This window comes from Euwallacea fornicatus, chromosome 28 (assembly GCF_040115645.1).
Source record: "Euwallacea fornicatus isolate EFF26 chromosome 28, ASM4011564v1, whole genome shotgun sequence".
Classification (NCBI taxonomy): domain Eukaryota; kingdom Metazoa; phylum Arthropoda; class Insecta; order Coleoptera; family Curculionidae; genus Euwallacea; species Euwallacea fornicatus.
Genome location: NC_089568.1, coordinates 54,616 through 126,704, shown reverse-complemented (window position 1 = coordinate 126,704; position 72,089 = coordinate 54,616). Strand labels below are relative to the sequence as shown.

General features: G+C 39.0%; 2 protein-coding genes and 1 long non-coding RNA gene across 4 annotated transcripts; 2 read left to right on the top strand and 1 right to left on the bottom strand.

The window, feature by feature from the left end:
- The first annotated feature begins 37,989 nt into the window (after window positions 1-37,989).
- Window positions 37,990-38,556, top strand: LOC136347292 (uncharacterized). The gene has a single exon (XM_066297175.1). The coding sequence runs from the start codon at window positions 37,990-37,992 to the stop codon at window positions 38,554-38,556; it is 567 nt and encodes a 188-aa protein (XP_066153272.1).
- An 18,443-nt stretch (window positions 38,557-56,999) lies between these two features.
- On the bottom strand, window positions 57,000-59,162 carry LOC136347339 (uncharacterized). The gene is made up of 2 exons (XR_010733480.1): window positions 58,645-59,162; window positions 57,000-57,595 (listed from the first exon to the last, which is right to left on the bottom strand). It is a non-coding gene; the product is annotated as an uncharacterized lncRNA (long non-coding RNA).
- Window positions 59,163-59,166: 4 nt separating this feature from the next.
- LOC136347332 (uncharacterized) lies at window positions 59,167-61,735 on the top strand. Of its 2 annotated transcripts, XM_066297235.1 has the most exons (4): window positions 59,167-59,469; window positions 59,523-59,665; window positions 59,735-59,904; window positions 61,401-61,735. In XM_066297235.1, the coding sequence occupies exons 1-4, from the start codon at window positions 59,454-59,456 to the stop codon at window positions 61,447-61,449; spliced, it is 378 nt and encodes a 125-aa protein (XP_066153332.1). In that variant the 5' UTR covers window positions 59,167-59,453; the 3' UTR covers window positions 61,450-61,735. The 2 variants fall into 2 exon arrangements, with proteins under 2 accessions (XP_066153332.1, XP_066153331.1); XM_066297234.1 differs by having other exon boundaries at window positions 59,523-59,904.
- Window positions 61,736-72,089: the final 10,354 nt, after the last annotated feature.

Here is a 72,089-nt window from a genome sequence, read left to right as displayed (position 1 = left end):
AAGAACAAAACTACCTGTGGAATATGTCTCTAGAAGTAATGCATGGATGGCTTGTACAATTTTTGAGGACTGGTTTCACAATTCATTTTGCAAACAAGTGAAGTAATTTTCAAAAAACCAACAAATTCCTGAAAAAGCCTTATTGTTGATTGACAATGCATCACGTCACTGTTCTGAAGAGGAATTGTTTACTGAACATAGAAAAATGTTCACTATGTTTCTGTCACAAAATTGCACAGTTTGAATTCAGTCCATGGATCAAAATGCTATCACATTAAAGAATCTAAACTACCGAAAAGGCCTTTTAACGCACATTCTTTCAATACTTGAAGACGAGGATGATATTGTTAAGTGCCTTAAAAGTGTTAATCTTATGAATGCAGTTTGTGTGCTCCATAATTCATGGCAAAAAGTGTCCACGAACCTTTTAGAAAAGTGTTGAGACAAATTTTTATCAGGCAATTTACCTGATTATCTCTCAGATGATCTGATTCCCTTAAGCTCTTTACAAAATAAATGGCAGCCATAGCTACCAAGACATGTCAAATGTGCTGACACAAATTGATGGTGAGATTCATTCAAATATTGAAATGAATCAGTGGGTTGAGAATGCAGAAAATGTTATACAGGGTGTCCTCGAATTACGTGGCCAAAATAATACCGCAGATTGTTTGAGTGAAAATAAGTCGATTTAACTAAACTTCCCTCAGTCCAAAAGTTGATAATTATGGAGCTACAGGGTGTTAAAGTTGAAAAAAAAATCACATTTTCTTTAATATCTTTCGATTTCTTTGAGTTAATTTCACGAAATTTCATATTTGAGGGTGTTTTAGGATACGAAATTCAAATTTATTAATGATTTAGTTGTTTCTTCTAGGGGGCGCCACAAGCGACCATTAGGACACATTTAAATCTCTGTAACTTTTTTGTGCCACGGTGTATATTATTTTGGTATTTAAAAACCTTTTGCCCTACCTTTTATACTTAGAAAAGGTATACTTTATTGACGTCGCTAGAAGCAACGGTTTCAGAGAAAAATGCATCTAAGCCTGATGATGCATGCAAATTACCTTAAAATTATTTTCCGTTAAAAAAAATTAAGTTTTTCAAAAATAATTATTAGTAAAGGTATAACAATAAGTTTTCAAAATCAGATATTATTAAATAGAAAACAAAAATAATAATTAACAAAGAAACAACAACAAGCGAGAATAACACTTACTAATTAATTAAATTAACTTATGTAAATTGTTGGTTTAATTGTTTTTCATTTAATCTGTCAAATCAATGTTGATGAATCAATGAATCATGTTCAAAGTGTTTACCATTTTCCTGTATGCATAAGTTCATCCTTTTTAAGAAATTACATTGTAGTCTAAACAATATAAAATGTAAATGTCTGGGCTGGAATAGTAGATAATTTTATTGTTGGTCCCTTTGTAATGCCAGATACGCTGAATGGTGATAACTACTTGAACTTTTTAGTACAAACTCTACCTATCTTATTAGAAGATTTGCCTTTACTCCTTCGTCGTGATCTTTGGTTTATGCATGATGGCACACCCCCTCATTTTACTTTAAATGTAAGGCAACATTTAAATGAGGAATACCCACAACGTTGGATTGGAAGAGGAGGTGATGACCTGCCACCAAAACGACAAACCCAATTGCTGTAGAAGCAATTGGCAACAGTTTCAGATGATATATTAATCATAGGAAAAGCCTCTGCCCAACAAGAAAATCTATCAATAACTGTAAGACAATAAGTGAAACCATTTGCAGGAGGTAAGGGGCCTACTATATCAATGTGAACGTCTTGAAATCTAGAATCTGGAATTTCAATTTGTTTGAAAGGAGTAGAGGTATGTTTATGAATTTTTGCTTTCTGACAGCCAATACAAGAACGAGTCCATTCTCGGATATCTTTGTTCATTGAAGGCCAAACGAAACGAGATGAAATAAGTTTTGTGGTACCCCTTATACCTGGATGGGAGAGGTTATGGAATTTATTAAAAATAACTTGACGAAATTGTTTGGGAATGAAAGGACGAATTGTAGAGTTACTTTCATCACAATAAATCAAACTCTGTGCATTGGGAACTTGAAATTGTTTTAAAAGAAGTGAAGTAAGTTGGGGATTCTCGAGAATATGTTTAATTTCTGAGTCGGTTGACTGGGCTTTTGCTATTTCGTCGTAATCTATAGAATTCGGAAAAGAAATTACTTGAATTCTAGAGAGTGAATCTGCAACAATGTTGCTTTTACCACTTATGTGAAGTATGTTAGTTGAAAATTGTGAGATGTAATCCAAATATCTCATTTGTCTAGGAGATGCTTTATCAGATTTTTAAATAAATGCATAAGTGAGTGGTTTGTGATCTGTATAAATTGTGAAAGGTCTTCCATCAAGAAAATGACGAAAATATTTGATTGCTGAATATAGTGCTAGTTCAGGTGCACCTGTGAATTGGCCGGCTCGATCACCAGACTTGACACCCTGTGATTTTTTTTATGGGGTGCCTTGAAATCAAAAGTTTATGCATCTCCAGTTCATACGCGACAAGAATTGGAGGCAAGAATAATTCATGAAGTGGAATTATTGAAGAATACCCCTGAAATATTGTCGAGAGTACAATGTAATTTCTTAAAAAGGATGAACTTATGCATGCAGAAAAATGGTAAACACTTTGAACATGATTCATTGATTCATCAACATTGATTTGACAGATTAAATGAAAAACAATTAAACCAACAATTTACATAAGTTAATTTAATTAATTAGTAAGTGTTATTCTCGCTTGTTGTTGTTTCTTTGTTAATTATTATTTTTGTTTTCTATTTAATAATATCTGATTTTGAAAACTTATTGTTATACCCTTATTAATAATTATTTTTGAAAAACTTAATTTTTTTTAACGGAAAATAATTTTAAGGTAATTTGCATGCATTATCAGGCTTAGATGCATTTTTCTCTGAAACCGTTGCTTCTAGCGACGTCAATAAAGTATACCTTTTCTAAGTATAAAAGGTAGGGCAAAAGGTTTTTAAATACCAAAATAATATACACCGTGGCACAAAAAAGTTACAGAGATTTAAATGTGTCCTAATGGTCGCTTGTGGCGCCCCCTAGAAGAAACAACTAAATCATTAATAAATTTGAATTTCGTATCCTAAAACACCCTCAAATATGAAATTTCGTGAAATTAACTCAAAGAAATCGAAAGATATTAAAGAAAATGTGATTTTTTTTTCAACTTTAACACCCTGTAGCTCCATAATTATCAACTTTTGGACTGAGGGAAGTTTAGTTAAATCGACTTATTTTCACTCAAACAATCTGCGGTATTATTTTGGCCACGTAATTCGAGGACACCCTGTAGAAGATGGCGATCTTGAGCATGAGGTTATAGACGATGAGATCAGTGATGAAAAAGTCGATATCCAGCCAAAAAAAATCAAGCATGTGAATGCAATAAAATATTTTACATTGGGATTGCAATGGGCTGAAGAAAATCTTAGCGTCACAGATATTCTTGTACTCAAAAGTTTACAACAGAAAGCTATAATTAAGAATTCTTCAATTATTGCGCTTAAAAACAAAGTAAAATCTCTAATTATTTTGTATAATGTAGTATGTACCTAGTATTTAGTATGTAGATACATACTAATAGGTACATTTGTAGTAAGTAGGTTGATCTAATACATTTTAATCTTTTTGTATTATATTTGTTTCGATATTTTGAGAATAAAGTGTATTATACATACCATATACATATTTAAATGTTTTTATAATGTACATATACGTACATATGTATAAAAATGCAAGACGGGATAATCTGGATTATCGAGTCTCTACTATATATACACACTTTTAAGATTCAAGCAAATAAGTTTTGACGGTATTGAAGAGATGCAAAACCTCTACTACGTTCTTTTAATCAATTCCTAATTACACCAAGTAATGAACATTCATCTCATATCTAAATCCGTCCACAACAACACTCATACGAGTGACCTTACCTTTGCCGGCCAGTAACACCACCTCTGTCTTTCCTGACGCTATGCTTAGACCCTTGGCATAGAACGTGTCGATGACCAGCTCCATGACTTCCATGGTCCTCACCTTGAGTGCTTTCCTACACCTCGTCTTAATCACTAGCGCCAGCAACTCATAGTACAGGTTCTAGAAAACAGGACACATGACAAACCCCTGAAGAACCCCATACGTCAGTCTTCGGACCTCTCGGTTAGACAACTGCATAGTCCATTTGTCGAAGTTCGATTGTACCACTCCCATCAAGTACCTATTAACCTGTAATGTCCTGCTACTTTTCCCCAAACGGAACGGACGAGGACTTCGAAGAACTACTAGAGAACCTAATCACATAGGTGACGAGCCCAGAGCAAAAAAGATACTAATCGGCGGCGACCTAAATGTGAAAACACCAATTTTCGGGTCCCCCGCGATCAACAGAAGGGGGCACCCTCCTGGAAAACTGGTCTTTTCCGCGGGATTGGTGGTACTGAACGGTGGTAACAGTGCGTTCAGCACTATCATCCCCAGATCAAACGGCACGTCGGTCATAGACTTCACCCTGAGAAATTACATGGCAACATGGCAAAGACGCTAAAATACTGGAAGGTGGACGAAGACCAGGAAAACTACAGAGACCACTGCAGGATAGATTAAAATATAAGTGAGAACTTGCATTGGAGGCAAAAACCCAAAAAGAAAATTCAAACAGAAGACCATGGAAGCTAACGCTCGACAACACTGCGAAATTCGAACTTTCGGACTTGTTCCGAGGAAAACAAAACGCGACAGTCGAGGAGGTGATCGAACAGTTCCAAAAGGTTTGCAACAAGCACCTGAAGACAGGAGGATGAAAACCAGGACAAATCCCGGTGTACTGGTGGAACGAGAAAATAGCGGACCTCAGAAAATCCTGCAATGCCCGAAAAAGAAAGATCACCAGACTCAAAGCCAAAAGAAACGCACCGGAAACCGCGATAGGCAGACACGTCGACGAACACAAAACGATGAAAAAAAGACTGAGAAGAGAAATCATAATAGTAAAGAAACGAATTGCACCCAACTGCAAGACAAGTTGAAGGAAAACGCCTGGGGGAATGCCTATCAGATAATAATGAAGAAAATGAAAATTGGCAACCCAGGAGGATCGCCACACACAAACGATATGATTCGGGAACAAGTCGTTATGTTATTTCCGACCAAACCGGAAATCACTTGGCGTAGATATAAGAAGTGAAGAAACACCGAAAGCCAGGAAAGATTCGAGGAGAAGGAACTGATCTCGGCACTGACTGGAATGAACCCCAAAAAGGCTCTGGGATTGGATGGCATAAAAACGGACATTCTCAGCAAACGCGTGAAGGCCCAGAAAAACGTCTTTCTGACCCTCTACAAGGAGTATCTGGACTTCAGAACGTTTCGCAAAATATGTAAGAGAGTCCGAATGGTCCTGCTTGAAAAACCGAAGAAATCGCCCCCCAAGGGAACAACAGTCTCATACAGACCGATACGCCTCATCGACGCAGCCGGGAAACTGCTGGAGAAAATGATAGTGAAAAGACTCCATGCTAAACTAGCGTCCCGAGGCCAAATTTTGGACGAGCAGTACGGCTTCAGGAAAGGAAGATCGACCATCGATGCACTCGATAGTCAAGCGAGTCACCGTCGAAATCTAGGAAAAAACCATGAGGAATAAGGATACCTGCACCATGGTTCTCCTAGACATAGAGAACGCTTTCAACAGCGCACCCTGAGATAGAATCGTGAAAGCACTAGAAAGAAAAAACGTCAGCACTTACCTGACTGAGATGATGATGTCCTACCTGGAAGACAGGGAGAGCCAAACCGACAACGGTAAAAGCCATAAAATATCATGCGGAGTACCACAGAGCTCGATCCTCAGCCCTACACTGTGAAATACCTTCTACGAGAAGGTCCTAAACACAAAGGCCAGACCGGGAGTCGACTCAGTGGCCTACGCTAACGACTTTGCGGTAATAGTGAGGGCAAAGAACAGAGAAAGCCTGGAAAGGAAAACAAACATCGCGATCAACAAAGAGACAATGAAACTGGAGAGCATAGGACTGAAAGTGGCAAAACAGACAAAGGAGCTCGTCATACTGGTCGGAAGGAGGAAAATCAGGAACATGGCCTTCGATCTGGGGAACGAGAGGATCACAAGTCAAGAACACATCACATACTTGGAGTGCACATAGGCAGGAACATAAAAATTGAAGTGCACGTACAGAAAATTTGCGAAAAAGCAAATGCAATTGTGAACGCGTTAACGAAACTCATGCCGAATACAGGAGAGCTACTCCTCGGGCAAAAAGAAAACGCTCGCGAGTGTCGCAAAGTCCGTAACAATGTACGCGGTGCCAATACGGAAGGAAATTGTCAATGCGAAATGCCACTTGCCAAAACTAGAGTGATTAAAGAGAAGATTGTCCATTGACATAATCTCCGCCCACAGAACAATATCGCTAGAGGCCGCGCAAACAACCGCCGGCATGCCGCCCGTGGATCTGATCATCGAGGAAAAAACAACGATATACAGGAACGGACCCGAATCCAAAACGGAAGCCAGAAAGACAGCAAAGATGGATAAACCACCAGGGCTTTGCGAGTGTATTCATAAAAGACGTGAAAAAATGGACGTCGAGGAAACACGGAAACGTGAATAACTTCGTTACCCAGGCGATATACGGTCACGGAGTATCCGTAACGTATCTAAAAAAAACAAAAAAGCAGAAAATGAAGAATGCTGGTTCTGCAACAACACGGACACCCCGGAACACACAATCTTCGTGTGCCCCAACCAAGGAGAATAGGAAGAATACCGAAGCAAAGTGCGACGCCAAAGTGACCGCGGACAACATTGTTGGGACCTTATAATAAACACATACATTAAGATTTTTCCTTTTTTCTCATCAATTAATTTGTCACCATCAAGTGTTTGATTTAGTCTAGCGGTGATAAGAGAACCCTTAAGTGCGAGCATTTGTGTCTCACCCTACGCCTGAATTTATTTCTATTTAGTCTAGGTATTCGCATAACTCTTATATTCCAGCGTGGGAATGAATTTAGTTTATGTTCCTGTGCGGAATATGGGAGGGAACCTAGATGAACTTCAGGAAGGCAGTTAGGTTTGAGACACCACACGAACGGTCTCGAACTCACCCGCTAACTCAAATTTAAGAATTATTAATTTTGGTTTTTTGTTAATAGTAACTCTTTAATATTAAGCGGAGCACATATATAAAGTAAAGTGAGAGTTATTGTGTTTGAAATCAGTTTCTCTGAGACTGTAAAACTCAAAATGGCCCTTAAAGAAAATCCAGTCAGCAATCGACTTCACACTAGAGGAATAAAGTTTGACCTTCGAGTAGCAGCATACAGCTGTCAATAAATTCCAAATCAAACAAGCTTCCTTATTGGACCCCCACAACATCTCGGATATCATACTTCGGGACAAATACAGCTGGAACGCAATTACGGAAACGCTGGAAAACATAATGAGAACCAAGGCACACAAAGAACAAAGAAGAGAAAAAACAAAGGTAACCCCCGGAGAAGATCCCAACGGGAAACAGAGCAACTGAAAACACAAAAGAAGGCGACAATGTACCATTTATACCATCGCCATCCGTTCTTCCAACAAAACCACGCATACCTATTACTCTCATTCTCTTACACATTAATTGCTCCCTATTTTTATCTCTATAGGCCCTTTCAGCTTTACCTGCTCCCTAGTAGTTAGATCCTTCCGCGTTGTGCCCCTCCACTTTACAGAGGGGGCACTAGCGAGCGTCTTTATATTTTCTCACCCTGTGTCTCTCCTTCCCACATTGGACACACTGCCCAGTCTTCTCCGGTCCTTTACACACCTGAATCCTGTGATCCGGTTCGCAATAATAGCAGCAGCGTCTGGAGTCTTTCCGCTCCTTTAGTCCGCACATATTTATGTCAACCCTTAGAGCGGTCATGTCCCAGAGTCGAGACGCGCCGTCCTCTCTAACGAGGAAAGTAGCTATTTGACGGCTATCACAGCTCGTTTTAAGTCCTTTCAGCCGGATCCTATTAAGGTCCAACCTGGTCCTAACAGCTACCGCGGCGACAGCCTCCTTTCCCGTAACCACCCTTTTCCGTTCTGTCATCTGGTACACAACTACCTGCTCATTACACTCCGACCTTGCGTTATCCTTTGCTAGTTCTTTTCCTAGTATGTTCCTCATGGTAGGTCCCACCCCTCAACATATTCTTCATTGATAGTAGCTTCTTACCAACCAGCGCCTTTCCCTAGATTTCTCAGAGTTCCTCCTCCCCTTTTCCCTCTCTATTTTGCAGCATCAAGAAGACGTCGCCTTGTTTAGTTTCTCTAATGCTGCCTACCTCCAACTTCACCTAGGTCTGCACCATCAGCTGGCGCAACCTCTTGAGGGTGTTGCTGCAAGTGGTTTCCTCCCCTATCGCGACTTTCACGACATTCTCGTAGGCGCCCTCCTGCCGCCCGACGTGGCAGTTGTGTTAACAGCGACTCCCCGGGGTCTCATTCCTGCTAGTAAATACAGTTTTATATTTAGTTTCCTCTTCAACGCCCTCCTCCCCGTCCGGAAGCTTAGAGATGTTACACAGCTTCCAGAGCTCGAATTCCGGAATCAACTTATGAACACATTAATACTCCCCTGCCCTATATCATAATGACGAGGGTATTGACCGCCCCCAACACCCCCTGTGCTCTCCAGCCTCGCTGAAGAACAAACGCTCTTTTTTCTCGCTATTTAGTAAATTACACGTCTACAGAGGAAGGGGAGTCCGTTGTTAAGCTCCTCCTTCAGTTCTCCAATCCTTGCCCTGTTCAACTCTGAAAGAAACAGTAGAAAACTCCCCCTGAGGTTGCTAGGCTCTCTGCAAACTATTATCTAGAGATCCGCCCAGTACCCCCGCAAACGAATTCGAGGAACAACCCCGCCTCTCATCCCTCTCGCAGCACTTTCTCCAGCTTACTCTCACTTATCAAGAGGCACACCCTTCTGCGTTGCTCCGCCACTCTCCTTTCCTCTTCGATTTCCACATGACAATTGACGAAGGCCGTTACGGTCTTGACTCGGCCATCCGCCACCGGTTTCCATTCGGTGGCGGATGGCGTGTTGCCACGGTCAGGCAACACGCTCCCGGAGGTTAAAGTTGTCCTTTTGGAGTGCCAAAACATCTCCAGAAAGGTTGCCGGCCTGACTGGTCAGAGCCTCCTCTCATACCATCTGTTCTCTACAAAGAATGAATTAAGTGAGATATCAATTCGAATCACTTTTCAAAAAAAATCTTTAGTAAGAGCTTCACACTAAACGAATTATTAGGACGAAAAGCAATTAAGATTAAAACTTTAACACGTAACTAATATTAATTTTCTATGCATGCAACTACTTTGATAGAATGTAAAAAGCATATTCACCGGTTTTGGTTCTCAAATACTTTGGTCGAGGGATATTTCTCTTCTACTCTCAGTTTCCTCAACGTCCTCGTTAACAAGCTCCTGCAAACTTTTTATAGCGATAAACTTTAAATATTTATGTCATTTCTATTGGTAAAATACTGCCCCTAGCATAGAGTTCGGTGCGAAACTCAGTCCGAAACGGACGTGCATGAGATTGCTTCCAAAAAAAATTCTGGCCAGTGAATGCTACAGTGATCCGATTGAGATTATTTTTGTGGTGAACAATTAAGTGTTACTTAAGCTCCGTGCGTGGACGCAAGTGCGAAAGTAGTGCAGTGTACATTAAGGAAATTACAAGGAAGTTTTTGGATTATTAATCTGAATTAGTCTGTAATTTTTCTTTATGCCGAAGAAAGACTTTTTCGAACAAAGAGGGAAATGAAACACGAGACAATAAAACTGGACTCTTCACATCTGTAAACCAACTGTCTTTCTTCGATTCATTATTGTAATTTGAAGAAAGGTACAGAAAGTGGGTTTGAGGAATTCCGTGTGATTGTTAAACATTCGCAATGGATTCCATTACGTAGGATGGCTGCACCAGTGCGGGGAACGCACGTTCCCAAAGGTCGGAACGAAGCCTTAAACGGAGATCCCCACAAGTAAGCCGCCAGCACTGTTCACTCTCTAGTTCGGAGAATGAATCGTCGCTAAGTCGGCTGCCTTGCTCCATCTTCCCCCCTCCCCAATGCTCCGGAAAAAAATCTCCCTATCGAGGAGCTCAAACTTCTCATCAGGGCAAATTTCTTAGAGTGCAGGAAATTGATGACCCGAATCAGGGCCAACATAAATACGAAACACGAGATTAAGAAATCCACAAAAAAACTAAAAGCTTGTGCGGGCAAGTATCTTGAGGGGAAAAGTCTTCGACCACATGGAAATCGGAGCGACTAAATTGGTTAAAACTGCGAGCGCCCAGGCGTAAACAGGCATGGAATCGGAGCTTGTTTCCTTACCTCGAGAAACCACATTTCAAACGTGGAAAATGGTTGAAAATAAAGAGTGGTTATCCGCGCATTTCAAATCGACCAGGATGATAGTCGAACATCCTCTGGAGGACATCTCGGGGGAAACGAAGATCGTCCTGGTAGAGCCAGACGATAAATGGATGGATAATAGCATCCAATCCCAATACAACACGCGCTATCCGGCACTGGCGGATCTCAAGAATTTTGACATCCTAGAACAGGTTGTCAAAATCAAATCCATAAACTTGAACAAAGCAGTGGCCGGCCATAAAATTGTGAATATCTTCCTGCCGAGAAGCGACAGGAAAATCTTCATCAAATTGGAAAAGCTTAGGTCCGAATACGGTCACGAAAAGTTAGCTCTTTGCCATGTGAAGAAGATCTCCATGAATAAATTCCATAAAATGGCGCAGTTCATTTTCCGAGGCGTCAAGCACTGAACGACAAGAATAGGCCACGCTATACGCCCGAGGAATGGACGTCTCGGCATCAAAAAAATATATTTTCGAAGCTTTAAAAGCCAAGTTTCCGGACATTAAGGAAGCGGATGTCGCGATCGGGGAATTGTGTCCCTATGCGCTATTTGGACAAGCCGTTTCGGTCCGCATGCTAGAGAAGGTCGAGCTCAAAGTTCTGGAAGCAACTCTTCATGTGGGGCTGGTGAGATGCCGCGTCGAACAACGTCTCAAAATAAATAAATACAGCAGGTACTGGGCCTATGAGCACTGTGCCCCTCAGTGTAAGATTATAAAAGATACTACGGAAAAATCGATCACAGGAAAAAAACTGCTCAAAAAAAGCAAAGGATTGTGTCTGCATCCTCAGCAAAGAAACGGGACACTTCACCGAGAACGGCTTTTGCACAAAATTCCGCGAGGGTCTCAGAGCCACAAAATCGGCCAGACAGGCCGAAAAATTGATAGTTACTACCAATCGTCGATAAAAAAAAATTTACCTGGTTCTGGTGGACAACAAAAAAGCAACTCTCGGAGCTTTCTGCAAAATGTTCTCGTTGATATCGAATTGAAGATACAAACTAAAATACATCTTGCAGGTAAATGCCGATCGTACGGTCAAAACCCACGACATATCTTTCCTGGAAGCAGCCAGGCGAAACGTCGATGGAATCGTGGCCAGTGGGTCTAACAAGAAAATGATAAATAGTAACTGAAAGTGGATTAGCGACACCCTAGGTAACGTCGTTATTTTTGTGAGAACGAATGTGCGATTCTCAAAATTAATACGTGGAGAAAAGATAATGATATTATTCAGAAACGAATACAAAATCATCGCCGAATATATTTCGCCTAACTATTCAATAGAACAGTTCAACCAATATCTGATCGACTTGCAGCAAGTCGCAACCGGCCGACAACGCAGTAAATTAAATTTAATGGGCAACTTCAATGCCAAGTGTCCAGACCTGGACACCATTGCGGAAGACGCAAGGGGGGCGGATTTCTCATGAATGTACGTAGGTCTCAATCTAGTAACACTAAATACGGAAGAGCCCACGTTCGTGAGAAGGAAACAGCGAACGTGCATCGACATCACGTTTGCCAGCGCGGATTTCGCCATTCACGTAACTGAATTGCAAGCACTACAGAACGAACCGTGTTCGCCGTACAGACATATTTGTTTAAAAATAGACAGCGTCGTATCAAGTCCGGAAAAGTCTGTTGGAATGAATTGCGCACAGAGCTCGACGAGGATATCTGGGAAGACGGCTACAAGATCGCCATGTGGCAACTTAATCCGGGAAATCCCTTCGAACTGACTACAAATAGAAAACTGGAAATCGCTAGGCACCTCTTCTCGAGTGGCTCCGGCCATATTTTAGAAGAAACAATGCCCGTCGTCTACATCCCTTTCTCATTAGAGAAAATACGAACGGCGGTTTGCGAATTAAAGAACGCAGCAGCCCCCGGTCCAGACGGTATGGGGGCGGAAGCGGTCATATTTAACTTCGAAGCGTACCCGGATGGATGGCATGTGGTGCTGAATGAATTGCTGGAAAACCGGGAACCGGGTTCCTGGAAGGTAACCATAGAAAACCTAAACATTGACCTCAAATACAACAATAGCGAAGACTTTGTTGACATACGTTGCATGTGTGGCGGTGCCAGCTGAACGTCAAGCTGTCAACTGTCCGACCGTGACAGTTTGACGCGCACCAGAGCAACCTGTCGATTCCCGAGTCGATTCAAACAGCCGGCGGGAAAACGGTTCCCAGGACTTCCGGCGGGACGTTCCAGAAGGTTCGGCCGGGAGAGGTATAAAAGGCAGGGTTGCGCAACAACGCACTCTCTTACATCTGCGACACTTCTTTGTCTCGACTCGGGGAACAAAGGCATTGTATTCGATTAGATATAAGTTTATTGTGTGTTCGTAATATATGTTTAAATACTCAATAAATTTTCTACACTCTGTCTACAATCCTAAGTCGGGTAGTGAAAGCCCCACGCGCATCCATTACCGACACATGTAACAAAGTTTCTACGATATCAAAATTGTTGAATACACATTTGAAGCATTTAGTAAAAATGGGGCGTAAAGGACAAGAGTGTTCTCAAGATATTCGAAATTTAATTATTAAACTCCATAAAACAAGAAAATCCTATTCCAAAATTAATAAAATCGTTAATAGAAGTCGATCTACGATACAGTATATTGTGAAGAACTACAAAGAATCGGGAAATGTGCATAAGAAGCCAAGATCTGGAAGAAAAAGAGTTTTAAATTTACGCGAAGAGCGTTTTCTTATTCAAAAAATCAGAAAAAAACCAAAGACAAGTGCTCCAATTTTGGCAAGTGAACTATCAAATGTGAGTGGTAAAAATGTGCATCCAGAAAATGTCCGAAGGGTTCTACGATCAGCAGGACTTCACGGAAGAATGCCCAGAAAGAAACCGTTTATTTCTAACGCTAATCGGCAGAAACGACTCGCTTTCGCGAATAAATATAAAGACGAGGACAAAAGTTTTTGGAAAAGGATTCTATATACCGAGGAAAGCAAGTTTAACTTGTATGGATCAGATGGGAAAGGTAAAATTTGACGTCAGAAAAACACACCATTGGAGGCCAAAAATCTATGTTCTACCATTAAGCATGGCGGTGGCAGGGTTAAGGTTTGGGGAGGAATGTCAGCGGATGGGGTTTGAAGTTTGGCATTTACTGAAGGCAAAATGGATCAGTATCAATATATGAACATTTTGCGTGATAATATACCATTATGTGTGGAAAAACTGGGACTTCAAAATTGGATTTTATAACAGGACAATGATCCAATACACACCGCTCATAACGTAAAGATACGGTTAGCCTACAATATGCCGAAACTTCTTGATCATCCCCCTCAGTCGCCTGATCTAAACCCCATTGAACATCTTTAAATATGGAACAACCTGGATCAAGACACTATCCGCAACCTGGTTCTAAGCATGAATCGTCGTTGTCAGGACACGATTAGAAGCAGAGGTGAAAATACCCGCTATTAAATTTGCAAAATTTTACATAAGCTTTAGGGCTTATTTAATTTAATAAGTCACTTGTCTCTTTCACAGTATTATTAATGACAAATTTTACTGATTCACGGTTTAGTTGACGTTATGTACAAGAAAACGGAACTTTAACATGTATGAGTTCCTATGAACGCTTAGGTATAATTTTTGGAGTTTTATTGCAATTACAAATGTGGTTTAATGATACTTTTATATTTACAGCGATGAGCTATTGTGTCATTCGCGAATGAGAAGCATTCAATCAACATAGTAATCGATATGGAAAGCACGACGAACTTCCCCAAGGTTGTAAGTTCCAATACTCAATTAAATGAATACTATACTCATTTTGTATTGATAAATTATGAATAAAGGAGCAGTATTTGCTGGTGATTTTATTGATTAACATCCATTTTTAGGGGTCCTCGAGAAATGTTTTAGTTTATGGAAACTTGGAAGTGCTCAAAAAAATTAGTATTCCTAGTTATTCGACACGTGCCTACGTGAAAACTCGAATTTACTCGATTTCAAAGTTGGAAAATTGTATTAGGAGTTGGAAATAATTCGTAGCGTTCTACAAGAGATGGCATAGATAGGACAGTATTTCGTTGTTATCTATAATAATATACTTATCGTGAAACAGCGGTCATTAGAGGTCATTTGCTTTGCATATCCACTTTTTGAATAATAAATAACGGCATTTTATCATTTATCTCGACATTTGCCGACGACACTGCCCTACTAACCGTAGACAGTGATCGCACTCTGGCCGCTAAAGACATGCAATCGGAATTAAATAACATAGAGGAATGGCTCTCCAAATGGCGCATCGCTGTGAACGAGCTCAAATCCAGAAATGTGACGTATACTCTAAAAAAAGGTGACGGTCCTCCGATTACCCTAAATGGAGTCACAATCCCTTATCACGAATCAGCCAAATACCTCGGAATGCACCTTGACAAACGACTCAATTGGAAAAAACATATCCAAGCAAAGCGAGCGGAACTCAACCTAAAGGTCAAGAAAATGTGGTGGCTTATTGGACATAAATCACAACTAAGTCTCTCCAACAGAATACTGGTTTATAAAATAATACTGAAACCAGTATGGACGTACGGCATCCAATTGTGGGGCACTGCCAGCCAGTCGAACATTGAAATCCTGCAAAGGTTCCAATCTAAGACACTGCGCTCTCTCAGCAGAAGTCCATGGTTTGTCTGCAACGACACGATCCACAGGGACCTTAACACCCCAAGAGTCCGCGAGGAAATATACCAATTCTCGCTGAAATACCATGACCGACTGGATGCCCACCCCAACCACCTGGCCAATGATCTTCTCAACACCCAGTTTATCACACGAAGACTGAAAAGAACCAAGCCGCACGACCTGCTAGAACGCTTCAACTGAAAAAAAAAATATGAAAACCCAAGACAAAATACAAAATACATTCTTTAACGTCGGGTTCATAATGTTGTTCCAGACTCGAGTCTATCTTAAAGCCCTTTTCACACACCTGACTTACTAAATGTTCCGTTAGTGACAGATTGTAATTTTTATATAAATAAAAAAAAAAAAAAAAACAAAAATTATCATTTATTGAATATGTCACAATTTGTGCCGAATAAAGGGTTTTTGTGGGGAATTTTACTTCATTACTTTAATATGAACAAAATTGCTGCTGAAGCTCATCGTATTTTAGTGGAAATATATGATAAACGTGCTTTAGCTGAACAAACGTGTCGGAAGTGGTTTGCACGTTTTAAAGCTGGTGATTTCGACTTGGTTGACAAGGAGCGACCTGGTCAGCCAAAAAAATTTGAAGACAGTGCTTTGGAGGCATTGCTCAACGAAGACCCATGTCAAACACTTCAAGAATTGTCTACATCATTGGGAGTTAACTTATCAACGGTAGGAAAACGTCTTAAAACTTTGGGCATGATCCAAAAGGAAGGACATTGGGTCCCATATGAATTGAAACCAAGGGACATTGAGAGGCGTTTTTCGACGTGTGAACTGCTGTTTTAACGGGAAAAAAGAAAAGGTTTTTTGCATCGGATTGTCACTGATGATAAAAAATGGATCCATTACGACAATCCGAAGCGCAGAAAGTCATGGGTTAAGCCCGGTCAACCGTCAACATCAGTGGCAAAGCCGAATATCCATGGGTCTAAGCTTCTGCTCTGTATTCGGTGGGATCAGAGGGGTGTGATTTATTATGAACTGTTGAAACCGAATGAAACCATAACTCGAGACGGCTACCGACTACGACTGATGCGATTGAGCCGTGCATTGAAAGGAAAACGGCCGGAATACTCCAAAAGACAGGACAAAGTCATTTTGCTGCACGACAATGCTCGTCCGCACGTCGCAAAACCGGTACAAACATACACATACAGTGTGACCCACTTAAGAGCGGGACACCCCTGTAAAATTTTTATTTGTGGTTCGATTTTGATCATTTTTTTATATGTTGTAGGGCATCAAAAACTCTATTTTGTGACAAGTTCTTGTTACGCTCGCTTAAAATCTAAGGTCTACTTTGCCCCTTTCTCATGACGAAATTTTAAGAAAAGACATTAGGGAATTTTTTATTTTAAATTTAGCTTCAGTAATAACTTTAGAATTATTCAAAATGGCTGTATTTCAAATTTCGTTAAAAAATGTTTATCCATAAAAAAGTTATAGAACAATCAAATTTTAAATTTATTGAACCATCTGGATGTAATAATTTTTGGTCAAGTTGGCTGAGTACGGATCCAATAAACATAGTTAAGTCACTTGTTTTATCCTTGTCATTAAATACAATGCAATTGTCTTTTTGTAAATAAATAAACCAGTTCTTGGTGGTTTAGAAGAAAATTTAACTGTTTTTGATTGAAGAAAAAGTTCAGATATGAATAATCAATTAACTTTAAGGGAAAAAATTGAAATAGTGCGTCTTTCTGGTGACAATGACAGAAGTGTAAGGGAAGTGACTAGAATATTTAACACAAGATATCCTAATCGACGTCCGATTACTAAAAGTACAGTGAATCGAATAAATCGTACATTTAATGAAACTGGAGCCGTTGATAGATATTTGTTAAAAAACAACCGTCCTGGAAATAGAAATGAAGGTGATACAGAAATCGCAATTTTAAATTATTTTACTAATAACCCACATGCTACATTAAGAATAGCAAGTTTAGATTTAAATGTACCGAGGGAAAACATTCGTCGATGCCTGAAAAAGAATAAAATTAAGCCATTTAAACCAAAATTTCTGCATACTTTGGAGGAAGAAGACAAGAACAGAAGATTGGAATTTTGTTTGTGGGCGCAAGGGGAGTATCAAGATAACAACAATTTTCTAAAATGTATTCTATTTAGTGACGAAGCTACATTTACTACTAACGGGATAGTTTCTTCACAGAATTGTAGATTTTGGTCTCATGAAAATCCACGCTGGATTATCAACTGCAAAAGTCAATATTCCCAAAAAGTAAATGTTTGGTGTGGAATAATCTATGACAAACTTATCGGTCCATTTTTTCTTGAGGGCAATATGAATTCTGCAAGTTTTTTAGAACTATTGAGAAATGAATTATCCAATGCGATTGACAATCTTCCGCTATTATACACAAGTAACATGTACTTTCAACTTGATGGAAGTCCTATACATAACGCGAAAATTGTTCGGCAGTGGCTAAATACAAACTTTCCCAATCAATGGATCGGACGGAATAGTCCATTAATACAATGGCCACCCAGATCACCGGACCTGACCCCTTTAGATTTCTTTTTGTGGGGTACTCTTGGGCAAAAAGTATATAAAAACCGCCCCAGAAATAGAGAAGAACTATGCATAAGGTTGAGACGCGCCTGTGAAGAAATTACTCCCTTATCTCTCAGAAAAGTAATGAGTAATACTAGAAGAAGATACGAGAAATGTATCCAGTTGAACGGTAGCTTAATCGAAGCAAGTGTTTTTTAAAATGAATTAAATCTCTTTTCGTTACAATTTTTTTTTCACATTGAATCATTAATTAATTGAAATTAAATAAAATTTGATTGTTCTATAACTTTTTTATGGATAAACATTTTTTAACGAAATTTGAAATACAGCCATTTTGAATAATTCTAAAGTTATTACTGAAGCTAAATTTAAAATAAAAAATTCCCTAATGTCTTTTCTTAAAATTTCGTCATGAGAAAGGGGCAAAGTAGACCTTAGATTTTAAGCGAGCGTAACAAGAACTTGTCACAAAATAGAGTTTTTGATGCCCTACAACATATAAAAAAATGATCAAAATCGAACCACAAATAAAAATTTTACAGGGGTGTCCCGCTCTTAAGTGGGTCACACTGTATGTCCAAAATTATTGCATATCGATGAAAAGACTATTTCTGGTTTTTTGGAATTAAATATGTGGTAGGTATGTATTGTTAATTCTTGCCCTCCGGATTAGCGTTAATTGAGGTGTTCTACCATTCTAACCACGCTAATATCGTATAGAAATGCCAAGAAGTGTCATTTCGTACTTTAACAGATGTCGAATAGTAACTTCGTTACAACAGGGTCTACTACAAAATGAAGTGGCAGAAAGTGTAGGCGTTAATCAAAGTGATGTTTCAAGAATTTGTTGGTCCTTGTTGTGAAACTCACGTTGAACGTTGACTGGACTATTGAAGGACCACCCTGATCTTACAGGATCAGGGACACTGGGTTCTGGTTTCAATTAATTAACACCCCGAAACAATAATAACGATTTATTGAACTGCTGCTAATTAATTTGGCCAGACGAGTAAGGACTAACTGACAACGAGCCACTATATAAATTTTGTGGTTCAGTTAAGTCCCTGAGTATTGATTCAAAGTATCTATATTTTTTATTCTATTTCCCGAAAAATTTACTAACGGTTTGTTCGAGTTCTTGTCAAAAAATCCAAAAGAAAAAGCCCCGTAATCTCCCTTCCCAGATCTTAAGTACCAGAATGCCAGAACCTCCAGGCAGAGGCGTGCTGCCTTCCCGGGCCAACTTTCACACATCTGGTACCTATTTTTAAGGAATGTGACCGTTAGTCGGGTACTTATACGACGCACTTCTATTAGGATACACGATAAGCTTTCTTAGCTCATCGTAGATATCCCAATTTCTTGCGTCGTAAAAGGGAACGAACATATCTCTCCCCGCACTAAGCGGCCCTTTTCCTTCTTGAGGTAGTTTGGTTTACTGAAGAATACTGGGAAATAAGTTGCGGGACAGAGGCGTAACTTAAGGTCTTAAATTATAACTTAATCTATTTTTTATTTAAATGGACCTACGTCTTAACAGAATTAATAAAGTTTCCCGAAACCAATGATGTCAAGGATCGTCCAGGAAGAAGTCGGAAAAAGCTTACCACTGCAGTACAAGATCGTCAGTTGTCAATAATTGCTAGAAGAAACCCAACAAGCACAGCGAGTGCTTTATCTAGAGAGCTTGCATGGCTTGAGGGAGTTACTGTGTCACGTCGATTGAGGTCTATTAATTTACATTGCCGGAGACCTTTGCGAGTTGCAAAATTAACAGAAGAGCAAAAACGTACACGGTTACAATGGTCACGAGAAATGGTGGATCAAAATCAAAACTGGGAAAATGTCATGTTTTCAGATGAAACACGAATAGGCCTAGTGTCGGATTCTCGATGTACCCGAGTCTGGAGGGCTCCAGGACGACAAGCCAGATTAGCTACAGCTCAGCCCCGTGTCCCATTTCAAGGGGGTAGTGTAATGTTTTGGGCTGGCATAATGAGAGGTGCTCGAACACCATTAGTTGTTATCGACAGAACAATGACGGGACAAGTTTACATTCAGGAGGTGTCAAACCCAATTGTTCGTTTATTCCGAGGGGCAGTTGGTGCAGATTTCGGCTTCGTTGATGATAACGCACCTCCACATCGAACAATTGAAGTACAACACTTTTGTGACGAAGAAGGAATAACTCGATTACGATGGCCTCCCGCATCTCCGAATATGAATGTGATAGAGCATGCTTGGGACTTCCTAAAAAGACGGATAAAGAAAAGAAATAACCCTCCCTTAACGTTAAGAGAATTCAGAATTGCAGCAATCGAAGAATGGGAACAAATTCCACAGGTCTACGTAGATAAACTAATTGGTAGCGTGCCAAACCGTCTTAGAGAGTCCATCAATGTCCGAGGAGGAAATACAGACTATTAGGACCAATATTTTTCCCTGTTCCTAATTGTTATACTTGGAATGTAATATTTAATTTTCAAATCTTATAAATAAATTTTCTATTATTTGTTGAATTTATTTGTAACAAAAGTAAATAGTACAGAAATATCTTTTCCCTGTGGTCGGAAGTAAGTCCTGATTAACTTTAGAAGTAAATATTACTTGGAAAGTCTTTTGATTTTACCAACATTCCTATGCAATAATTTTGGACGTATGTGTACCTGGAAAGACTTAAATAGGAAATCCTGCCCCACCCGCCGTATTCCCCAGATGTTGCTCCATCTGATTATTATTTCGATTCGGTGGCTCATAGTCTGTCTGAGCAGAAGTTCACTTCTTACGGAGATTGTCAAAAATGGGTCGATTCATGGATTGCATCTAAAGACAACGCGTTCTTCCGACGCGGTATTCGTGCCCTGCCCGAAAGACAGTCAAAAGTAGTAGAAAACGATGGGCAATGCTTTAATTAATGTATTTTTTTATTTTAATTTAAAATCAATAAATTTTTTTCTTAAAAAAAACGCTACGAATTAAATCGAACTCCTAATAAATAATCATCAGTTACAGAAAACGGAGATTTCAAACTGCCAAACTGAGTTATTTGTTGTAACAAATATTAGAATATTGAAGAATCAGCAAATGTCCGAATATTTTTTTTATATTGAGGAGGAAATATTTATTTTTAAATTTTTGTTAATAATAACCGACTGCAAGGATCATAGTAAACAGAAAAATAAACTCCACTTCATTATTTTCTATGAGGGGCTCTAAAATCCATGGTACTCTCAACAACTGTAAATAATGAAGATGATTTGAGGAGACGAATTGAAAATTCAATGGATATTTTAAGAAACGAGGAGGAACTGATGGCTAGGGTTCATTCCAACTTCTTACGTCGAATTACTCTTTCTAGGGACTTAATAAAAATTTAATTAACTTTAAAAAAATTATTGTTAGCTTACGAGGCATTCACATGTACGAATAATTACACTTCTGCACAAAAGTTTGGAAACCTCGGTAAAGATATTGATAAATGGTAATTTTTCATTTAATAACTTGAGAATATTACCAATAAACATTTTTCAATATGTATTGCGTAGTTACAAACACGAAAATGTGACACTAGCAACAAGTTTGTTTAGCGCTAAGAAATAACAAACAATTTTAAAAAAACTGCATTTTTCTCGTAGAGCAAAAAGTTGGAAACTGGAAGTTTCAAAAAATAGTACATTTGAGGGCCGAGGACTACTGAAGAATGCGAATATTTTGTAGATGGTTAGTCAGAAAAACAAGGCATGATGACAATTTTTGTAAAGCAATTTTGTGATCTAATGAAAGTCAGCCGTTTGTGCACCAATAAATGGCTCAATCGAAACATTCACTACCACTAATACCAAAAAATTCATCGAGAACCGGCATCCCAGGAGAGATTTGGCGTAATGTCTGCATGAGAATTTTAGACAGAGAACTCGTGGATTCATATTTTTTTCATGAGCATCGGACAGCAGCTAGATATTTAGATTTGTTATAAACTATCTTACAAGCACTTTTAAATGATCTTTCCCTTGATATGTATGAAATTTTAAGAATTTTCAACAACACGATGCTGCAGCACGTCGTGATCTTCACTGCACATGATATCTAAATAGCTGGAAACCCAATGCTTGAATTGAAAACAGTAATCCTACTACTGGCCACATTGATCACCAGATTTGATGCTCATGAATTTTTCGGTCTGATTTTTGATTAAAGATCAGCCCTATAGAACAATCCTCGTGGATTTGGACGACCTTATTTTTGTAATTTGAGACGCCTGTAACAAACTGACGGTTAATACGTAAAATAATTTATAAAAAAAAAGTTATAAAAAACGCTTGAGAACGTCTACAATGTAATAGAGGACATTTTCAACATTTGTACCTATGTGTAGTATGTGTGCCGGTATTGTAATTAATTGAGATTGTTCAGATTTCTTACACGTTGTAAATCATTGCCCGTCTCCCGTTGTAAATTACGGCCAAGGGAAGGAATACCCGTTGTTAGAAGGGAAACACTTGGGTCTGCATGTACCTTTTTTACAAGTCTCTTACAACGGATAGAAAACATGTGTGCTGCACATGGGGTGCAGATGATTAAGGTCAGGAAGAGGGGCAATGGGGATATACTGCAAGAAACCAGAACACCCTTGGCAAGCAATTAAAACGGACGCACTTGATACCCTTCGGGGATAGTTTTGTTATCACTGTCTTAATAGTTATCTTCGTTACTTGTTACAATAAATCCATTAAAATCCATCACAACTGAGCAATTATTTACTCACGGGTACGTGATTCACGACTACTATTTGCCACTGAGCATTTCGAGATGATATGAGGAAAGTCATCACACTATCCTACAGAGATATTTCAACACCATGCTTTATTAATTAAATAATATCGATTTGATTAATGGACGTTAATTTCTTATTTCAAAAGAGGTACCTAATTTATTTTGTCCTATATTTAAAATTTAGAATCAGAGTAAAATAAAATGTATAGTTTCCAAAAGACATACCTAAAAGTATAAGAAAATAGAATGCGTTTTTGTCAAAATTTCGATTTTTCCCAATATTTCCGAAACCGAACAAACTTTGACAACAGTGCCTAGAGACCTTCACTTGTCATCAAATTTAACAACTTTCGTCTTATTTAACCGAACTTGTAATGTTTACAGTGTAAAATATAGCCCCAATTGCTTTGGGCCACTATTGCTTCATAGGTGAGATCGAAGGGATTCATCTACAGGGTGTCCTCGAATTGCGTGGCCAAAATGATACCGCAGATTATTTAAGTAAAAATAAGTCGAATTTCCTTTCATGTCTTTCGACTCCTTTGAGCTAGTTTCACCAAGTTTCGTATCTGAGGGTGTTTTAGAACGCGAAATTCAAATTTATTTAACATTTAGTTGTATTTTCTAGAGGGCACCACAAGCGACCATTAGAACACATTTAATCCTTTGTAACTTTTTTGTGCCAAAGTGTATGTTATTTTAGCATTGAAAAATCTTTTTTCCTACCTTCTATACTTAGAAAAGGTATACTTTATTGAAGTCGCTAGAAGCAACAGTTTCTGAGAAAAACGATTCGATTTGAAAGAAAAGATCATTCAAGAATACAAAAATGGCCGTTCACAAAAAACAATTAGTGATGAATTTAACGTTTCTAAACATGTAGTTTCCAAAATCCTTAAAACAATATTCGCGGAAAGGTTTTTTTAAATTTTTTTACGATTTAAAACGAGGAGGTCGACCTAGGAAAACCGATAAAAAACTGGAACGGCGCATTAAAAGGCTAATCCAAAAAGAACCAAAGAAGTCCTCAACTACTATTCTCACAGACCCAGGAGACGTATAAATGTCTTCGAGAACGATAAGACGTAGAAGTGTCTTTGAGAACAATAAGACGTAGATTGGCCGAAGCTGGACTTCCAGGAAGAAGACCAGCGAAAAAACCATTTTTATCAAAAAAAATAGGGACGCAAAGATGTTGTTTGCGACGCGTCACCATAATTGGACATTTCATTTATTTCAAATTGACGGGGCAAATTACGTACACAGACCCAAAGGCAAAACACTGGACCCAAAATATGTTTCAAGCACTGTTAAACATGGTTGCGGTAGCGTCATGGTTTGAGGTTGCTTTTCGTTCTATGGAATGGGTCCAATTACACAAATCAAGGGAACGATGGACCGATTCGTATATTTAAACATCCTTGAAAACACAATGAAACCCTATGCTGAATGGGAAATGCCCCTGAAATTCATTTCCCAACATGACAACGACCCGAAACACAACTCCAAACTGGTGAAGAAATGGCTGATGAGCAAAAAAATTGTGGTTCTGAAATGGCCACCAAAATGTCCCGACTTAAATTCCATAGAGAATTTATGGAAGATTGTGGCAAGGCAAATTGGAACCAAAAATTTTTCGAACAGGGCCTCATTATATCAAGAGATCGTCCAAACATGGCAACATGTCAAACAAGAAACAATTGATAATTTAATTCGATCAATGCCTGAAAGATATGGGGCAGTTATTATCAATAAGGGTTATTGGACGAAATACTAATAAAGTAGGATCAATATCTTTGAAAAATCAACCACTAATTATGAATTATTTGTAGAGTCGCTTTAATTTTGTCCAGCCGATTTTAAAGAAATGTAGAAAATGATTATACCACGTGACAAAGAAAGGTAAACACCCATTAAAAACCATTTCATTTTGATAATTTTTTGCATATTGACTTATCTTAAAAAAAGAAAGAAATGGTCAAAATTTCAAGTTTATCTGTTAATTTTTTTTAGTTTCCATGAATCGTTCTTTAAAAAAATAAAATTTTGTTTAAACATTCTTGTTCATATTTGTATCGCAACTTTTGTGAAGTGTGTTGCAATCGGTCATAATTTTTACTCATTATACCTAGAGTGCGTAGAATTGAATAGATCCGTCAGCTTAGTGACATTGAGAGGGGGCGGATTTTTAAGTTACGCGACGCAGGTCTGTCGGTCAGAGAAGTGTCTAGAAGAACTAACAGATCCTTAGGAACCATAGTGCGGTGTTACCAGGCGTGGACTCAGGAAGGCCGTGGGCACAGAGCCAAAGGCACTAGGCGACTCAGAGGAACCACAGAGCGCGAAGATCGTCGATTGGGACTTTTGGTTCTTAGAGACAGATTTAGCAGCAATGGAGCTATTGCAAATCAGTGGTTTGAAGAACATGGGAATAGGGTTGGTATGCGTACAGTATATCGCCGAATACGAAGTTTTGGCCTTTTGTCCTATCGTCCGCATTGGATGCTGCCTCTCACTTGCAAACATCGATCTAACCGCTTACAATGGTGTAGAGAGAGGATTCAGTGGGACCAAGAATGGACTCAGGTGATCTTTAGTGATGAATTCCGCTTCTCTCTGGGGATGAACGACGGTCAAGCAAGGGTGAGAAGGCGACGGGGTGAAAGGCGAGATTCACAATTTGACAGAGAGCGTCATGTCCACCGTACTGTAGGCGTTATGATATGGAATGCTATCGCATATGGTAGCAGGTCACCTCTAGTTTTCATTAGAGGCAACATGACTGCTCAACGCAATATCCAAGAAGCGTTGGAGCCATATTTGATTCCATACTTTCGCACTATACCGAATGCTATTTTCCAGCAAGACAATGCTAGACCTCATGTTGCTAGACAAACAACAACGTTCATGGATTAACATCAAATCAACCGTTTACCCTGGCCGCCTCGATCGCCAGATCTATCTCCTATTGAACATGTCTGGGACATTATTGACCGCAGACTATTGAATTTACAGCATCCTCCACAGACTTTAGCAGCCTTTACTCATGAAGTTCAGACTGCCTGGAATGAGATACCACAAGAAGACATTGACAATCTTATTAGATCCGAGCCCAGGCGTGTCATTGAGTGTATAAGGAACCGTGGATGCTCAACACACTATTTAAAAAAAAAAATGAAGTTCTTCCTCTGATCTTGCTGAGAATGTAATCATTGAATAAGTATGTGGTACTGAACACGTACAAAAAAAATTATCTTTAATGAGTGTTCACCTTTTTTTGTCACGCAGTATAAATATACTATATATAAATATATACCTATACTTTGAATCGTTATATCCCAAATTCTGACTTTGATACAAATCTGATTCAACGTGGATAGATACTTCGAAAGGCCCTCTACACAGTGTGCAAAAATGGTTAGTGTGCCAAAGTGCAAACTCCTCTAAAATCACCTAAGTTTTTTTTGAGATTTCGGCCCTTTGGCATCAACCGATAAATCTGCAAGTATATGAAAATAAGAATTTGGGTACTGAAGGACTTACCGTTTTGTCCCAAAAGTTTTATTATTTCTTTCGATGAGTTCAAGAAAATATATATTTATTTAAAAAAGATCGAAGTTACAGGTTCGAGCACCTTAAGAGCTTAATGACTTAATGACTACTTATGCTGTGCTGGGATTACTTTTATATAAAAAAGAGCTGACTAAACTAAATAGCTAAGAAGTGCATTCTTATCAACTAAGTAAACGTGTGTCGTGTGTTATTATTATGATCTACACGCGTAAATGGTCATAAAATTTAAACTATACAATGAATAATTTCCGAGATATGGCGTTTTAAAGTTTTCACCCTCAACCCCGAGCTACCTTTGAATGGTAAGACTTAGGAAGTTGAAATTTTATGTGGTAAGTCCTTCCAGTAATAGGGACAATTGGCAAAAATTTCAGATCGATCGCCCGTGAGAGCCGAATTAACCCTTTAACCTTACGCGGCCTTTATTAATCAACGCTCCAATACTCAAATATCCAGATTTTAAAAGATCGTTTATCATAAAAACAGATGTGTCGAATATTGCGTTAGGAGCCATTTTGTCGCAAGGACCAATAGGCTCACATAAACTCTTTTCGTTCGCTTTTTTAACGTTTAACCACTCTGAAATCAAGTATAGTGCCATAAAAAAATAAATTTTGGCAATAGTATGGGCCTGTAAATACTTTTTTAAAATTTATTATAAAGTACATCCCAGCGAACTAGGCATATGAAGGAGTGTATCTTTCTGCGCATCTCCATTCATAGTTGACAAAATCTGAATAAAACGAGATGGAGCTCATTTGCGGTACTGCTCGCTTGGTGCTATGGCCAGGCGCAGCTCTGCAACGTTGCCAGCTCGCTTTTGGTAAACGGCCGATCTATGGTATTCAGAGCACTCACACGGTTTCGGGAGACTAATACGAATGAAAAAACACCTGGACAAGGACGACAAAGGTTGACAACGAATAATTAAGATCGATTTTTGCAACTGCAAGTTTTACGAAATGAATTAATTACAAGAAACTTTCTTACCGATATAACTTTCATATCAGTCAAGATACAGTGAGAAGGAGGTTGACAAAAAGCAATACTACTCCTTATAGGGCTGCAAGCGATCCTTTATTGGCCGTAGAATATCGAATGAAGCATTTTCAATTTGTTCGACAACATCAAGATTGGGAAGACAGTCAATGGGGTAACGTACTCTTTACGAATGAGTCTAAATTTTGTCTTTTTAGTGATGATCGTCGTAGGAAATCTCATCGACGTCCTGGAGAGCGATGCGTCCAGCGTATCACTGTCAGAATTGTGGACTATGGCGGTGGATCTGTTATCATATGAGGAGGTATTAGTTTGGATAGTCGCACGGATTAGTTGTGCTTCAGAATGATGCTTTGACAGCCTACAGATACATAACCGATATTTAAGAACTCAATGTAGTGCCATATTTTCCAATTATCAATGAGGGATTCTTATTGATGCACGATAATGCACGTCCACACGTGGCACCAGTAGTACAAAATTACCTCTAAGATGTGAAAATTCAAACGTTGCTTTGGCCAGCAAGAAGCTTTGATCTGAACCCCATCGAATATTTAAGGGACAACATGAGACCACAAATTAGAACTGTTAGGGACTCTAAGTTATTAGCTTTTGTTTTTTATTGTTGTTAATTTTAGTTTGGTGTATATTTGTACCTATCCCTTAAGTTACACCCATGTACGGCAATACTTATTCGGAGAATACCATCTGGGTGCCAGGCCACATGGCCCATTAGGCAAAAGCTAAGGGTACGTTTGACTGGGGAATATGCTACTAGTCAAGGGAAGCTTTCTCGATCGGAACTATTGCTATGTTGGTCAATTTGTTGGGCCTGCGATATTCCCAGAAAAGCGACTAGTATAAATATTTCCCAGATGGCCACGAGACATGGGACCCGGCGTAGCCATAGCCCATAATGGTTCTTGGTAGTGGTGCGCCCCTAGTTGGAATTCCTCAGGATTGGTACTTAAGGAATAATCGAAACAATTTTTCTCTCTCTTCTTTTTCTCTTCGGGTGGAAGCTGCATCGGTGTCGGGATGTAAAGGGCATCATAAAATGTAACCCGCCCAGTTAAGCATTCTTCCAACTTCTACTTTGACTCAAAAACTCTTTCATTACTTGATATAAGTGCCAATTAAATACAGTCCATCTACATAAAACAAAATATCGTTGTCGTGGTTTCAATTATCGAAGGAATCCCTCAACAAGAACCTTATGGGTTCTCCCTAGGGACTTCTATGAGCTGTAATTGCAGATCACGGAAGTGTAGGATCACATTAATCAATATAACATTAGAGACTTAATTTCAAGAATGTCAAGGAGGTGTGAAGCAGTAACCAAAGCAGGAGGGTGTAATACACGCTATTAAATATTTATTTATTTGTGCAAATTAAGAAATAAAAATTATGTAATTTGTAGATACAGTATACAACAGTTCTATTCGTACACCTACATTTTTAATGTAAAAGACTCTCTAAATGCTTTTAAATTTATTTTTAGCAATATTTATTTCATTATTGTGATCAATAAATATGTTGTGAACAATTATATAATGTTCATGAATTTTTATCTTCTAATCTACCATAGATAATTAATTAAATTTACAAAAATGTATTTACTACGTGCAACACTTCTGTTCATACAGTTGATTAGAAAGAGAGCTAAATGTTAGTAAACAGTTTTTTTTTAAGAATTCTTTTGGATAAATTATATGTCCATTTCAATGGGATAAAACACATGTAACACGTGAAACCCATAACACGCTTCAGATTCAGATGGTTCAGCATATTTTTATTATAGAAACACAAGCCAGTATCAGTAGAGAGATTATTAGTAATTAGAAGCTCGTGGATGTTAATCCTAAGCATTTTTGTAATCATTTTAATATATATTTTTTTGAAGTCACAACGACTTAAAACTTGATATATTCACGATGAATAAAAATGCACTTACATATTTGATATTTCTTTCATCAGTCGTTTGGAAAATGTCGAAACGAGTGCAGTTAAGTACAGATTTAAAACATTCTATCATAAATATGGCTTTAAGAGGCTATAGTTTGAGAAAAATTATTGATATGACCAACGAATCGCGCTCAAAAATTCAATATATTGTTAATAAATTTAAAACTCAAGGATCCATTAAAAATTTACGCAAAAAACCGAGGCAAAGGAAATTAAGCGAAAGAGAAGAAAGGACAATTATTAAAGAAATTAAGAAAAATCCTACAATTAGTGTACCAACAATTCGTCTGATCCTTCAAGATATAACAGGAAAGCTTGTATGTCTTCAAACAATTCGTCGAGTACTGTAGAAAAACGGAAATCATGGTAGAGTACCCAGGAAAAGACCCTATGTCAATAAGGTAAACCGCCGTAAACGTTTTCTATTCACTAAAGAGCATATAGACAAAGACGAAGGGTTTTGGGATAGTGTCATTTGGTCCGACGAAACCAAAATCAATCTTTTTGGGTCCGATGGAATCCATAGAGTATAGAGAAAGGCCAATGAAGACAATAATCCACCCAATACACTTCCAACTGTCAAATATGGTGGTGGATCTTTAATGATTTGGGGGTGTATGTCATCAAGAGGAGTTGGATCTGTTGACTATTGAAAATATTACGGACAAACACGGTTACAATGAAATTTTGAAAAGAAACGTCAAGAAGAGTGCCGAAAAATTAGGTATGCCCAGGGTCTATAGATTCCAACACGACCACGACCCGAAACATACGGCTCTGCTCAATAAAGAATGGTTAATTTGGAACGTTCCAAAATTGCTTCAAACACTTCCACAATCCAGCGACTTAAATCCCATTGAGCATTTATGGGCCATTTTGAAAAGAAACATTAGAAAAAAACAAATTTCCTCAAAATCAGAACTGAGACAAATTATTCTTCAATAATGGAAAAGAATAAATCCAAATACAGTAATGTTCGCTTATAACGAACTAATCTATGAAGTACGAACTCAAGTACATTTAAACGTATGTTATTTTTGTCATTTATAACGAACCCGCTTACAACGAACTTTCGCTTATAACGAACCTTAAATTTTTAGAAGAATAGAAAAACTTTACGGTTATAACGAACTTAACGCGGGATTTTATCGAAGTCCCAAAGAAGAAAAGTAAACAATTCTCGGGGAAAGTCCAAAATCGTTTGAAGCAAATTGCTGACACAAACGACACAGTTGTTCCAGTATATTGATAGCGTTCAAAGAATTCGTTCGTTAAAAAAATCATGAGTTATATCATTAAAAAAAAAACGTAAAGCTTTAACTTTAAATTGTAAATATGACATTGTTAAATGGTTGCAGAGACATGCCAAACAGAGTGAAATTTGTTCAGAAATGGGATTAAGTAAATCAACGGTAAGAACAATAAAATATGCAATGTTCACAGATATTTTTTTTTGTTATTCCAGTAATTTTCCGGCTTTGTAATAAATTATATAATTTGAAATAGTATTAATACGAATTAAAATTTGACTATACATATGTAATTTTAGGTTGCAACAATTTGGAAAAATAAAGAAACAATCCTAAAAACCTTCGAAAGTGGACAACATTCAAATGTAAAAAAAATCAAAAAGCCCAATAATTACGAAGTTGACCAAAGACTCTTAAAATGGTTTTCTCAACAAAGAAATAATAACGCAATTGTTAGCGGTGCTATATTACAATCAAAAGCTGAAGATTTTGCAAGTAAGGTATCCGGAAACCAGGAACCGAAATTTAATAGAAGCTGGATCGAAAGGTTCAAAAGAAGGCATAATATTACGAGTGGAAGAATTGCTGGAGAATCGACTTCAGTTGATATGAACATTGTAGATGACTGGCTGCAAAACAAATGGCCAATAATTAGGTCAAACTTTAAGGATGTGGACATCTTCAATGGAGATGAAACCGGTTTATTCTTCAAGCTTACACCTGATAGAACACTAAAGTTTAAAGGGCAAACCTGTGAAGGTGGAAAGCTTTCCAAAGAAAGAATCACTATATTTGTTGTAGCGAATTTGACAGGATCCGAAAAAAGAAAGTTATTGGTAATTGGAAAATCTAAAAACCCTAGATGTTTTAAGAATATTGTACAATTGCCAGTAACTTATAAGTCCAATAAAAGGGCATGGATGAATTCAGAGATTTTTATAAATGCATTACGTGAATGGGATGAAGAATTACGCCGTAAAAAAAGAAAAATCATATTGTTAGTGGATAATTGTCCGGCTCATCCCGATGTTAAAAATTTGATGTGGATTACGTTAGTGTTTATGCCACCAAACACTAGTTCTAAATTACAACCAATGGATCAGGGTGTTATCCATAGTCTAAAGAGTCATTATCGACGACTCCTCCTCTCGGAAATGATATCTTGTATGGATAGTGGTAAGGAAAAATTTATTATTACTCTTTTGGATGCAATACGCTTTATTCATATGGCATGGCAAAAGGTGTCAAAGCAAACGATTAGAAATTGTTTTCGACATGCCGATTTTTTCGAAAATGAGAATTTTGATTCAGATGATGACTTACCATTAGTCGAATGGCTTAAAAAAAATTAATGCAAAAATAAAACCGATATTCAAGAGGATTTTCTTCAAACCAACAACGATTTTCATGAATTTGTTCATGTGGATGACAATCTTGTGAGCGTTGAGTTTTTAGACGATAATGCCATTATTGCGTCTGTGTCTTCTGCATCTGACACTTATGATGATGATGAGGAAGGCGAAGATGCAACATATGAGAATAATGAAATAATATCCGTTCCTACAACCACAGAAGCACTTCGATATGTTTCTAGTATTCGTCAATTTCTTCAATCGCGAAATACTCCACAAAATGTTCTCGATGGAATAGCCCATGTGGAATTACATATAAATGAAATTCATTTCACCACAATAAAACAAACCAAAATTAGCGATTTTTTTCTTTCTAATTCCTAAAAAGTGTTGTTAAATTTAACAAATATGTATTATTTAAATTGGTTACTAGTTGAAGAATGTTACTTGTTGACTTTTTTAAAATATATATGTATGTAAATAAAGTGAGTTATGTATTAATTAAAAAAACAATCATAACACCATTTATTGCTTATAGCGAACTTCGGTTATAACGAACTATTTACTACGGTCCCTTGGGGTTCGTTATAAGCGAACATTACTGTATTTGATAATTTGAGGTCCGAAAAAAAAAATTCTTAGATGAGATTGGATTAGTTTCCATGTCTATAAAAAAATTTTTATTTATGCGAACCATAAGTTGGCTATTAAATTTTTTTGTTTGGTATTGATAAAATTCTTTGCCTTTAAAATGAATTGTATCTCAAATATTGGGTTGAATTTTGATGGTGTGGTGTAAAATGTACATACGTAAATTTGATAGTAGCCCCTTCGAATTGTATCATGCAACCGCAATCCAGAAATTTGACACCTGCTGAAAGTGCCCAAGCGGTCGTACTGCATGAAGAGGGATAGAATTATTGGCGAATAGGAGAAAGATTTGGTGTGTCCCATACATCCGTATCGCGTATGATTGACTGCTACAGAGAAACGGGTGACCATGCCAGAAGAGCAGGACAAGGCAGAAACCGCGTCACGACTCCTCGTGAAGATCGTTTTTTAAGGCTTTCCGCGCTTAGGCAAAGGTTTGTGACAACAAGATTGTTACAATCCGAGCTTGAAAATGCACATAACCATCGAATAAGTCTGGAAACAATGCGGCAACGTCTTCTGGAAGCAAACTTGCGTCCTCGTATTCCAGCCCGAGGTCCAGTGTTAACTGTGGATCACCGCAGAGTCCGATTACAGTTTGCAACAAATCATGTGCAATGGGAAGATGCTGATTGGGAACGAGTTCTTTGGATAGATGAGTCGCGATTTTGTCTCTATACTTGCGACAGACGAGATCGTGTTTTTAGAAGACCAAATGAATGATATACCCAATGTAACATGATGAACACAACGTTGTTCGGTGGAGGATCAGTTATGGTGTGGGGTGGTGTCTGAAAACAATCTGACTTTTTCGGGAATGCCAAATGTCGGCAATAAACCATAGCGAAAGGGTATCATAACCCTGGAAACTTTCCCATAATGGTGTCCCTTGAAGTAGTTTATTGCCGATAGAAAAAAAATTTACACTGTAAAAATTTTCCAAGAATCCCATGGCAGTACATCTGTGATATTGGTTGCAATTAGCAATAGTCGTAGAAAAGGTTGTAAACCCTGGTGATTTCAAGAAAAAAAAACCCAACTAGAGGCAAACAAAGGACCAATCCCTGGTACCGTGGAGGACGTCCAATTTCAGTAATTCAATAAAAGGTTGTTACCGTGTGACAAAGGAAGGGTAGTGGAAACTAACTGTTGAGCTTTGTTAATATACAAATTCAAAAAGTCAATCAAGCAATTCAATTTAACTCAGTTTCTTTCGGTCTGACAAAAACGAGAGTGGTCCTTCGGTAACAAAAGGTTTAGAACCAGCCGCGGAAGCTGAACCCACTAACTACTACATTGTCCAGGGGAATGACAGAATTCCCCCCAAGACAGGTGAAATTTCTTTGACAGCACGCACTGACTTAGTAGTGTTAAACAACGGAACTTTGAATGCTGATCAGTACATTTCGAACATCCTAGAAGACCACTTTGTCCCATTTGCTCCCTACATTGGTCACAATTTCTTGTTTATGCAAGATAATGCTAGGCCCCACACGGCTCGAGTCGTTCGTGACTACCTATTGGATGTTGGTATTGAGACTATGGTTTGGCCAGCTCGAAGTCCCGACCTCAATCTAATAGAACAAGTCTGGGACATACTAGGACGACAACTGCGGAGTCATCCTAACCAGCCTAACAATTTAGAAGATCTCGGGCGCCTTCTCATTGAAATATGTAACAACCTGGATAAAGACACTATCCGCATCCTGGTTCTAAGCATGAATCGTCGTTGTCAGGACACGATTAGAAGCAGAGGTGAAAATACCCGCTATTAAATTTGCAAGATGTTACATAAGTTTTAGGACTTATGTAAATTTAATAAGTCACTTGTTTCTTTCACAGTATTATTAATGCCAAATTTTACTGATTCACGGTTTAGTTGATGTTATGTACAAAAGAAAATCGGTTATTTAAAAGCATTTTGATTGACGTTAAAAAAGAATTATTTTTTGTTCCTTAATTCAGGTAAATAAAAATAAAAATTAGAAGTTACGTTGTGGTGCGTTACTTTCGTGGAGCAGTGTATTTTAGGACTTATTGGCCTCGGGCAAAGTAGGACTAGGAAGTAAGTTGCCGATATTACAAAAAACTTCCTTAGGTTGGGTGATATCAGGAAATTTAGAAATTTTTAAATCGCGTGTTCAAAAAACGGTATGCAACTTATCAACGTGAATGTTGAATAAAATGTTAAATGACTCGCTAACCAAATTCTGACACGTTGAGTAATTCAATAAACCAAAATTTTTATCGACAGAGGAATCCTACTGTGAAGAATACTTTACGTAATCCACGACCTGCGACAAGGGTAGCAACTTTATGGTTAGATATGCCTTTAAGCATGATGCAAACTTAAGTCTCCGAGATTCAAAGACTGTAACGTTAAAACAATTAATGTAGCTGGAGAAAAAGTTCCTGTGGGTTGAGCAACCTATCAGGCGCGTCCCCCGGGTGGCGGATAGGGGAACGGCCAAGGCTCTTTGCGGGGCTTTGGTTAGTGGGAGTGATAAGTGATGGCTGCAATTTAAAACTTGCAAGTCCGGAACGAAAACTTCTGCCGTGGACCAGCTCATCATACCGTAAACTTCGGGTTTGTCCTGGTAAGATGGCAGAAATGTTGTCTTGACGGGGCAAATTGGAAGAGTGGGGAGCTCCTAGGAGATCGAGTGGTGAGGCCACTATAACTACCTCCCAATTCCCAAGGTGTGGTGCGTGCCGAAGGGGTGCAAGGCTGGAGGGAAGTCCAGCTCCGAGCGACCCCGTGAAGATTCACCCTGTGAAGACAGACGTGGCGAGTCTGCGGAACTTCAGCTGAAATTGTACTTACCTACCAAAGTGCAGTTTCCTCCAACTTACCTTTATTCCTGAAAACTTCCGCTCTAAGGAGAATCCTTATTTGTCCTATCCAAAGATCAGACCGCAAACATCTGCTCTAACTGGTGGAATGGTAGAAATGCTGTTCCTACTGGGGTGAGTTAGATGAGTGGGGGCCCCTTGTGGCCGGGTGGTGAGGCCAATACCTCCCAAATCCTAAGGTGGGATGCGCGCCGACGGGATGCATGGCTGGTGGGGGTCCAGTTCCTAGCGGTCCCGTTAGGGTTCACCTTCATCCAGTGAACATAGGTGTGGGGAGCCTACGGATACCTAAGCTGAAATTGCACTTAAATCCCAAAGTGCAATTTATCCAATCACCCTATCCTTGATGAATTCCGACTCCACGGAGTGTCCTTGAAATTATCCAGAATCCTGAAAGAACCCATCCTGATATCCTGTGCTTACCCAAAGACTAACCTGGATGGAAAAGATAAGGGGAAAGGAATTAAAAAAAAAATGAAATGAAGATGAGTGAATCGCAAAACAGAGTACCCCAGGCGGGTGTTAGTCCCGCCGTAGGTTCTGACCGGGTGAGAGCCCCGGTAGCCTGCGCTGGCCCCAAGGATTCTGGGGAGGGCCAGAAACACTCTAGGCAATCCAGCCTACCGGAGAAATGGGAGAGGATGTAGACGAGGGAGGGGTTCGCGAGGAGCGCGAAACTAAAGCGTACCCCACCGAAGGGGAAAGGAGAGGGAAGCAGCGGGAAGGAGAGACAGGTGAATGGAGGGGATGAGATGAGTGGTGTGAGTGGAGTGAGTGGTGTGTGTGGAATGGATGAGGGAGCGAAGAGGGAGGAACTCTCCTTTGCTTTCTCGAATGAGATGCCTCCTTCGGCAAGTACTCCAAAAGGAGAAAAGCGAAGGAGGGCGGAAGAGAGCTTTTCCCTCTCGTTTACGGGGGGTTCGTCGCTGGAGGGGATCCTGGCCAGGGTAGAGGACTTGGACCGGGTCATCAAGAGGGGGCATAGGTCCACGGAGGACCTCAATAATGCCATGAGGGCATTAAGGAGCTCTCTGCGGAACGCGATGCGCACGGAGGAGAGGGAGGAGGAGGAAAAAGAGAGCCTCAGGAGGGAAGTCGAAAGGCTGAGAGGGAGACTGGAGGAATCCGAGAAGGCGCGCAGGGAGGGGGTCGAAACGGCTACCTGCAGGGTCCAGACGGAGACGGAGGAGGAAAGGAGAACGGCGGAACAGCGGGAGCGAATCCGCCTCCTGGTCGATTCCGGGGAGCTGCGTGCGGCGATCTGGGAAAGGTGGGAGGCGGGTTTGTTCTCGCTGACGGAGACGGTCCGCGGTGACCCCTTCTCAGAGGGGTACCGCAGGGATATGGCGGTTATTGTTGGGGCGGGGGACAGTGCGGCCAAAGGGCGGATCCTGGCCATGCTTCCAGAGTTGGCGAACCTAGGGGGGGACCAGGAGGAGGGGACTATGCCCTTCCTTGTGCAGTCCTGCCGGATGCGCAGGGGGGGGAGGATGGAGACGCAGGAGCGCTTCGTCTTCTACCGACAGCTGGGTGGGGAGATGAGTCCCGAGGCGGTTTACGGAGCGCTGAGGGAGCTCGTTCGAACCGCTCAGATGGAGGGGAGGACGGGGGTGGTTATCCCTCAGGTCCCGGGATCCGATCCCGGGAAGCTGAGGAAGCTGGGGGAGCTTGCGGCGGCGGGGAGCGGGATCAGACTCCGCTTCTATGTGCCGGGAGGAAAGGAGGGAGAGGCGAGGGTGGCGGTACCTAAGGAGGAGGAGGACGTCATCTTCGTCGCGCGAGAGGAGGGGACCTCCTATTTGGACGCTCTCCGAAAGGTGAGGCAGGTGGTGGCCAAGGGGGGAACGGAGGTGAAGGCGGGCACGGTCAGGGAGACAAAGAAGGGAGAGGTGCTCCTGACCGTGCCAAAGGGGGGTAAGGGGGAGCAGCTGAGCGAGCTGCTCTCTAAGGAGCTGGGAGGACGGAGAGTGAGAGGGGGAGCCGGGACAGCCGTGGCCTTCCTCGTCCATGGACTGGACGGGGTGACTACGGTCGAGGAGGTGGTGGGGGCGGTGGCGACCGCGGCTGGGGTGGGGCAGGGGCGACTGCGGCTGCTCAGTCTGCGTCCCAGTTTTGGGAGCTGCCAAACCGCCACCCTTCTCGCGGAAGGAGAGGCTGCGGTGGCACTGCCGAAGATCTCGGACATCAAGGTCGGCATCTCACGGTGCCGGCTGAGAGAGAGGCGAGAGACAGGCCGCTGTTACCGCTGCTGGGAAAGAGGCCATAGAGCGGGGGAATGCAAGGGGGTGAACCGCTCACAGGTGCGCGCAGGGGGGCCATAAGGCCGCGGCCTGCCGCGCGGATAGGTTCTGCCCCTTGTGCAACACAGGGGGGCACAGTGCCGGGGCACTAGGGTGCGGAGCGATCAGCGGGGCCACGGGGGAGCCTAAAGCTGGGGGGAAACCCAAGGCTGGGGGCGAGCCCGAGGCCAAGGGGAAACCCAGGGCTGGGGGCGAGCCCGAGCCCAAGGGGAAACCTAAGGCTGGGGGCGAGCCCGAGGCCAAGGGGAAACCCAAGGATGGGGGCACGTCCGAGGCCGAGGGGAAGCCCAAGGGCGCGGAGAGGGTACTGGATGCCGGGGAGGAGCCGACAGAGACGTCCACACCGGGCCCGGGGAAGAAGATGGATGTTTCACCGTCTACCAGATTCTTCAGGTCCATGGTGAGCGGCGGGGAAGGGCAGCGGAAGGACTAGGCGCGGACACGAGTGGGTGAGTGCGTGTGAATGCGCGTGTGCGTGAGCGTGGAGTATGTTTGGGATCATGGCGTCTAACGGGGAACTGCGGTGCCTGCAGATCAACCTGGACAGGGGCCGTCTCGCGACGGACCTCATGTACCAGGTGGTCAGGGAGCAGGGCATCCATGTGGTGCTCGGTCAAGAGCCGTGCGTCGCTGGGACGGATCTCGTCCGGGACAGGGTCGATGACGCCTTCATCTGGCTTGCGCCGGGTGTGAGGGTGAAGTCGATCCACCGGGACCGGGGGTTCGTTGTTGCGGAGCTGGACGGCATCGCTCTCGTCTCCGCGTACTTCTCCCCGAACAAGAGCACCGCCGATTTCTCGGCGTGGCTCGATCGGTTGGGGGGGTGCGTCAGGGGGCGTGACAGCAGGAGGGTCCTCATTGCCGGGGACCTGAACGCTAAGAGTGGGCGGTTCGGCTCTGGGGTGACCAATGCTTACGGACGGGTCCTGGTGGAGTTTCTGGACGCAGCAGAGCTCGTCCCCAACAACACCGGGGATGAGTGGACGTTCGGCAACCGAAACGGCAGGTCACTGATTGACCATGACGGGAGCGTCGGTGAGTGGCTGGGTGAGAGATTGGAGGGTTGAAGTGGGAATGGAGAGTGGTAGTGGCCACAGATACATCTCCTATCGCATAGCGCGGGGAGGGATAGTGTCTGATGGTGGGAGAGAAAAGGTGGAAAAAGGGGGATGGATGATGAGTGCGAAAGGTCTAGAAAAAGTGGACCGGTACGTGAACGAGAGAGTCGATCTGGGTGTCGTGGAAACTCCCGAAGGAATAGTTCGGGAGATAAGCGATGCCTGCGACGAGTGTATGAGGAAGCGCGATAGTGGCAATGGGAAAACGAAGCGTGCGATGTACTGGTGGTGTGATGAAGTTGCCGAAAGGAGAAAAGCGTGCATAAGGGCGAGAAGGAGATGGACGTGGGTGAGAGGAAGAGGTAGTGTGATAGACACAGGTGCAGCGGAAGAATACAAGAGAGAGCGTAAGGCCCTCAAGGAGTCCATAAGGAATGCCAAGAGGGAGGCGTGGAAGCAAGTTTGTGCGGAGCTGGAGACGGACGTCTGGGGGCTCGGTTACAAAATTGTGACCGGGAAACTTGGCCGTCTGAGTAATGGTCCCTTGCCCGAAGCAGAAATGCGCAGGCAGGTGGACACGCTATTTCCGGTGAAGCCGCGGGTAGTATGGGAAATGGTGCAAGTGGGGCCGAATGACGTACCTCGAGTCACCGTGGAAGAGATCCGTCAGGCCGTTGGGAGTCTCAAGAGCCGCAAGGCTCCGGGACTGGACGGGTTACCGAACGAGGTCTCGAAGCTGTATCTTGGGGCAGTGCCCCAGGGTATGGTGGGTTGCGTAAATCGCATCTTGACCTCGGGCGAATACACTAAAGTCTGGAAGAGGACTCGACTGGTGCTGATGGAGAAACCAAAACGTGATCCAGGTGCAGAGGCCTCGTACCGGCCCATATGCCTCGTGGACGGACTCGGAAAAGTGACCGAAAAGGTGGTCAAGACCAGATTGCTGGAAGAAGCGAGTATACGTGGAATAGTGAGCGAGAGTCAGTATGGGTTCGTCAAGGGCAGGAGTACCTTGGACGCCATGCGGGCGGTCATGCGGATAGTTGAGGGGATCAGGGGGAAGAGCTACACGCACGCGGGCTTCTGCGTCATGGTGACAATTGATGTTAAGAACGCTTTTAATACGGCGCCTTGGGACCTAATCATCGACGTGATGAGGAGGGCCCAGGTGAGCGGGTACCTCTTGAACGTAGTTCAGTCGTACCTGCAAGATCGGGTTTTGGTGTTGCCTGACGGGGGAGTCCGAGAACTGTCGTGTGGAGTTCCTCAGGGGTCCGTCCTGGGCCCCGTCTTGTGGAACCTCTACTACGACGGGATACTGACAGTCGAGTATCCGCGAGGGGTCACTCCGGTGGCCTACGCGGACGACTTGGCGTTGGTGGTCTCGGCGAAAGATGGGGTAACCCCAGAGACGAGGACTAGGTGGGCCATGGAACTGGTCGCCGATACGTTTCAGCGCATGGGGCTTAGCATGGCTACGGATAAAACCGAAATTGTGCTCCTGGCCGGCCGAAGGAAAATCAGAAGTATGAGTCTGAGAGCGGACGACGTCTCGTACGAGACGAAGGAATGCGTGAAACACCTGGGAGTGTGGTTCGGCAGAAATGCTCGCTTCGGTGAGCACGTACGTCGGACTGCCGAAAAGGTAGCGAAAGTGATTGGGAAGCTCGAGGGCATTCTGCCCAGGGCGAGTGGATTGGCGTATGAAAGGAGGAGGATGATGGTAATGGCGGCATCGTCGGTCCTGCTGTACGCGGCTCCAGTCTGGCGGACGGAGTTAGCGTATGGGGGGTACGAGGCCGTCCTGGAGAGGGCAAATCGCTTGCTCGCGCTCAGGGTGGCCAGTGCCTACAGAACGGCACCGACCGCTGCGGTGTTGGCATTGGCCAAGATTCCTCCAGTGAGAATACGAGTGATGGAAAGAAGCATGATGTGGGAAGGGAATGGAGAGGCGAAGGAATGGGCAATGAACGAATGGGAGCAGGACTGGGAGAAGTATGAGGGTTGGGCAAAGACCTTCATACCCCGGATCCGTGCGTGGTACGAGTGTGAGTGGACGAAGAGCGGGTACATGTTGGCTCAGGTATTTACCGGACACGGGGTGTTTGGGAAATACCTGAAGCGAATACGAGTGGAAAGGAGTGCAGAATGTTGGTTCTGTGACGAAAGGGAGGACACACCGGAGCACACGCTGTGGAAGTGTCCTGAATGGGAGGGCTATCGGGCGGAGGCGAGGGCGAGGGGACTCGACCTGAACCAACGGACGATAGGGAATGAACTGGTGGAAAGCAAGAGCAAGTGGTGTGCGTTTGAGGGCCTGATAGAGAAAATCTTGAGGGCAAAGATTGCAAAGGAGAATGAAAGGAAGAAGAGTGGTGTACGGGGTCGCGTCCGTACCTATTCGAGAAGAACAGGACGCCCTGATGTAATGCCGAAAGGCGGTTCCGGGGCAGAAGAGGGGAGGTGGGTTTAGTGGGTAGGCGGGCGACGTAATGGTCGGTCGAATCCCACACTACCCGGTCGTGGACAAGGCCGGGTGTCTTAAGAAGATTCCCCCTCCTCGCAAAAAAAAAAAAAAAAAAAAAAAAAAAAAAAAAAAAAAAAAAAAGCTGGAGAAAAAATTAACGAAAAACGAGGAACTAAAGAAATAATATGTAGACTTTATGGCCGAGTGCAAAGCTTTAGGTCACATGACGCGACAGGAATCAATCGAAAATGACGACTCTATGTCCAGCAAGAGCTATTTTCTATCACACAGGGCACTGGTAAAAAACTCAATCACCACAAAGTGCCACGTAGTTTCATGCGAATTGCAAAATTAACACGGGGATCTTGTTAAATGACATCTTGATGATAGGTTCGATCGTACAGGACAAACTGTGTATAATATTGTTACGTTTACATTTTCGAAAAACAATTTTAAGTGCAGACATTAAAATGATGTATAGATACATAAAAATTGAGGAAAGCGAACGAGAATAAAAAAAAATTATGGCAGTCAAATGGTAAGGATCTTGTCCATATTTATAAACTCAACACAGTGATATACGGCACATCGAGTGCGCCCTTCCAAGCCATGAGCTGTTTAGTAGAATTAGCAGAGCAAAATATGAGCACGTATCATCGAAGGTCGAAAATAAGATAGTCTTTCTGTACTAATAATTTATTAGTTAGCGTGAACTCGGAAGCAGAGACATGAGATATTTGCAAAGAACTTAAGGAAGTAATGAACTAAGCCAATTTTAAACTAAGGACATGAGCTTCGAATGGTGGAACAGTATTAAAGAAGATTTTAATGTCAAATGGTAACGAAAATCTTGACAGCTTCATTTTTTCACATAACGAAAAGGAATTGAAAACTTTGGGAATATATTGGGATCCCGAACGAGATATTCTAAAGTATAGCATTAAGGTTAAGTTCTATGCGACTCGCGTAATAGAGGACAACTTTGTCAACTATTTCTCAGATCTTTGATCCTCTTGGATTGATCGGGCCAACATTGATTAGAGGCAAACTAATTATTCAATTACTATGTAAATTGCAATTCGATTGGGACCACGAGGCTCCCAATGAATTTAAGCAACTCTGGGAGGACTTCGCGACTCAGCTAGAATGTCTAAATGAATGCAAGATAGACAGACACGTGATATTAGGTAACGCGATTGGGATAACATCATTTGGCTTCAGCGACAGCTCATAAAAGGCCTACGGCGCTTGTATCTATGTAGGATTGGTAGACGGCTTTAACAATCACAATCTTTGACTTCTAAATGGGAAATCACGAGTAGCTCCAGTTAAAAAGCTGACATTACCTCAACTCGAACAACTAGCTGCTCACTTGTTAGGCAAACTAATGGATACTGTTGGAGAAACTCCAACATAAAGATCGCTCTCACGAAATGCCCTAACATCTGGACAATAAATAACAATAGCTGGAAAACAAAACCCAAAACTCGACATACCATTAAGTGCCAAACCATGGATACCGCGCTAATCACCTTTCATCTGGTTTATTTCCACCCTGATATATGAAGTGCAAATCGTAAAATAGATAAAGGGCCGCAGTAAATTAGGATGGAATGTCGCAACAAACTCGCAAAGTGGATAAGAAACAGAGGGTGTTAGCGATAAAGCAATGATGTGAAAACATCAAGGTGGTGATTTTCCCACGAAATTGTGGGAACAACCAGACTTGGAGACCGGCATTTTTCGGGAAGGAGAATCACTCCTCTTGGAGCAAAGAACAGAACCGTTTCTCACCTCGTCGCGTTAACAGCAACTTCTCTCCTCTCTCAATTTCATAAGTTAAACCACAGAGCTTTACGAACTTCTCACGCTCTCGTCGCAATAGAAATCTATATACGGGCATTATTGTTAATAATTTAATCACCACTCAATCCTGTATTTTAATTAGTTTGTGATTAAATTTAATGTGATTCGTGTAACAAAGTTTCTATACCCCCTTGAACCTTTGGAACTCCATTATTTTATGACTGTAGCCCGTTTGGTCCTTCGACTCAATTACGAAACCCCGCTAGCGTATTTGGATTCCTCTGTGGGTGCCTAGTAAGGCAGTCACTACTGTTAGGCAGGAACTCAGGATGCCCCTGATCGAAACATTTGGTCCTTCGAGCCGGATATTTCAGAAATCCAAAGGTTCAAACCTCAAGTGCTCCACCGAGCTTGTGCTGTTAACGCATTGAATATCCCTCATTAGTCAAACACAAATCATCTTAACGCCGTCCAAGTATTTGTGCTAGTGCAGTGCTCAGTGTATTAGTGCATTACAGGACAGTGCCCCTTAAGGAAAGCTGTGTGCAATGTAGAAGAAGACATGGCCGTCGTGACGCGACGTGACGTCTCAGGGACATCAGTATAAGTAGAACCCACCTGTTAAGCTTAATTCATTTAGCAACTCTTAGTATATTCTATTTATATTTCACGACGATGTCTTACACAACACTAATAAGGCAGCATACAACTGCTAAGGCATCAATAACCCGGATTCTCAATTGAATGGAAGAACATAAACATTTCGAAAGCGATATTGCTCCCTTCAAAGTCCGCAGGGACAGAATAAAAGACACGTTTGAGTGATATATGACAGTTCAGGATGCAATTGAGGATCTTACGATTGAAGATGATGCTATTCTTGACACCGAAGATAGGTTTGAGTGGGAAGACAAATTTCTTCACATTTTAGCGCAACTTGAGACGTGCATCGAGCGAGCTTAAGAAAGTCAGACAGTTCGGTGTTCACTGTCCAATTTGCGGACGGAAGTTTCAGCTCCGCATAGAACAAACCAACACACCGGTATTCGATTACCAGAAATCTCTATCCCCTTCTTTAAAGGAGAGTTCACTGAGTGGACGTACTTTTCAGACTTGTTTCAAGCGCTTATAGTCAACAACGCTTCACTCACAAACGTGCAAAAACTCTTTTACTTGAAATCATTCGTAAGGGACGAACCTTTGTAACTGATTGATTCTCTAGAGGTTACAAAAGACAACTTTGCCAACGCTTATGCTATTCTCAAACAACGCTATGAATATCCCACTCAAATAGATCATTCGTGTCTATATGGATTTTAAATACTCCGTCGATGCGAGTAGACGTGTTCACGCAGCAGCGATAGTGGTGTTTACAGTTAGTGATAAATACAAGTATATATATACTTTGTATTAGTAACGAGATATGACAGACAGTGTTTTATTCAAAATTTTTTTAGTGGTCAATCGATGTATTTTATTTCGTATAATACTGTGATATTTCATTTTTAACGATTTAGATTAATGGCTGCATATTCAAATGTTGAATATGCTGATATACTTTTTATGTATGGCAGAGTTACTAAGCAACCCAGTATCATGGCTTACCAGATATTTTATTTTATTTTTATATTATTTTTTTTACGGACCAATATTATGGCCTGCTAGATCTCCGGATCTGACCCCAGTAGATTATCATATCTGGGGAAGAATGAAGGAACTGGTATACAATGAAGAAATTCACGATCGAGACCATCTCATTCAAAAAATTAATAGGGCAGCAAAAGTCATGAAGGTTGAAATGAAGCTAGGAGTAACCACCACAGAGATGCGACGAAGATGCCGATGTTGTATCAGAAATGGTGGATCTCATTTCGAGCATAATAATTAATCTTAAATAAATAGTATAATTAATGTATAAATAATAATTACTAATTAATTTTTATTCATATTGTTAAATCGCCATATCCGCATTTTTAATTTTTTTTTAATTAAATATCTTATGCGACATTAAATCTGAGTCTTTCAATATATCATTCGAAAGAGCATTAGTTCAATAAGTTTTTAGAGATATTTGAACGTCTCTTTCATTTGCACCTTTTCTTGTATTCGCTTACAAAGTCAAGGTTTGATATTTAAGAAATTTCTTTTTCGAACTTTAAAAGGCTACATTATTTTTTTTTTAATATGTAGACTTCATTAGATGTTTGATATCAATAAAATACATATTCAAGTTTATGTGAAAAAAGGTAGAGCCAGATCGAACATTCAGCTAAATTTTTATTTTAACTTATATGGAAGTAAACAGCGAAAATGGTAAAATTTGGAAAAATGACGATATCTCGAAATGCGTAACACTTTGTATAATAGTATATATGGTTCAATACATTCCAAATCATCGCACCTACCACCCCCTTTCGGATATGTATCGGTGAACCAAACACCCTGTATATAATATAAGTACAAGCAGCAATGGAGTACAGAAGAAAATTTCCTCATAGACGCCATCCGCATCCTTCAGTGTTTGTGAACATTCACCGACAATTTGCAGCTTATGGACTGAATATTAGACACGACGAACGACAAAACAGAAATAATATCCGGCAAGAGAGAATCAACAATCAGATTCTTTGTGAATTTGATAGGGATCCGACAACAAGTAGCCGAAAAATGTCGGTCACCCTTGGTGTTGCTAGATCTAAAATTCTTAGGGTTTTGAAAAAAGATCACAAACATGCTTATCACTTGCAATATGTACAAGGTTTACATGAAGGAGATGAAGAACAAAGGTTAGTTTTTTGTCGATGGGTTCTTAACTCCATTGAACAGAATGAAAATTTATTAAACAACATATTGTGGACTGACGAATCGTGCTTTACTCGTAGAGGTGTCGTAAATGTTCATAATCAGCATGTGTGGGCACACGAAAACTCACATGCAATTCGACCAAGAAATTTTCAGGCAGAATTTAGTGTAAATGTATGGATTGGAGTTAACAGCAATCAAGTGTTCGGCCCATATTTTCTGCCAGAACGCATAAATAGAGAAAATTTTTTGCAGTTCTTAAATACAGAAATGCATAATATGTTGGAAGAAATTCCGCTGAATTTGAGATTAATGGGTTGGTTCCAACTTGACGGTTGCCCAGCTCATTTTCATAGAAATGTAAGGAACTGGTTGAACCATAATTTTCCGGGAAGATGGATTGGACGAATGGGGCCTGTCGCTTGGCCTCCACGTTCCCCCGACCTAACCCCGTTGGACTTTTTTGTATGGGGATTTTTAAAAGAACAAGTGTATGCAACTCCTATGACAACAAGGGAAGAACTTATTGGCCGCATTAGAGATGCGTGCATTGAATTGAGAAATCATAATTTAATTGGGGTTCTCCGATCTATTAGACGTCGATGTGAATTATGTGTGCAACAAAACGGTTCATATTTTGAACACATACTTTAAATTAAGTGAATTTTTGTAGCTCTTTTTAAAAAATTGTTTCTATTTAAATAATGTTTTTAATTAAAATTATGTTTTATCTAATGAAAGAATACAAATTTGTTACGCAACAGAGCCAGATACGAAAAAATGTCAAGAGACATTTTTTGTAGAAAATGAATTACTCATTTAGGAACAAAATTAAAATTTGACTTTAGACAGGACCGTATTAGTAATTTATTGAATTTTATGATAGTAAAATCCTACAACTCCGAGACTAGTTGCTCGTAGGCCGTAATATTATTACTGAATATGGCACTATACAATGTGATGCTGTACACCAAATTTTGTTTAAATATCTCCAGAGGTTGGAGTATTATAAAAAAATAATCGAATATTTCTTAAGTTTTCAACGCTCGGTATTTTTAAGACGAAGCATTTATGAGCCTATGTTGATATGAACTTTTCTTCTTAAAATAAGTTTGTCTATCGACTGTTAAAATCCTGCTACAAAAAAGTGGACCACCCTGTATAAACATAGATGAAATACCACTCCCAATACGAGGTGGTATTGCGGTTAAGACCGTAAGCAATCGTATATAAAATTTAAAATATAAAATACTTAAAATATTTAAAATAAAATAAACTCAACCAATTGCCATAAAGATGGCTAACCAGGAACCATTTAAAAAAGCACCCAAAATTAGGAGATCCCCGTTAGGACAAAATGAATTAAATGAAGGTAGTAATGTTTCAAACTATTATGACGCTTGGCAGGAGCAAGTGCAGAATAATAAACAACTACAACAAGCAATTACCCAATTACAATTGGAGATACACAATCTGAAAGCAAGATTGGAAGAGAAGAACAAGAAACAAAAATTATCGTTCAGCTCTCAAGAGGATATTGCTCCCATTGAATACCGAACAGATGAGGAAGAACTTGCCAGGGAGACAGAGTGGATCAGAACGAAAGTCAAAAAAAGAAAAAGAACTAAAACTGATTCAACCCCAATAATAAAACTAACATAAATATACTCCAACGTTTTCAATCAAAACTTCTTCGAGTAATAACAAATGCCCCTTGGTACGTTTCTAACTACACGATCCACAACGATTTGAACACACCAACTGTAAGTGAAGAAATTCATCGATTCGCAACTCGATACCAAAATAGATTATCAAACCACCCAAACAATCTTGCTACCAACCTTCTTGACCCACTTATAACAAGGAGGTTACGAAGATTCTACCCCCAGGACATAAACGTTAGATTTGCAGATCAACCAATGCTACTGTAAAATAGAAACTCCTGTATGGCTAGTTATATCCGGATTTTCTAGATTACTGTCATGTAACTCAAAAATGGGTGTTTTAATGTAAATTACTCACAGTGTCACGTTGCTTTCGAATCACAGTTTTACTTATTGTCGCAACTACAAAAGTGACAGATTGTAAAAGGAAAAATTAAAGAAAAAAAAAAAAATAATAATAAAACTAACAAATTTAAATAAGCAACCAGAGCGGCAGCAACAAAAACGAATTCATAAACCCCCGCCAATTATACTATCAGGAATTAAAAACCAGGAAGAGCTATGTGCAAGTACTGGCCAAATTATCGGCAGCGAGAACTTTCAAACAAAACTACTAAACAGGGATACAGTTAAAATAAACGTTTTGAACGAGGATTGCTATAGGGTTTTAACGAATGAGCTCAAAACTCGGGGCCTTGCATGGTACTCTTACGAAAACAAACAAAATAGGGATATTAAAGTAATGATAAAGAACCTGCACCACTCATTCCAACCTAAAAATATTATAAATAACCTAAACGAACAGGGATTTGTAGCCAAGTGTTGGATACCCGTCCAAATCATCTGCTATGTCTCATCTCAAACGAAGCGATAATCAATATACATAAATCGCTCAACTTAAGGGATGTTCTGGTTTGACCGTGAGAACCATTAGGTAAAAATATTCTCGAGTACACTTAACACACCGTAACTCTGTCGCCACTCACCAGTCCCTATCAGTAATTTGGCCCTTCGCAGAATCACATGTGTTAAGACGTTAATTGCAAAAACCTTTTAAGGTCTGTTTGTTATTCAATCTAAAAATCCTAAGCTCGTGGGAATCTACCAAACCTGTGTTCTGATTGGTCGACTAGAACAAAATGGGCTGAAACCAAATTCTGCTCGTTTTTTCCCTGCCCCTTTTTTTTGGAAAAAATCATTAGTCAATACTAGAGATTCGAACGCGCCTAATACAGAATAGTTATCACAGATTTTTAAAATATAGACTTTTTGACGTTACGGTAGTGTTTTGTCTCGACCATCGTCCTGATTTGACGTGGCGGTATCCACGTACAAAAGAATACCTGGTGTCAGAAGCTTTTTCCCTTAAGACTCCAACACAAGAATGCGACGCTAAAACTGAAATGGAAAACTAAAGAACCTCTTGACATATTCATTGTAGCCTTTTCAAACAATGAAAATGTAAAGAAAATATATGACATTAAAACAGTCTGCAACACTAATGTTACTGTAGAACCACTAAAAACCAATAAACTAATACCACAATGTAAAACATGCCAATCGTTTGGACACACAAAGAACTATTGCAACAAAACCCCTAGATGTGTTAAGTGCGCTGGCTCTCACCTCACATCTGAATGCAAAAAACCGGAAAATATTGCACCAAAATGCTGTCACTGCGGTAAAAATCACCCTGTGAGTTACAGAGGATGTGAAGTTATTAAAGAACTTCAAAAACTAAGAGGAAATAAAAACAAAACCCAATCAGTAGCAAAAGAAGCTATAATGGCAAAAACATCTAACCAGAAGGTGTCTGGAAGGAAGGAAAACAAGGAAAGCTATGAATCACATAGCCAAGTGTTGATGAAAAGGAAATCCTCAGGAACCCAAGAACCGAAAACCAATGAAGATAGATTAGACCAAATACTGGAACTATTAAAAAACCAAGATCTGCGTCTCAACAAAATCGAGAGCACCCTTAAAATAAAATAACGATTAATGGCCTCCCTACGTATAATGGAATGGAATGCTAATGGACTTGCGAAGCATCTACAAGAACTCCAGGTAGTATTACATTCAGAGAACATAGATATATGCCTCATATCCGAGACTCATTTTACCACAGAATCCTTTATAAGACTCAAAAATTACTCAGTCTATCAAACAGTACATCCCGCCAACACAGCACGAGGAGGTAGTGCTATTATTATCAAAAATAACATCAAACATTATGAAGAACAACAACACAAAACAGTGGAAATTCAAGCAACTGTTATTACGATCGAGACAACCAAACAAAAACTAAAGGTATGCGCTGTCTATTCTCCACCGAAATACAGCATCACCACAGAGCAATACATGACACTTTTCAAAAAACTAAAAACACAATTCATTATGGGTGGTGACTTTAACGCTAAACATACCCAATGGGGTTCAAGGCTCATCACTCCCAAAGGACGAGAACTATATACAGCAGCTGCTGGTTATGGCTGCCATTTTATATCCAATGGACAACCAACCTACTGGCCAACTGACCCCAATAAAACACCGGATTTAATTGACTTCTTCATTATTAAAAGAGTGTCACTGAACGTTATTAAGATTGAGAATGGCCTTGACATGTCATCGGATCACTCTCCGATATACCTAACACTTAGTAACCACATTATCACCAGGGAATACCAGCAAAGACTAACCAACAAAAAAACGGACTGGAATTACTTCAACAAACTATTGGAAAGCCAGATAAACATAACCAAACAGCCTAAAACGTGGGTACAATTGGAAGAAGATATTGTTAACTTCACTGTAGCGATCCAAGAAACCGCCTGGAAAAGTACTCCTACTATCAAAAGAAGAACAAATGGTCTTAACTATCCAAAGGAAATTTGCGAACTGATTACCGAAAAGCGAAAACTTAGAAGAAGATGGCATCAGACAAGGAGCCCCATAGACAAAAAACTACTAAATAGAGCTACTCAACAACTAACTAAAGAAACTAAACGCATTAAACAAGAGTTAACAAACGAATTTCTTTCAAACCTGACCCTGGATAATGACCCAAATCACTCGTTGTGGAACGCTACAAAATATCTTAAACGTCCCATACCCCATGTGCCTCCAATCCGAACTCCAGATGGCAAATGGGCTCAAAGCAATGTGGAAAAAGCCAATATGTTTGCAACACATCTTGAAGCTACATTCCAGCCAAATGCAGGAGACAATATATTACCACAAGCTATAAACAGCAACTGCTCGAAAGAAATACCATTAGTAACACCCAAAGAACTATTTGAAGAGATAAAATACAATCTAAATGCGAAAAAAGCACCAGGCTACGATCTTATAACGGGCGAGATTTTAAAGCACCTTCAACGAAAGTCTTTGGTTAAACTAACTAATTTGTTTAACGCCTGCATACGGATGAAATACGTCCCAAGTGTATGGAAAACGGCTGAGGTGATCATGTTGCCAAAGCCTGGAAAAGACCCAAACAAAGTTGAATCCTACAGACCCATATCGCTATTACCAACTATGTCTAAATTGTTCGAGAAAATAATATTAAAGCGGCTTAAGCCATTCATTGAACAAAAAAACTACTCCCTACACATCAGTTTGGATTTAGAAACGACCATTCAACAATTGATCAAGTACATCGTATCACAGATGTAATCGAAGAGACGTTGGAAAACCAAAGCGTGTGCGCAGCCGTCTTCATTGATGTAGCACAAGCATTCGATAAAGTGTGGCACGAAGGTTTACTGCACAAACTAAAGACACAAGTTCCCAGCCAATACTATCAACTCATAGAATCATACCTAGCTGATCGACACTTCCGAGTAAAATATGAGGATGCGTACTCAGAACTAAAAGGGACTAAAGCTGGTGTACCCCAAGGGAGTGTGCTGGGACCGGTCCTATATCTTCTCTTTGTCAGTGATATTCCAACAACGCTGTATAGCACAACAGCCACCTTTGCTGACGACACAGCGATCCTGGCAGTAGCAGAGACGGTAAAAGACTCAACTAAAAAATTAGAATCCGCAGTCAACAAAGTTGCCGCATGGACCCAAAAATGGCGCATCAAACTTAATGAAACCAAGTCAGTACAAATAAATTTCACAAACAAAAAGATAATTCCCCAGCCAATCTTCATTAATGGCGTGAAACTTCCATATTGCAATACCGCAAAATATCTTGGTATGACACTGGACACTAAGCTCAGGTGGAAGGAAGATATCAAGAAAAAACGGAATGAACTCAATATTAAATTCAGAAAAACGTATTGGCTACTTGGCCGTAACTCCAAGCTATCAACATATAACAAGCTTATGGTATACAAGCAAATTCTAAGACCAGTATGGACCTATGGAATACAACTGTGGGGCTGTACTAGCGTTTCTAACATCCAAATAATCCAAAGATTCCAAAACGAAGTACTGAAGTCTATCGTGAATGCACCGTGGTATGTGCGTATATGTGATCTTCATCGCGATTTAGGGGTTGAGATGATTTCGGAAGTGATTGGTAGGTTTGCCGATTCGCATCAAAACAGACTTCAAAACCACGTCAATAAAGAAGCCTCAGGTCTTCTTAGTGCGAAATATCGCACTAGAAGACTCAAAAGAACGAAACCTTTTGAACTTGTAAAGTGAACGAACAATAAGTGATCCCGAGGGGAATAACTTAGTAGTAGCAATGTAGCTCTAGTAAAATAGGATAGAACAAAATTGATCGTTAGTTATGTAAACTAGTTTTAATTGTAGTGGGTTCTGTTAGAAGTGGGCATGCAAATACTGCAAACGAACCTTATAAAAAAAAAAATAATAATAATAATTAAAAAAAAAAAAAATTAACGGTTCATTTGAAAAAGCTGATAATTGTGCGGTTGAAATTTCTCGGGAATGAGATTTTACCTTTTTTTTTGGGTTGAATACATTTTTTTTTTGCTTGAAACGGTCTTTTAGCCACTTGATAAGGACTGAACAGTCTTTTTGTTGGAGTTGGCTTATATTTAAGTGAAAATAGTCACGTTGGATATTGATAATTGTAAACTTTAAAAATATTGTTAAATAAGTGATTGAACAAAATCAAAAGAACAACATTGTAAAGTTTTGAAGTTTGAAATAGAACATCCATCCATATGTTATTCTTGCATTAGTTCAGTCTTTTCATTTTGATTTTGAAATTATCAGGTTTTGTAATAGGTGTGTAATGTGCAATATACATATTAAGGTAAAACAATGTTACCTTGATAACGGTAATTTTTATAATTTTACACAGCAAATTTTTATACCTACAATTGACAAAGAATTTAAATTGAAGTCAAATACACATTTCTGTGAAATGAAACTCATGGGCTATTATAAAGCTTCGTTAAGCATTATTAAGGTTTTAGGTGTATTATTATTTTGATGATGAAACAGATCCATGTAAAGAGCTTAGCACAAATCAGCTGGCAATGAATAACTTAATTTTTAGGTTCACATAAAGTCAAAATTTCTAATATTTCATTTATACTGTATATTTTTATTAACTCAATTAAAGGAATGGTGCCTTAATTCATTCTTTTCCATTTACTGCTTGCAGTCTCTATGAAGACTGATTTGTTTCTTTTAACTGAACATTGACATTATTTATTTATTTATGCTGCTTAACGACTACTTTTGTATAATGTAATATGGAAAAGTTGATTACTTATTAAAAAATACATTTTTTAATTACCGAAAAAATTTACACGTCATTCTAAACATAATCAAAAATGAAAATTAAAGTTTGCAGATTCAGATAATATTTTATGTATTTTCCAAAAAGTCACAAAAGTATTGGTAAATGAGTGCTTAGAAAAAATAAATAAAAATTACCGTTTAACTTCTATCGCTATTTACAGTATAGTCGTTATAATAAGAATACAAAAAATCATTGGAAAGTCCAATCTACCGGAAATGTTGACAATCTGACCAAAAATTCATTTTTTTTTGTTTTTTTTTTTTTCAATAACCGATGTAGATACGAAAAAACTACAAGATCTTAAACAGTTTATTAATAAAATTAAGAAGTCATCGTGTATTGTAGCATTTACCATCCACGCATTGCTAAATGGTCAGAGAGAAAAGAGGCCCCGACCACTGAAAAAATATCATTCTATAGATTAACAAAATTATTTGACTTGATCAATGATGTAAGTTCTCCGTCATAAACTATATTACAAATTTTAACCAACTATCTCAAAAACTACAGAAGCTGTAAAGAAAAACCTGACTTTTTTTAAAATTTAAACACCCTGTAGATTGGTAACGAAGCTTTCGCGATCCTACGTTTATATGACATTTTAGTCGTGAAATGAGCCAAAGAATTACCCCCTTTCGTATGTACATCTTCGGTGATGGGGATTAAAAGAAAAAAACTGTTATTACTAATGATCAACTATTTCTGATATGCACGGTCCGACAGATAATAGAAGAGTGTCTTATTATATCAGGACGCAAAAAAAAAATATCAAGCATCGCTCCAGACACCCATACATCGAACCTGGTGTGATTATATAATCCTGGAGGGACTAGACCAAACATATCTATCTAAAATATGTGTCTTATGGAAGTGGTGATACCTTCATAAATTTTGCCTTATAAAAGAAAGCATTATCCAACAGTACACGATAATTAGGAACACCCCGTATAATTATATATATGTTTACAAATATGACAAATTCTTTAATGAAAAATATGATATTATTTTAATTTGGTCTTGTTTAATAAAAACCGTTGCCACAATCGCTTTTTCATATACATGTAAGATTCTATGTCCAAGGGTGGAGATGAAAAAAACAATTCTCAGAGCACTTCTTTATTCTTCGCGAACCAAAAATGGAATCCCGATACAACCCGGTATCCATATACAGCACACATCCCCTCTTTTTGAGAGAACCGATAAAATGGAAGGGCTGTCCACCCTTTTTCCCACGGGTACCAAACCCCTAAACGTTATTCTCACCTACGCTAAAGGAATTTGTAAACAACCCTCTCTTCCCACGCTAATCCGGGGAATAGCTTGGTAGGGAATTCATGATAGCCCTTTTACCATTTTCTCGCACTTATCTTGGGAGGAATTTAGAGCCAGAGCCCCGTGATACTTTCAGATAATTGATTAATAGTTTCAACATGGACAGAGAATGCTCACATACATATTTAGGATAATTATTTCAGTAACGATTAAAACATTTTGTTTAATCCATTCCGTTGCTACTTTTAGAGCTTGAATTGCGTCGGAGTGTGAAACCTTATTAAGTAGTTCTTCTTGGATTTCACCATCACTTTTTTGAGAGTCATTATCGGTGTTACATTTGCCTTCCAGATTTAAATCTTCTACTATTGCGTCTTCATTCTATTCTTTCACATTAAAAATTGTACATTTAAAGGGTACTATAGCTTGTAGAAGCACGATAGTCTCTTCTAGGGCATTATAAAGACTTTTTCTTCATCGAAATGCTGCTTTATAATAGACAACGCCAAATCGTTTTTATCAACCGCATTAGTTTTTGTTTTTGTATTTTGCTAGTATTTCATAATAGTTTGAAGGACATAACTTTTTCCGTGAAACTGTCAAATTAATAACTGCATCTCATAAAGTAAATTTCTTCAAAGCTTCTCCCATTGTATCGTCTACAGCGACGATGGAACTCAGAATACTGTTTCTGTAGTACAGTTTTATAAGCCTTGGTATATTCTGATCCATAGGTTGGTTTAGAGGGGTGACGCTTGGTGGCACGAAGATTACAAAAAACATCCGTCACTTTTTCAATTCTTTAATGGCTGGATGCTATGGGGCATTCTCTAACAGTAATCAAGTTTTTTCAGGGAGATTTTAAGACTTTAAGAAACACTTAACCTGAAATTAATTTAGTATCCGGAAAGGCGTATACTATACATATAGAATTAATATAATGTTACTTCGGGGAGCAATTGTTGATAGAACCAGTTTTTAAAATGTTTGGATGCCATCCATGCATTTCTGGTGCTCTTATACACAGTGTGACTCATTTCAAATGAAAACACCTGTAATGTATAATGTAACTTTTGCATTTGTAACTCGATTTCAAAAAACCAAGACTCAAAATATAGAGAATAAAAGCTCTATTTATGCCGTAAAAATTGTTTTCTAATACACCCAATTAAAACCCATTATAACTTATTTTCCATGTCAAAAATCGGAGAAAAGGATTAGAGTGTTTATAGTTGTAAACAATATTATTTTATTAGATTGCCATAAAAACAAATTCAAACGAATTAGATTGAATGATAACATCATGATTGATAATATACATCAAATTAATTCAATTTGTTTGTTAAAAGTAATGTAATTGTTATATTATATGTACATGTATTGAATTTTTTACCCAATTTGCCAATTTTACTCTTTTTCTCAAAAACTAATCGCTAGATTTTGAATCGCAGTACACCATTTCGTATAGCTTTGAAAGATGTTTAATTTGAAGTCTCACTTGACCCATATTTGAATTTTAAAAAATCTGCTATTTTGCATTACCGATGACATAAATAACATCTAAAAAACCAAACAAATGTCAACAGCTATTATGTTTTGTCCTTTTTATGCTGATTTTGAATTTTAAAAAAAGTTCAAAAGTTAACTGAAGGAGGTCAATTCAGATTCGCGCGGTATACAATGTTCCATTTCTTTTGCTCTTCATGTTGAACAATTTTTCTAACAGTACATATTTTTAAATTGTATATGTCAATAATAATTTTTTTCCATTAAGTATAGGAAATTATAAAAAAGTGGAATGTTTCGTTCCCACTGATTGATGATTCTGTACAAGGTTGCTCAAACTGTTACTTTGGTACATGAGACCAATCTTTAACTTCTCACCACGATAATTAACGCTCTTAAAATTCTAGAAGAAAGGTACTCCCGATAAGGCGAATGTGTGGTTGCTGGGTCGAAAGTAGCTTAAGATAGTGGAGTTTCAATAACTTTGATCATTAAAACTATTTATTTGCCAGTCATAATATTCATTTTGATCTAAATGCAGATAATTAAATAAGTTAACAGATCAGTGGAGGTAAGCTGTATGGATTTCTGGATACAGGCTAGGCAAACAATATGCTATCTAGGTGAATAGATTAGTAGAGAGACTAGTTCTCATTATTTCTTAATGCATGTTTTGTAAACAATTCATGTAATGAATGGATGAATTTGGTAATTGTTTTCCCCCTTTTTTTTTTGGGAGATCGACTGGAAAGTAACCTGAACTACCCTGTAGAATAATAATGTTTTCATGACTGACACGAAACTTTTAATTTTAAATTCCTATTTCATTAAAAAAAACCATCATTTTGTTTTAACTTTTGATAAAATTCAGGTATTTCCCAAAAAAAGCATTAATTAAACATTTTATTTTTTCTGGAAGTGAAAAAGTTTTTTACTTCAAAAATAATTATATTTGTTTCAATTTTAAAATTTAGTAAAATTAGTATTTTTTTTATGAATTTAAAAACATAAACAAAATAACGTTTGAATATATGTTGTTATTGCGAGAAAAATAAAAACAATTAGGAAAATAGTGCTTATTTTCTTACTAAAATAATAAAAAACGATAGTCTTTATGACATTAAGCAGACATTAATATTAAGATTTTCATTTTTAGGAACAACCTGTGATTTTTCTCGAACGAATTAGAGAAATAGAGAAATGGCGATAGAGGATGGAATTTATTCAAGAAACCACAAAATTTGGAAAACTAAACGACGAAGACGGAACAAAATTCGACGGATCCTAGAGGAAGTTTTAGTCGACACTGGCGACGACTCGAACCGAAGAACCGACGACGGGGGACCATCCAAAATTTTTCCAAAAAACATAGTCGAATCTAGAAAAGCCAATTCTGGCCGGTTTCTTCCTCAGAGAACCCTGGGAAAAACTTGCGTTTTTTTTCTACCACGAAGTTCTGCTTTTCTACTTTCTACTTGCAAATTGTAATGATACAGTCTCTTCTCCACGGTAGATGTAATGCTCTACAATCAGTGTTTGTTCATCTTCGTCGTCCGATTCACCGTTATCAAACGTCGTTATATCGGTGTCCTTTAGAAAGAAAAACCCTTTCCCATTTTCGTCTTCGAAAGTCATATTAACGCCCTGATATACTCTTACGATTACGTCTGCCAGTTCGACAGCCCCTCTTTGGTATTTCACGACGTTGAAGCTCAACATTTTCTTCTTCACTATCTTAGCCTTTGCCGTTCACGTTGGAAGTGACGAAAATCCATTATCAGTTTTTTCATATCCATTTTATCTAAAAAAAAACTGCGTACGAACCTATTCCGAGTCCCATCAGCCTCTGTCGGATATCAGGTGCGAAGTATTTTCGCTGTCCGATCTCTCTCAGGATGTGGAGTAGATTTTAGGAATTTGTAAATATGTATATATACTTGTACAAAATAAATGAAAAAAACTTATATTTGATTTTGAATTATTCGAGTGTTAGTCGAAAAATTCAATCGAGGCGAAAGTAGATACGGATTCGAATATTTATAAACAAAATTCTTAAGGCATTTTTTGAGTATACACTACAACTTTATTTTATTGTTCATATACAGCGTGTTAATAAATATTTTCGATTAAGGAAATGTTTCCATACTTATGTTCACCACTGTATATAGCCAAAATTATAGGACCTAAGCAACTGAAAATCCCACAATTTTCTGGATTTGTTCCAAACGACTTACGAGCATTTGAATCGAAAAAGGCCGAAGACTACCATGAAGAAATGAAAGGAAGCTCTTTTGAAAAATTGTTCAAAAGAGTATTACCTCAACTCCAGGAAAATAGAGTCACGTTATTAAATAACGCCCCAAATGATTTTAGAAAGTTAGAAGGAATTCCTACAATGGCGTCAAGAAAATTTAAAGTACAACAATGGCTTCGATCTAAACACATCAATTGTGAAGAGGATTTATTTAAGGCAGAACTTCTGTTAATAGTTAACGAACATAAAGGAAAATACAACAAATACATGGTGGACGAAGTGGCCAAGGCTGAAAATAAAACAGTGTGGAGACTCCCACCTGACCATTGTGAACTTAACCCGATAGAAATTATATAGAGGGACGTTAAGAACTTTGTAGCCGATCATAACATTTAAATATGTCGATGTGAAGAACACTTTTGATGACGTCGTAAATGATATTACTGTTGGAAAATAGCAAAGATGCAGTAAACCATGTAAATGGAACCAAGTAGAAACCAAAACGTGGAAATTAGGCAATATAACGGAGAATCGAGTCGAACCGCTGACGATGAATGTAAACTATAATCCTTCCAATTTCTTAAGTTTTAACTTACTTGTCAGTGCTTAAAATTAGTGTCTTCTCTGCGTTATCTGTTTGTATAAAATGCATTAAATTTTGAAAAGCAGATTTGTTTTTGTTGGCAAATGACGATTAAAATAAATGGAAAGTTCATGCAGAATATCCAATCATAACAATAACATAACCCTCAAGACCCGAGCTTATAAACAAGGATTGTCAGCTGATTTTATTTAGTGAATTCACTTCCAGTGCGGTGCACTGTTCGCTCGAGAGCCGTCCACTCCGAGAACCCGCACTGACAAATGACACTTACACGAGTGGCGATTGACGAATGCCGGAGGTGAGAGAAAAAAAGGATTAAGCAGCTTCAAAAAACTAACGGCATGACCATCATCTGCACGAGGGTCGAGACTACAGGCGGGGAAAAATTAGAGTAGCAATGGTAGAAGTGAAAACAAAATAGTTAAGTAGTACAAACGGGTACTCAGTACCCAAGGTCAGTTTCTTCGTCGGGTTTGGATACCGACTCTTTCCCACGAGCACGACTAGTAACGGAATTATACATTACCCCGTTAGCACCGATTACACGTTGTGTTACCCCTACATCTCCTCGGTACATATAAACTCCTATAGGCCCGACATTAGAAACTGAACAATGTTACCACCCGTTGTATGTTTGGTTGTCTAGATTCTAGATCACGTGGCGGACAAACATTTATAAAGGCACCATATAATTATATGTACGAACCTGCACGCAACGTAGGCAACTATTTATACATGCAACGTGCGCGTCTTTGGCCTTGTTATTGGGACCAGAAGAGACGATAGAGCGACGGACGGCCGATGGGACTCGGAATAGGTTCGTACGCATTAAACCAGTGATAAAAACCAGTGAAGGTAGTTCTTTTTTAGATAAAATGGATATGAAAAAACTGATAATGGATTTTCGTCATTTCCAACGTGAACGGCAGAAGGCTAAGATAGTGAAGAAGAAAATGTCGAGCTTCAACGTCGTGAAATACCAAAGAGGGGCTATCGAACTGGCAGACGTAATCGTAAGAATATATCAGGGCGCCGTTATGACATTTCAAGACGAAAATGGGAAAATATTTTTTGGTCTAAAGGACATCGATATAACGACGTTTGATAACGGTGAATCGGACGACGAAGATGAACAAACACCGATTGTAGAGCTTTACGTCTACCGTGGAGAAGAGACTGTATCATTGCAATTTGCAAGTCTGGTAGAAAAGCAGAATTTCGTGGCAGCATTGGAAACGTTTTTACAATTTAGGTGAGAAATTACATGCATACAGAGTAATTCTAGATAAGTGGGACAAGTAAATATCTTGAAATCGAGAAGAACTACATAAAAATGTTCGAAGTCTTCTTTATTTTTGGAGCCTCAACTTTTTATGTCAATTTGTTTTTTTTCGAGGTCAACTTCAACTGTCTTCTTTATCAAGAAGGCTCCAAAAATAAAGAAGACTTCATTTGAACGTTTTTCTTGTAGATCTTCCCGATTTCAAGACATTTTCCAAGGTCTCCTTCACCTGTCCTTTGGGGTCAACTTTATTTTTTCAAATGTAACACTCAACTTTTTTTGGAGATTTGAATTCTTTGTTGGCAGTAAAAATGTTTTTACTTGAAACATTTTGTGCTAAAATTAACGAAATTGATAATAATAACAGGTACAAAATAAGAAACATTTCATTAAACTTTAATCATTTATTTTAACACTTTTATTAATTTTGTAGTGAATTTTAATTTAGTATAAAAAAATTCAGTCCAACAGATATTTGAAATGGTTCCCCTACTGATCAAGGCACTTAACAATTCTGTTTTGAAGTGATTGCTTCTTATTTTTCAGCATTTCAGTTGTAATGTTTCGACAAGCGTTTTTAATTCGAATTTTCATGTCTTTGGAAGTATTTGGTACTCGATTATAAACTACTTGTTTTAAATGACCCCACAAAACAAAATCTGCTGAAGTCAAACCTGGCGATCGGGCTGGCCAGTTAACTTCTTCGACATTTCTAGCATAACGAGCGAGGCAACCGTCATGTTGAAACCACATTGTCAACCTTTGCCCTGAATTAACTTCTTCGAGAAGGAGTGGCAAATTTTTTAACCATAAATAACATGGCGATGTGGATGGGAATCCAACACTTTCCACTTCACGAAACCGGCGTGGATTCTCAACCGACTAATAATGCATGTTGTGGCGAGTCACTTCACCGTGGTTTGTGAAGCAGAATTCGTCAGAAAATAGTACATTTGAAAAAAAAAATCGCATTTTCATGGAGTCTTCTTTGTATCCAAGTACAAAAAGTCACTTGATTTCGGAAATCATCACCGTGTAATTCTTGATGCAGACTTACGTGGAATGGATGAAATTTATGTGCGTGTAAAATACGCCAAACGGTACTTTGAGAACGTGAGAATTTGCGGCTACTGCACCTAAGACGCCAATTTGATAATTCTCATTCAGATGAAGTGGTTGAGCGTTTTCACGTTTTTCTTTCTCTCCAAATTGTCTGTTTCTAAGAACCGATTCAAAACACGATAAAAAGTGTTACGTCCTGAAACATTTTTGTCCCAAAGGACAGGTGAAGGTGACCTTGGAAAAAACAAATTGACATAAAAAGTTGAGGCCCCGAAAATGAAGAAGACTTTGTTTGAACATTTTTTTTGTAGATCTTCCCGATTTCAAGACATTTGCTTGTCCCACTTATCTAGAGTCGCCCTGTATATGTATACAAGTATATTTAGGTTTTGTTCATTTTGTAGCAATAGTTCCAATAGTCCGGTTGATTCCGGAATGTCCACATTATCATAATAATGTTTCGTATCTAAATGGAAACACGAACTGTTGTGTGTTGAAGTCACACAATTTTTAACCATTGGAAATGGAATCTCTAGAAACATGTGACCATGTCGAGGCCATAAAACAATCACCCCAGTGCCCGATTCCAAGAAGACTCCAAGAAGGACTCGATAAGGGACGATGGTTCTTGTTGGTAACTAGACAGGGAGGCAGTCAAGAAAGGACTCTGGTAATGCTAACTTGGCCTGAGAAAAGGGGCTGACCACTTGAAATTTTGAATATAACTAATAGAAACAAACATGTCGTGTGTTAATTAGTGCCACTGTTTATCCCAGGGGCTTCCCGAGTTCTTGCCTAACGGTGGCGACTGCCTCACTAGGCACTCAAAGAAAAATTCAAATACGTCGGCGGTGTTTTGTACTTGAGACAAAGGACCAGACGGGCCACCGTCAAGAAATAATGGGGGTCCGAAAGTTCGAGAAGGTACAGAAACTCTGTTACACGAATCGCACTAAATTTAATCGCAGACTAGTTGGAATACAGGGTTTGATTGACGATTAAATAATTAACTACAGATTTCTATTGCGACGAGATGCGTTAGAAGTTGGTAAAGTGATTTATTCTAACTTGTGAAATCGAGATAGGAGAGAAGTTGCTGTTAAAGCGACGAGATGAGAAACGGTTCTGTTTTCCGTCTATTGTTATTTATTGCCCAGATGTTAAAGCATTGCGTGAGAGCGATCTTTATGTTGGAGTTTCTCCAACAGCCACGATCTAGCTCTTGCAGATTCCCTTCCGAACCATTACAGTTTTCTTCCATTTCTATATAGTCCTCCAGCTAGAAGCCAGGGGCACGAGCTCCGATAGGCACCTTCCTCCCTGTTTTCTCTTCTAGTCTCATGTTCCCAATTCTCTTTGGTAGATTCTTATCTCTCATCCTCCCCCAGTCAAACAAACCACGCACCTGTTTCACCAAACTATAATAGAAAAAAAAAAACAACTACAATTATGATCCAAACTTTGGCTTCTTACTCCTCCAAGCAAATATATAGGGTGCGCCAACTAAAACGAAACAGACCTGTTTTCTCGGATGATGGAAGAATTGTGCAATAATGCTCGGACACGTCAACATGGATTTATGCCACTCTTCAAAACACTCGCCAACGAATAAACTCTGCTCAACAGGACGTGGGGCGCAGTGACGTGCCGAATCTTCCATAACTCCTTTATTCCAACGAACTTTCCATTTTTTTTCGCGTTATCCTATTGCCTTTACCTCCGCAAATTTCGATTTTCTGGGGGGTGCGGTTATAAGAGGTGTTCGATTGCCTCTCGGAAGTTCCTTCTTCTGGGAGCGTTTCTTCTATAATTGCCGAACGGAATTCATAGCATGGTTAAGAAATAGGCCCTATTTAGATAATAAGTAGGTTAATTCGTATTTCTAGATCTTAAGCTACGCCCCTGTACAGCAGAACCTATTTCCCAGCATAGTTCAATAAACATACCATCTCAAGAAGTAAAAGGTTCGTTTAGTGCGGGGAAATACGCTCATTCCCTTTTGCGGCACTAAAAATTGGGATATCCTTACGATAGGTTAAGAAAGCGTATCGTATATATCCTAATAAAAATGCGTCGTAAAAGTATCCGCCTAACGGTCGCATTTTTATAAATTAGGTACCAGACGTGTGAAAAACGGCTTCAGAAGGCAGCACGCCCCTGCCTGGAGGTTCTCGAATTTGGTACTTAAGAACTAGGAGAACTGGAAAATAAACTATTTACTATTCAATCACAACTCCCCTGTGGAAGCAGGTTAGTTCAGGTTAGCCGAACTACTAGGGACCAAATTCAAAATATCTCGAAAACGGTGACTTTTAGCAATTTATAACAAGAGTACCTTTTTCAAGAAAAAATAAACGGGGAATTCATTTTGATAAGAAAAAAGCTGCTACAAGGAGGCACAAAAAAGTGATCATAATTTAAACGTTCACTAGTACGTTGCATGTGGTGCTCTCTGTAAATTTGACGAAAACTTTAAGAAATATAAATTCGGCACTGCAAAAAATCCAAAAATGGAAAAAAAATTGCTTCAAAAGATATTTTTTATTTTTCTCATTTTCTAAAGCCAACAAATTTTGATTTTTCAATCCAGTAGGAGCATGCTCTCGTCTATCCTAATGGGAATATACCAAGCAGGAAGACATTTAAAAAAAATTGAAAATAAAATGCATGAAACAAAATCTTTAAAAATCAAAGAATTGTGCCAATTAACGTAAGGAGAAGTCAGATAATTCTAAACTATAATATTATAGGTAAAATTCTAGTGGCTCTTTGCGAATTGGAAGTTTGCAAATGAAAATTTACAAATTTACTGCTGTGCAAAAATGAGCAGATATTCGCATTCAGAACAGACTAAATTGTCGTAACTATATGTTGAATCGCTAAAGGGACAATCTAAATTTCTTTAAAAAAGTGTTATAGACAGATGAGGCAATATTTTCAACAGTCGGTGTGTTTGACAGACAAAACAGGCGTACTTGGTCCAGCCGCAATCCAAATTTAATAAAAGAAGTAAAAGTCCAAGGCAGAAAAAATGTTGACGTGCGATGTGGTATTCGACGAGTCAACGGTATTAAGGGTTTTTAAATGAAGACTTTTTTGATTTAATCGAAAATTTACAGCACATATCTCGTGTGCGATTTCCTAAATCGGGAATATTACGAATGGATAACAAGAAACGGAATAATTCCATGGCCACCAAATAGTCCAGACCTCACCCCTTCGGACACCTTTTTACGGAAGCGTATCTAAAAAACGAGATATATGTTAGTGAATTGGATGATACATTAGATGCGATGAAAAGGAAAGTCCCAAATATAATAAATCGCATCTATCGAAGTGATACGATAACAAAATGTCTAAAAAATTTGGAAAAAATATACAGGGTGTCCCGTAAACCTTCGACAATACTTCTCCTGATTCTCCTGAAGGTCCATCCTTTGGAAGTCAGAAAACGAAAAAAATAAATAAATAAAATCTTAACGAAAGTATCGTGGACTTCGAGATATTTACACTTTTTTCAAAATCGACAAAAACTGACATCACTTGATATTTCGTACTATCACTGTTTCTGTATTAGTTTCCTCAATGTTTATGGTTCAAAAGCGCATCGATAGATTTTACATGTACGCTTCGGATTAAAAAAAAAAAAAAACATTTTTATCTTAACGGATTCCTGATAACTCCATTTCTATTATGTAACTGTTGTTCCTTAGTGTAGCGATTGATGTACAGCTATCTCGAAGCCCACAGGCTCAAAAAGTAGCGTCGTTCTTCTAGATTCTGAAATGGTATAACAAGTATGCGTTCCTTGAACAGAAAATATTTGTTTGACTCGTTAGAATGGATGGAACAAGTACAATTTTTCCACCACATTACAAAACAAAGGGACGGATTGATTGTTCTCTTAAAGTCCTATGCACCGATGTTTTTGGTATATTAAGTTGAAGCCCCAGTCTTCTCATGCTGGTACGAGCATTCTGCTCTGGATTCTCCAAAATTTCTTCCTCTCGTTTTACCGGTAGCGCTCCATGGCGCTCACATAGATAACGTCGAGCAGCGAAGCTGCCAGTTTCGCGGCGGTTTCTCTCCGATCGCGCAAGAATTTTCCAGTTTGGAGTTTGCCGATTCGGAAATCTTTCCGCATAAATTCTGACACTGTCACGATCATTTCCCTGACAAAATCCCAATGTGAGCAACACATCTGTTTGTTCTCGAAGCGCATACATTTTTTAAAATTTCCTCGAACTTTGGCAAATCTAATCGATCACATGCATTCACCGACATTATACATATATAGATCAACGATCGCCGGCGCTTTGGTCAATTACACAACACAGGCGTTGCATTCGTTGTAACTTGTTTTTCAGAAATCGATGTGAAAATTTTAATTTTTTTCCATCTAATGGAGGCTCCAAATCAAAATTCAGTAAGAGATAAAAAAAAGTTGCATTTGCAGTACTGCTCGCTCTTAACCGGCCGGACGCTTAATCGTTATTTAAAGTTTGCCATCAAAATTATTTCAAATAATTTTTCCGGCTCATAATTAAATAAGAAAATAAATGCAACACTTAAAAGTAAGTGTAAAATTCTATAAATAAATAAATAAATAAACAATGAACATTTGTTGTTAATGAAAATTAAATTAAATTAAATTAAATTAAACGTTCAAATCAGCCCCCTCCCTGTGCAGAACGGTAACCGAGCCGATCATAAGAAGCCTGCCGCACTCTTGAAAGTGTTTCTGGACTAGTAGCTTGCATACAATTTCGAATTTCAATTCGCAACTCATCAAAATGATTAGCCCTATCATCCTGAAATCTATAAATTGTAGATTTGACATAACTCCACAAGAAATAATCTGCAGGACTCGAATCGGGGAATCTTGCTGGCCATACAGTGGTTCCCCGTCCACTTATCGCTCTGTTTGGGAAATATCTCTCAAGACATTCTCGAACAGGAGCGGTATTGTAGGTAGGACAACCATCTCGCTGAAACCATACATCTCCTAAATTAATTTATAATTGTTGGTTTGTTAGAATAATTTGTGCCTGGAACAAATCAAGGTATTTCAACCTATTCAAAGTACCCTCGATGAAAAACGGACCAATTGCAAAATACCTTCTTCTTTCACGAGGGAAATCTTCAAAAGACGTCCGACTTAGCGTCCTGGCGGTTGGATAGTGTGGGATACGCCTGCTGCGCCAACCCACTAAAAACCTTGGGTTACCACTCTTGTCCTACGCCTATTTGGGACTGTCTCGCCGGATATAACGTCCACGAAGGCGGAGGATTAAGTGTAGTTGGGGTTCGTTGTGGCGCGACGCGGTTACGTTCGGTGCAGTGTGGAAAGAAGAAGCACAACGATCTGCCTCTTTATCTTCCCCTGTTTATCTTTTGCGAATTCTTCCATCGAACAGAGCCAGGATTTATTTATTTATTTATTTATTTATTTTTCATCTTTAAGTCGGGTTACTGCATCCACCTCCCGTTTGATTTGCCGATACTTCGACCTCCTCATGGTTATTACAGTTCGCCGCGCAGTTTCTCGTCAAAGTGCCGGAGTAGTGAGAAGTTTGTGCTCCCTCTTTCGTTCGATTTTCAGCCGGGCACTCGGAGTTTTTTTGAACGGCCCCCCATTGGTGGAACTTCGGATTTCGCCTTCTCCGGTACCAGTTTGTAACCCCCCTCCCCCCTGGATTCGTCGATTTTTGTTCCGTCCTTCTCATTTAAATTCCTATGCTCTGTGATTTTTTTTAAATAAATTCCGTCCGCCATTTCGTCTAGAAAAAAAACGCAAGTTTTTTCCCAGGGTTCTCTGCAGCGGCGCGCCAAGCTTTAATCGGTCAGGATGACAGTGCGACGTACCCTAGAGCGATCTTCCGGTCCCTAGGGCCTTCGGAAAAATCCTCCCACAGAACTTCCGGCAGGACGTTCTAGAACGTTCGGTCGGAATAGTATAAAAGACCGTAGCCAGCCACCAAGGCAATTCGTTCTCTCTTCCCTCGCCACCGGGAAACTTGGGTCGAACCACATAGCTCCCACAACCACTTAGTGAATACACTCGAATAATTCAAAATCAAATATAAGTTTTTTTTCATTTATTTTGTACAAGTATATATACATATTTACAAATTCCTAAAATCTACTCCACATCCTGGGAGAGATCGGACAGCGAAAATACTTCGCACCTGATATCCGACAGAGGCTGATGGGACTCGGAATAGGTTCGTACGCAGTTTTTTTTTAGATAAAATGGATATGAAAAAACTGATAGTGGATTTTCGTCACTTCCAACGTGAACGGCAAAGGCTAAGATAGTGAAGAAGAAAATGTCCAGCTTCAATGTCGTGAAATACCAAAGAGGGGCTGTCGAACTGGCAGACGTAATCGTAAAAGTATATCAGGGCGCCATTATGGCATTTAAAGACGAAAATGGGAAAGGGATTTTCTATCTAGAAGACACCGATATAACGACGTTTGATAACGGTGAATCGGACGACGAAGATGAACAAACACTGATTGTAGAGCATTACATCTACCGTGGAGAAGAGACTGTATCATTACAATTTGCAAGTGGAAAGTAGAAAAGCAGAACTTCGTGGTAGAAAAAAATCGCAAGTTTTTCCCAGGGTTCTCCGAGGAAGAAACCGGCCAGAATTGGCTTTTCTAGATTCGACTATGTTTTTAGGAAAAGTTTTGGATGGTCCCCCGTCGTCGGTTCTTCGATTTCAGCAAAATATAATATTGCTTTTATGTAAGATCACAAAACCAGGCCATATTTTAGTTAACCATCGACATCTTCTTAAATTTATGTGTCCGTTCTTTCTATGTCACAATACCGCGTCCCATAGTTAAAGACGTTATTATAGGACAATTAGAGTGATGATCCTCTGGGCGTCTGGTGCCCAGATGTGACCCAAGTGAGGGAGAAAAACCAGAAGCACAGGTAGCATTTAAGGGAATGGGAAAAGGGAAGAGGCTCATCCGGGCAGTCCCGAATACGACGAACTGAGATGAGGCAGGCCTCGGTCCGCTTGCTCCTTTTTTCTTCTTATGTTTTTTATCTTTAATTAATAAACGCACGTTTATGGCTTTTATTCTGGAACTGTGATTTCTTTGGTAGATATAACCACCATCCCATATCTACTCTAGTATTGGAATTTGATGTCCTATTGAATCCCGATATTACATTTATGTTCTTCCTACGAAGAAGAGTTTTTTGGTAGTTTTGAAACTGTGAAGGACCTACGTACCTCTCTCAAACCTCGACGACCTGTGCGATTCATAATTCCAGTAGGAATAGTTTCATTGATGATACTCATAATGTTTGAAAATAAATTCAACAAATTATTTCGTGATAGTCGTATAATCTTCTTATCTAATCTACGTGAAGTTTTTCGCGATCGACCTAAACTTTTCTTGGGTTTCATAGTTCCTTCACGTTTAAAATGATTTATAATTCGTGAAACTGTCGTTTTTCTAAATAGTAATCGACTTACAATAAAGTTTTGCTTGGCAACCTCATTAAGTAGCTGTAGTATTCTCTCTTGCAAATTACTAAAAACGGCAACACCTTAAGGCATACTAATATATGTTTCAATTGCAAACAAATTGGAATTTCCATTAAAAATTTTTTTAGAAAAAATGATTAAAAAAATTCGGTTTCGACCATTTTGTCCAGGCTGAAAACTAAATTTCTCTGTAGATTTACCTGTTTACATACATAGTTCAAAGCCAATTATATTTGGAATATACTCGTATTACCAATTGTATACTAATTATAACGTAGTAATCTAGAGTGTTTACCTATAAAATTTTAAAAAAATATTTGAAATTTTGAAAGAGTTCCAACCTTTTTTTCCAATACTCCATCCTTTATCGTTCTTTCAAATTTAACAGGTTCTTTTCGAATAAAAAATCCGCATTTCATACTTGTACACATCGTAATATGCATATATAGCTCTTCCAGTTTTCGAGTTCTATAGTATAAGTTCTATAGCTTATAATACGAAGTCCTAATGTTGATATTCTCAAAGATGTGAAAATTTCTCAGAAATAAATATCATCCGCTAGGTTTAATAGAGCCATAGTATGGATAACATGCTTCATCAAAACATTTTCAAAATCAGTTTTATCGAAATCACCGATTTTTTTTCCAACATTTTTTTGGCAATATAGAATATTTTACATACTGTTTGCATTGTTTGTAATCATTATAAACGTTATTACTATGAACTCTTTTCAGATGTGAAATAAAATTTGATGAAGATTTTGTTCTCGATATTAAAATTTTTTCCCGTAAACATTTTCTACATTGGGCTATATTTTTGTGGAAATAAATTTTTCTTTAACAAATTTTGAAAAAAGTTCTATCCACAACTGAAATAGTTACAGTGCCCTTAGATGTCGAGGGTTGACTTTTTACTTCTTCATCGGACGAATTGATTCTTTCATCATCGACATCAGTTTCTACAGACACATTGGTTAAAATGCTTACTGAAGCCATAGACATAGATTCATCGAAATCCATTTTTGTTTGATTTTCCTCTAATTTAAATTTAAAAAAAAAAAAAAAAATGTAATAAATAAGTAGTAAAATAAGAAAAAGTACAAATCGTCAACAAATTAACGTAATAAATAAATTATTTGATTAGGTAATTACCGAAATTTTTGTAAAAATTTAAAACACAATGAACTCATGCACGGGACGGGCGTACTAAAGTGAATGTTACTATACAGGGTGTTTGGTTTACCGATACACATCCGAAAGAGGGTGAAAGGTAAGATGATTGTGAACGTATTTGACCATATACATATACTATTATACAAAGTGTCACGCATTTCCAGATATCGACACTTTTCCGAATTTTACCAAATTTGCCGTTTACTTCTGTATAAGTTACAACAAAAATTTAATAGAACATTTGTTGCGACTATCGGTTTTCGCATAAACTTGAATATGTATTTTATCGATATCAAACATGTAGTAGTATCTGCATATGAAAAAAAATTGTGATGCTTTAAAATTTCATAAATGAATTTCTCTAATGTCAAACCTTGACTTTGTAAGTAAATAAAGAGAAACATGCAAATGGAAGAGTCGTTCAAATATCTTTAAAAACCTCCTTGACTTGATTGCTCTTTCGAATGATGTATTGAAAGGCGCATAAAATTATATTTTAAAGTAGTATGAGATCAACATTCTCTAGTATTCTACTTGTTTAAAAATCGTATATAGAAAATTATAGGAAGAATAAAAATACCAACCATGGTAAAATTTTTTCGCAGTACAATTCGAACCATCATTAAAAACTATAATAATCATCGAGGAAATACAAGCAATAAAGCAAGATCTGGTCGCCCAAGAAAATGAAATGAAAGAGATGTGTGATCACTTTTAAAAAGAGTTTCTTCAGCACCCGAAACAAGTGCTCCAAAACTTGCTATAGAGATTAAAAATGATATCGGAAAGACTGTTAGTGATGATACAGTAAGACGTATATTGCGATCAAATAACTATCAAAGAAGAAAACTATTTATATCTTCAGCAAACAGATAGAAAAGACTAGAGGGTGATAATAATCACTTAAACAAACGCTTCAAGTTTTAGAAAACCGTACTATTTAGCAATAAAAGTAAATTTAACATTTTTGGATGTGACGGACAGGGTAAAGTATGGAAAAGGTAATTAAAGAGCTCACACTTCAAAATTTAGTGTCGTTTATTAAATATTGAGGAGGTAACGTCATGGTTTGAGTATCAATATCAGCGGCCGAGATTGGAAAATTAGTTTTCATTGATAATAAATACCACGAACCATCTACAATGTTTAAAAATATCGTAAGACAATTTGATTCAATTAGTCAAAAAACTGAAGTTTGGCGATCGTTGAATATTTCAACAAAACAATGATCCTAAACATACAGTTCGGGCTGTTCGTGAATCAATTTTATATAATGTATCTGAAAAATTGCACACACCTCCTCAGTCGCCTGATTTGAACCCTATAGAACACCTATGGGATGCATTAGAAAGAAAGACTAAAAGATTAAAAATAATTAAGAACATTAAAACGCGCTTTACAAACTTCGTGGGCAAAAAGACCCTCTGACGTTACAGAAAATTTAATTCAATACCAAAACGTTTTGAAGCAGAGTTTGACTCAAATAGAGGGAAATATTAAATACAAACTAATAGATAAATTATATTTAAAAGTGTATGTAGACTTTTGTGGGCTAGAAATTCTTGATTTTTAATTTTTATTTACACAGGAATGTAAATAAATAATTTTTTTTAATATTTATGTATTGTTACATAACTAACAAAAGAAAATGCATTCACTAATTTATTAGTTATATACAATTTACAGAGTGTATGTAGACATTTGAGACTGACTGTACGAACACCCCTTCGATTTCGACGTTTGATATACTGTAAATCGTTCAAACAAATTGAACACTTCATATTAGCACGCCACTGCTGTAGGGGGTATTTACGTTTTTCAAGTGATTAATTTTTCCTATTTTTATCAAATAATTCTAGAAATCTTTGAATCTATAATGTATTATCAGTAATATAACGTTAAAAATAGGATTTATGGTAATTTTCAATAACTCATTTGGAATTGAGTCTTGTGTAAACGAGGAATTTAAAGCGTATACGTTTCACAATACGAATGCAATGGAGATTGTTGGATTGACACTATGGTTAAAACCACAGTGTCAATCTTAATAAGGAGTAAGGAGTGAAAGGTTCTTTATGTAAGGGAACCCTTATAGAAAAATGACGGGTTCCCAACGTACGGTCATCCCAGGGCAATTTACTAAGACACCGTAATGCGTAGGCGTAGGCGTAGGCGTAGGCGTAGCCTAAGGGGGTATTACAACACTCATAAGGTGTTAATAGTGGTCGGAGTTACAAAAATAAAAACCTCTGCTGGCACTCGTACATCCAGAAGATGATATCGGGTGATACCACTTGTGGAAATCACAATTTTCATGATAGTTTTATTTATTGCAAACCATCTTAAACCACCTTCGAATATCAAACAAATATCGTCGATAATACGGCCTATAGAACAAAACACGCAGTAT

What these genes read in the sequence shown, in the direction of transcription:
- LOC136347292 (XM_066297175.1), top strand. Translation starts at nt 37,990, where the DNA reads ATGGCGTCTAACGGGGAACTGCGGTGCCTGCAGATCAACCTGGACAGG.
- LOC136347332 (XM_066297234.1), top strand. An exon ending in GAAACGTTTTTACAATTTAG is followed by an intron (nt 59,905 to 61,400) that starts GTGAGAAATTAC and finishes TTCATTTTGTAG; the next exon opens with CAATAGTTCCAATAGTCCGG.